A 60,948-nucleotide genomic window follows, 5' to 3' on the forward strand; every position below is an offset into this window, starting at 1 on the left:
TTTTTCCATCAAAACTGTTTTTGACTGAAAATTGGGTTTTCCACTCAACACATTTTTTGGGGGAAAGTGTCTGCTTTCCACAGAACTGTTCCATTTTTCATAAAAATGGCCAATGCCTGAAAATCTAAATGTTTTGTTCAATTTGGATATGCCGCTTCAGTGCCTCCTGGGAGTTATAGTTTGTTTGCCTTATGTCTCCAGTCTCCTCCATGGGTGGGGGTCCCCAGACAGACTACATCTCCCATGATGCACAATGATCAGTGACTCCCAGGATGCACCACTTCCCATCTCCAAGGCGACCATGGTACATTATAGGAGATATTAATTATTATTATCTGAATTACTCTTGGCACCTAGGCTAGGAGTTGTTAAGCATGGACAAGGCACAGCTTTATAGGAGCAGTACACACTGAACAAAAAGGCAGTTGCTGTCCCAAGAAGTTTAAGACAAGAGACAGATAGATGGGGGAGCACAAGGAAACAAGGTGACCATGTTGGTCAGCAAAACAGGCAGTGCTCTCACCACTTATCCATTGTCAAGTTTTTTGCACACATCACAGCAAGATTTTGTGCATCACAGCAAGAGAGATTTTTGTGTGTGGCGGGATTTGAAGGACAATAATTCATTCTGTGGACATTTACAGGGAGCTCCTCCCAAGCATGACGGTCGGCGTGGGAGATAGCACAAAGATGCTTGTTTGAAAATGTAACGGGTAGATGGTGGAGGCTGGGACCGTGGGCTGACTGGAGATGGGAGCTGAGCTGTCAATATTGAATGAGAACTGATAGGTAGGGAGGGAATAGGCCATAAAGGGCCTCAAAAGTGAAGCCAAGAAGCTTAAGTTTAATGTGATCAAGAAGGGGTAGCCAGAGGAAGGATTCAAAGGGAAGGGTGACATGGTCAAAGCCATGGAAAATGATGTTCGCAGCAGCATTATGGATGGTTACGAGTGGGACAAGACTGCGTTTGTCAAGACCAGACAGAAGGATGTTGAGGTAATGAGGTGATGGGAGCACGGACAAGCGTTTTAGCTGTGAGGATGAGAGTGGACAAGAGGACACGGGATGGAGTCTCTGGGGTAAGTGAGGGGTTTAGATGAGACCAGATGAGAAATGTCTGCATCTGTGACCGAGGAGTAGAAAGTCATAGGGAGGGAAAGGAGAAGGGAAGGTCACCTTGTATTTTGTCACTTTTATCTTGGAAGAAATCAGTGAGATCCTCTGTGGAGATAAAAGGGGAGGCAGGAAGAGGGGAAGATTTGAGGAGCAAGTCATAGGTGGCGGACAGGCAGCTAAGAACAAAGCCTGTCTGATGACAGGATTTCTGCCAGAGACCTGTCACAGTGCAAGAAGAGAGAGGAAGATTTGCTGAGCCACGGCTGGGGAAGGATTGGTAGGGTGGACCTTGCGATGAGAAAGAGGCAACACAAAGAATCATGAGTGGAGGAGAGTGAAACATGGAGAGAATCAACCACCACCTTGATGGAAGACAAGGAAGTGAGAGGGGTGAGAGCAGATAAGAAGTCACCACTGCTGGTGGACTGGAAGTCACGGAAAGACTGAGCGATGAGGCATGGGGAGGCAGCACTGATGGGCAATGCTAAAGAGACCAGGTGATGGCTGGAGAGGGGGAACTCTGCAACAGAGAGACCAGAAAGGCAGCGATGTTTAGTGCAGACTATTTCACGTGAACGACCCATTTGGCGAAAGGGGGAGTTAAACCAGGACAGCAGGCCTAATGAAGAGGAGAGGGCAAGGGAACATGAGTGAAGGGGTTGGCCAGGTCATGAACATGGAAGATGAAGTCACTGAGGATGTGTGGGGGAGACAGAGAGAAGACAGAGGACTATAAATCAGAGGAAGGTTGACAGGAAGTAGGTGGGTGGATGGTCGCTGACAGCAGCACAGAGGGGGACAGGAGGGAAGAGTGAGATGTCGTGATGGCCAGAAGAATTGTAGGCGCTCAGGATTTCTGCCAATACATCACTTGTGCCTTAATGTGGATTTAGATGCTTCGCTTTAGGTACCTGAGTTTGAACATTTTGAGCTAAGGTGTCAACAGCAACATGATCTAGGCCACACTTTTCCATCTGTAACGATTGCAGTTACAGGTCAGAATGTTCAATGGCTTGCTGTCCTCTGTGGTCCAGGGTTGTCCCTGGCGGTTCTAAATGGAAACAGGTGCATGGGAGAAATAAACCCCATTTGCTAAAGTGAACCTTAATGGGATGCTTTCCTGGTAAGGACGCTGTCTGAGCAGAGTGAACTGCTCCTGGTTACCAGGAGGCATCTCCAGGCTAAGAGGCACGCAGGGATTTTATCTCACTGTGCTGCTTTCCTAGATAGCAGGAGGAAGCCTTAGAAAGAGAAATAGTATCTCTGTTAACAAGATGTAGCATCAGTCTGCAAACAAATGGACTCCTAGAAAGCTAGATCCGTCTGATGTTTGTGGTTTTGATCAATAAAGCTTCTTCAGTGCTAGCGCATGTATAAACACGTGACACAACTCTGAGTTACCTCAGAGCAGAGCCAACTAATCGAGCGCACAGAATGCTGTGCAAAGTCACTTAACTACAACCTCTGGTTTTACGCTCTCCAAAAGTCAGGCTGATCTAAGGATCAACCCCCTCTCCTCATCCATTACCTCTAAAAGATCACTAATTAATGGTAATTGATAATCTAGTTACAGGCATCTAGGAGATTGCTTCCTTGATATCAGTGCCCCACTCTGATCAGCCCTATGCTGGCTGTGAGGGGTTTTGAGATGAGAAAATTAGTGAGCTTGGAATGTGGCTGATCAATGAGAAGTGGAACAAGGTCTGTTCTGTATAAATATTGCAATGAACTAATGTTTGTGTTTGTGTGCGTGCATGTGTGCACACATGCCACTGCCCTCTGCTGGATACAGTCAGAACTGCATTCCATGTCACTGAAATCAACGGGAGCTGTCAGTGCTCAGCACACTCTCAGGAACTGGCTCCCCAGGACTTTGTTTTTTTCCATAGGGCCTTTCCTCTGAAGAAGCCAATGTATCATATAAACACCCAGTTAAATATGGCTCTGTGAGTTGGCACTGACTCCAATTTACAGATGAGGAAACTGAAGCCCGACAGGCAAAGTGAATTTCTCAAGACCAAATGACTCAGCAAGACAGAGAGAGCAGGAAAAGAAACAGGTCTCCAGGTATCCAGTCCCATGTTCTTAAAAATACTGTATACTAACTCCTGAGGGTTTGTACATTTTTTACAAAAAAACCCAACACAATTTAAAGCTACTTACTCTGGGTTAATTAATAAACAAATGTGATTTTATTAAGTATAAAAAGTAGGATTTAAGTGGTTTCAAGTAATAACAGACAGAACAAACTAAGTTACCAAGCAAAATAAAACTAAACATGCGGGTCTAAGCCTAATACATTAAGAAACTAAATATAGGTAAATCTCACCCTTTGAGAGGGTCCAATAAGCTTCTTTCACAGGCTAGACTTCTTCCTAGTCTGGGCTCAATCCTTTCCCCTGGTATTAGGTGGCTTATTTCTTCACCCTTTCACTTCCCTGGTTTTTTTCCAACATGAATAGAGAGCAACAATACCCGAAGTATGAAGGTGCAAACAATCTGATGTTTATTGAGGTGAACTTTTAGCAAGCATGATTCCAGTTTCCTTCCTTAGTGTCCCCCTTCCCAGCTCTGACACCACAGAGTCTTGCCTGTGTCCCTGTTCCCATTTCTCCCCCTTAGCAAAACATGATTCCAATTCCCCCACCCCATTCCCTGTTCCTATTCCCAACTTCCTGATTGACTGCAGACTATATAGTAAAATGAGTTTTGCTTAGCTATACCTTAACCGATTATTTTACTGAAATTTAACTAACCAATTCTAATACATTGTAACATAATTATTTGACCAATTATATTCCTTCTTCCCTTTCTCTGGAGGTGATAGGAATATCAGGGCAGGATTGTATTCCTAACAGCCCAATAGCATCTTATTTCAGTGTGACTAGTTTGGAATGTAAGGATGTGACCATACACTTCTCAGCTTATGGCTGCCTCTGCTACTTAGCCAAAGGCCTTAGCCTAAGAACAGGGCCTCAGACTGTCACAGTAAGAGAAGGCCCTTACACCGAGAGATGATAATTTTAATTCTTTTTTTTATACCTCTATAACTAGCTAAGTGATAGGAATACACCTAAATTCTTAAAGTATAGGCCTTTGCAGACAGGCCTGAATATCTATATCCTAACACCTGGTACAGATCTTGTTAGTTCCAGCAGGCATCTTAGGTGAAAAGCAGGGGATTTCACATGACTGGAGCCATCTTTGTTCTGTTCTGCCCCCTTTTATAGCTTTGGCACAAGATAGGAATCTTCTGTCTCTCTGGGTCCCCACCCCTCCTTCTAAATGGAAAAGCACCAGGATTCCAGTATCAGGTGACATGGTCACATGTCCTGGGAGACCATAAGCTTTCATTCCATTCCTCATGGCCTGACTAACAGGAAAGCTTGCAAGTAAACAGAGCCATCTACAGTCAATTGTCCTGGTTAATGGAGCCATCAACATTTGAAACCACCATTAATGGCCCACACTTTGCATAATTACAATAGTACCTCCAAATTATTTTTCATATTTATTGTTTCAGATACAAGGATGATACACTCGTACAAATAGGATGAACACACTCAGTAGATTATAAATTTTGTAATGATGCTTTACAAGAGACATATTCCAGTTACATTATATTCGCACTTATTAGCATATTTCCATAAAATCATATGGAGTGCAAATCACACAGGTATAAGCAGAAAAGCACCTCTAGGCACCTCTAAAAGGAGCACAGGAAGGTTTGCTATCTCAGTGACACCCAAAACACACAAGCCAAGGAGATCATGGGCCAAATTCAGGCCTGGTGTAAGCAGGCCCAGATCTGTTGCCATCAGGTCTGAACTGAGGTGTATTTTTCTCACTGCCTGCAGTGCAAAGTCAACCGGAGATTAACATTAAAAAAGAAACTAAAAAGCTATTTTGTGTTTTCTTCTGACATCATCCCCAGTTAAAAAGAAGAGAGAGAGTCGCAGACAAACTCTGCTATCAAATCCTGGCTGATGAACATGTATATAGGAGAACAGAAGACAGCTTGCTCTCTGTATTGGCTCCGTATGCTAGAAGGAGCAAGACAAGAGAATACAAAGACTCATAGGGGTCAGATGCACCATGTAAGGGGGAGTCGCTTCCACTGCTCTTTTCCAGAACAGCCAGCACTTTTATCCACCGAGTCTCAAAACTTCTCTCAAGCTAAGAATCCCTTTTCTAGCGTCTGACAAGATCCCTGACAAAGTCATGTTTGCAAGTATATGGATTTTACAGGAAGCACCCATCAATTGTGTACCCATGTAGACTAAAGTGTTTTAAGGCAGTGGTTCTCAACCAGGGGTACGAGTACCGCTGGGGATATGCAGAAGTCTTCCAGGGGGTACATCAACTCATCTAGATATTTGCCTAGTTTTACAATAAGCTACATAAAAGGCACCAGTGAAGTCAGTACAAGTATAATTTCATACAATGACTTGTTTATACTGCTCTGTATACTATGCACTGACGTGTAAGTACACTATTTATAGTCCAATTGATTTATTTTATATTTAGATGATAAAAATGAGAAAGGCAGCCATTTTTCAATACTAGTGTGCTGAGACACTTCTGTATTTTTATGTCTGATTTCGTAAGCCAGTAGTTTTTCAGTGAGGTGAAACTTGGGGGTACCCAGGACAAATCAGACTCCCGAAAGGGGTACAGTCGTCTGGAAAGGTTGAGAACCAGGGATACTGCAGAGTCTCTGCATTAGTAAATCAATACCATACAGCTGAGCTGTGACTTGCAGATTTTGGCTGCAAGTCTCTGTCACCAGGAATGGCCAAGGAAATGCGGTATGCTAGAATCCATTCATTAATCAAGTATGCTGGCAGGGTGTTTTAAGGTATTGTAGCCTTTTGGCTATGCTTGATGCCAGATACTTCCAATCAGAAATTGCAAGCCATAGCTCAGCTATATTGAAATGACCCATTAATGGATTGCAACAGGTTGCATATGCTCGGTTATGATGACAGACTTTGACAGAAAATTGAAAGCCACTACTTGACTCCACTGTATTGATCCATTAAGGGCTTATGGGTGAGATTCTGCTCTCATTTACAATGGGGTAAATGGTGAGGCATTCCAGTGGAGTCAAAGTCACTTGGGATTTACACTGGTACAAGACATGAGAATTTGACTCTATTATCAAGCAACGTGTCTCTCGGGTTCTCTCTTGTTAGTAGATAGGCCTGTTTGTTAGCCTGAGATAGAATTTTGGGTTTGATTTTTGATACTCTTATATTCTTACTAATATGTGTGAACAAAGAACAAAGACACTGTGTGTCGCTTCTGCTTAGTCACAGGGTTAGCTAGTATAATGGGAACAGATAAAAACAGTGAAAGTGTTACTGGGCACGGTGGGAGTATAATATCCAAGTGTGCACTTGAAGACTGCCTCAACTCCTATCTCAAGGCAGGGTCAAGCAATCAGTCTGGAGGGGCAAAGGGGAGTGAGGGGGGAAAGGTATAAGAAACATTAAGGCCAAAGAAATGCCTGTCCCTCACCGAAATACAAGCTCACTCTTTACCCCTCTCATTGAATACAAAAAAGGTGGAATGAAGCCCCCAGACTCACAACCCCCCAAAATGGAACATGACCATAAATTGTAAGGTATGAGACCAAGCATGTAGGAAAACGAGGACACCTGTAAAGCTCTGCGGCATCAGAGCTGGGAATGGGGACTCCAATAAAGGCTCCGTGACGTCAGAGCTATGAATACGTTTACTTGAAGCTAACCCCAGCGAACATGGCATTGCCTGCACTTCAGACTTCCGATCTTCTGCTTTCTGTCTGCGTGACAAGAACCAGGGGTGGGGGTGAAGGGAAAGCCCCGTAGCTTCCTCAGTTATTCTTGCAACCCCATTGCTCCCCCAAATATGTAATATGTTTTGGACACACTTCATAAAACAGTCAGATTTATTATCCCACTTAAAAGTGTTTGGGGGATTTTTGCTGCAAGCTGTGTGTTTAGTGAAAATGGTGTAACTGAAAGCAGAATTAAGTCTCGAAGATCAACTTGTTTATGTGATGTATTTAGCTAGAGAACTATTAGGTCTTGGCCTTCAGCATACTGTGCCCAGAAATCTTCTCTAAAGACTCCGCTCTCCACAACTGCGTAGCCGTGTCCACATGGTTAAGAAAAAATGTGAACGAGATTTGGAATAACAGGCAGAAGAAGGAGTAGTTCCAAAATGGATTTCCAATGTAAAGCCTGCTTAGAGAGCCTGAACTCTGGTGGTGCTCTGAGCTGCCTTCACCCATAACCCGCTCTTGACTAAATTCCCCTTCTAGCTTCCACAATTCAGCATTTTCCTTCTGGATCTCTAGTATATGCCAGACATTTTTGTATGTGCTGTATGAAATCCCATGAAGCATCCCTAGAGATCAGGAACTTTATCCTAGGTACGATATGAACACACAAGGCTAGGGTCACAGAGGGCCCTTGGTGTCTATGTCCAACATTTAGGTGCCGCTGGCATTCACAAAACCCTGCTCAGTTGCTGCCTAACTTTTAAGCACCCTTAAAATCCCTAAGGCACCTACATTTCAGCAGCTGAGCACTCACTGCCCAGCCCCCAACTCGTGCCAGTACGTCAGAGCACTGAGGGCCAAACCCATCCAAAAGATGCTGCAGGAGGAGCCCTTATAACCTTCAGCCTAGGGATTAGGGTACTACCTCAGGTTCAGTTCCCCCTCTGCCTGAAGCGGAGTAGAGATTTGAACTTGGATCTCCCACTGTTTGGGTGAGGACCCAAACTGCTTGGCTCTGTGGTATTCTGTGCCAGGACTCCCTCAGTCCCTCCTGTTGAAGCTGTTCCACTTTGTATAGCTACTTAACTCCTACTGAATGCCCGACCCACTGGGCTGGAGAGTCATGCTCGCTCTCTGTGATCCAATGGCAATTGACGTCTTTATACACAGTAGAACAGCTTCACTGGGAGAGCCTGAGAAAGCTCTGACCCAAAATACCCCATTGCTAAAGCTACATTTTAGTCACGAGTATTTTAGTAAAAGGTATGGACAGGTCATGGGCAATAAACAGAAAGTTACGGCCCCATGACCTCTCCATGACTTTTACTAAAAATACCTGTGACTAAATCTTACCTGCTGGGAGGGGGCACTTGCTCGGGGTGAGGAAGGGAAGCGCAGGGCAATGCTTCTGCTGGGGGAGGGTCATCCCAGGGCCCTGTTGCAGCTGAGGGTGGCCTGGGGCCCCCTGCCGCTGCTGGGGGGGATGGCCCATGGCCCTGCTGGTCTGGGTGGGGGTGGCCTGGGGCCCCACTGCCACCAGTCCTGGACCACTGCTTCAGGCAGTGCCGTGGACCGGCTGCCAGAGCAGCGTCCAGTGCTGCTAGCTCCTGGGCCTCCCCAGCTGCTATGGTGGCCCTGAGATCAGCCACACCAGTGCTGCTAAATTCATGGAGGTCACGGAAAGTCACAGAGCCGTGGTCTCCATGAATGATTCGCAGCCTTCCCCATCACCCAGTGGTTAGGGCACGCCTAGAGGTGGGAGGCCCAACTTCAAATCCCTGCTCTGTGTCAGGCAGAGGAGGGAACTGAACCTGGCACTTGCATATCCCAGGTGTGTGCTAAAAGTTGTAGGGGGAGGGGACAACCATTGTTTTTCTTGAAAAATGGCTGACCTGGAGTAGGCACCTAACTCCTGGAGAGAGTTTTCATGGCTATGACTCCCTGAAACAGAGGGCCTAAGACCAGTACTGGGGCTGCAGAGGGGCAACCCAGCTAGAGAGAGAGGCAGCAGGTCCAACCTCCGCTTGCCTGTGATGAGTGGCGTATACTGCAGTCTGCCCCAGGGAGGCGGGCTAGACGGTGACACCTAGTACTAATCTTAGGCCCTCCCTAGCAGATGCAGGCACCCAGGCTGGGACGTCTGCCCCATCCCTCTCCTCGGCATTGCCTGTTGACTTGTTTAGGCAGCTCCCGCTCAGGATATTGGCTTTTGTGAATCCCATTCTTAGGTCCTTAACTGTCCCCATGAATCACAGACGGAGCTTGGGCACCCAAATCAAGTTTGCGAATTCCACTCGGCAGCAGGGCGTTAGGCTTTGCACAGCTCCGCCTACGTCCCCTTTGTCAGTCTCGCCCAAAGCCCCTACTCCAAGTCGCTTACAGCAGGTGAGACAAACAAAAAGAAGCACTATCATCTCCATTGTATGGAGAACTGAAGCAGAAAGAGACTAAGTGACTAGCCCAAGCTCACATGGGCAATTGAATCTTCATCTCCTGAGTCCGGAGGCAGTACCTTAACGCAAGGTCATCCCTCTTCTCTTAGGAGTGGCTGAGATTTGGGTTCCACAAACATGGGTGTTTGGGGGGTGGAGGGGAGGAAGTGGACTCACCCCTGCAGCACCTCCTGCTGGTCATCCATGGGAATTAGCTCTTCCAGTGTCCTGGAGCGCTGCCTGCAGGCTGGTTATCCACCTTACCGCTGGCCCCCGTGTCCCTCCCAGGACTCCGGTGCCCGTTTCTCTGCATTGCTGCCCCCCTGGCAGTACCCCCACATTCTGAGTCTCCCCACCCAGGGGAAAACTCAACCCCTAACCTCACCTTGCCTCAGTGTAAGGCTACTGCCAGTCACTATCTAGCCCCATTCCCTGGGGCAGACTTCAGTGTATGCCACTGATCATAGGCAAGGTTGGGTTGGACCTGCTGCCTCTTTCTATAGCTGGGCTGCCCCTCTGCAGCCCCAGTACTGGTCTTAGGCCCTCAGCTAGGCCCACAGTCTTGGGATTTTCCAGGCTGGAGCCCCCCAGCTCCACTAGCCTTCCCCCAGCTTGCACCACTCTCAGTACCCTGCTCAGCTCCCCAGCAGCCAGGCCCTTCTCTCTCTATAAGCAGAGAGCGAGTCCTGAGCTTCTGGCTGCCCAGGCCTTCTTATAAGGCCCAGTTAGTCTGTTTGGGGCGTGGCCCCAACTGCAGCCATTTCCCCAATCAGCTGGGGCAGGGCTTTGCTCCCTTCCCCAGCTGCAACCCTCTGCTGGGCTGTGTCAAGCCCCACAGGGCAGGAGTGGGTAACCACCCCGCTACACAGAGGAATATTCCAAATGAAAAATCTTGGCCTGGACCCTTCTAACCCCATTGCCTGTCCTGCACACTGAACCAAGCCCATGGCCACCTAAGATTTCATTGTTCTCACTAAAAAAAAAACAAACAGGAGGACTTGTGGCACCTTAGAGACTAACAAATTTATTTGAGCAGAAGCTTCATCGGATGCATAGACTGGAACATACAGCAAGAAATTTATACATACAGAGAACATGAAAAAGTGGAAGTAGCCAACTGTAAGAGGCCAATCAATTGAGATGAGCTATCATCAGCAGGAGAAAAAATTTTTTAGCCCCATAGCCCGGGCCCCGTGGGCTCAAGTCAGCTGACCTGGGCCAGCTTCAGCCATTCAGTAGTTCTCAAAAACTTTTGTACTGGTGACCTCTCTCACCTAGAAAGCCTCCAAGTGCAACCCCCCGTAATAAATTAAAAACACCTTTTTTATACATTAAACACCATTATAAATGCTGGAGGCAAAGCATGGTTTGGGGTGGAGGCTGACAGTTCGTGACCCCCCATGTAATAACCTCGCGACCCCCTCAGGGGTCCCGACCCCCAGTTTGAGAACCCCGCTCTTTTATTGTAGTGTAGATGTACCCACAGGGCCTGATACACAACAATACATTTCTGTGTCCATCCAGTAGAGGGCAGAAACAGATGTACTTGCTAGCCAGTGGATTTGAATACTCTATGACTCTTGCTTCCCAGATCTAATAGAAATCAGAGTTTGGAACTTTCAGGACCTATATCATTTAATTCCTTCCCATCCGCAATGCATCTCTAGTCCCACAACCCTCATGCTAGTTTCTACATAGTGCGTCATTAATATCCGCTTCCCTGCTGGAAATCCTTTTTCTAAATAAAAGGTCAAACCAGGAAATAAGATTAGGCCCTATTAGCCTAAAAAATTTATTGAAAAAGGGCGTTTGCCTTGGTCCTTTTTGGGGGTTTTATTGCTGGATCCCAAATGAGTATTCATTGTAGTTGTTTTTTTTTATCTTGAGTATGGCAGGAAGCCTGAAGCTTAATAAGAATGATGACATGCCAAGCACCACATGTTGTGCAATATGATTAGAAATCACTGTGCCAGGGTGAATGGAAAGTCTTGGAAGAAAACTACTGGATGAATATAAGCCTTCAGGACTTTATCAAGGAGTTTGAGACATAGGGGGAGATTATCTTTATTAATAGCTGGGGCTATTCCTCCCTAGAGAGGCATAGGGAAAGCTTGGAATAGGAGGCATCCATCCGCTGACTTCCCTGTTCAATTAAATTATGGGATGGGAAAAGGAAACACATTCACATTGTGTTCATTGACCAAGTTCCAAGAGATGTCATCTGGTGAGATATGAGGGAGAAAATGGCACCAGAACTTTTTGTGCGGCTTGTTTAAACCATGTATGTAGATGCAGCATCAGTAGTAAGAACTTCTAGTGGTGAAACAGATGAACCGTTGGTAATGATGGGAGTGCAACAGGGATCTGCACTGACCCCTTTCTTGTTTACCCTCGTCTGGGATTCTCTCACAAGGAACATACAGAAAGAAGCACCTTGGAGCATGTTGTTTGCAGATGATACCATTCTGTGCAGTGAGCAGAAAGCTAACCTAGAAGAGGATCATGATAAATGGGGAGATGTGTTAGAGAGACATGGGCTCAAAATAAGGAGAGGAAAAACATAGTATATGGTATGTAATTTCAGTAATGTGAACACTGAAGAATTATCCTTGAAACTAGATAGGCAGACACTATTGAAAATACAGAGCTTTGGGTATCTGGGCTCCAGAATCCAGGAAAATGGGGAAACAGAGCATGAAATTAAAGAAAGGCCAATATATGGAATGAGATAGTGTACAATGTGACAGGAAGATACCTGTAAGACTTCAAGGGAAAGTCTATAAACAGAGGTCCGTCCACTTTGAATGTCTGGGCAACAAAGAAGAAACACGAGCAAACGAAAAGTTCCCCGGAAATGCGAATGTTGAAATGGATGAATGGTGTAAGCAAGAAAGATCATGTGAGCATGTGTCTGAGACAGACATGTTCAAAGTAGCACCCATAAATGGAAAAAAACAAGGGAGTGCAGGGTCAGATAGTTTGATCATATAAAGCACACTGCTGACAGAGTCCAACCAATCAAGACTGAAGGGAAAAGACAGAGAGGCTGACCCAAGAAGTAGTCGTGGTGGGAAGTCATAAAGAAAGACATGTGAGCACATGGTACAATACAAGATAGGGCATCGAAGAGAGCACTTTGGAAGGAGAGGAGTCGGAGAGCATCCCTGGTTTTATGGAATTCATGCAAGGAAGCGGAAGAGTTGGTGCTATTATTCTAAATAAATGTAGGCAGGTTATGGTGCCTGTGACGGGTTGGATCACAGAAACCCCCTTGGGAGCTGCCAGCCAATGTGCCATGACTATGTCTATTCCTGTTTGTCCTGCTTGCTCAGGACTTCAGCACCCTGTCTTGCTGAGCCAGACACTTCCGTCTGCTCCAACACAGACTCGGGGTCTGAATTACTTGCCCCAAAGCTGCAGGTTTACCTGAAAACAGCCCACAGAAGTGTGCTTGTCTTTAGCATTCAGATGCCCAACTCCCAATGGGATCTAAACCCAAATAAATCCGTTTTATCCAGTATAAAGCTTATGCAGGATAAACTCATAAATTGTTCGCCCTCTGTAACACTGATAGAGAGATATGCACAGTTGTTTGCTCCCCCAGGTATTAACACATACTCCAAGTTAATTAATAAGTAAAAAGTGATTTTATTAAATACAGAAAGTAGGATTTAAGTGATTCCAAGTAGTAACAGACAGAACAAAGTGAGTCACTAAACCAAATAAAATAAAATGCACAAATCTAATCTAATCTAATTAAATACAGATAAGATCCTCAGGAGTTCCGGAATGCTCCCTTTTACAGGCTAATCTTCTTTTAGCCTGGGTTCAGCAATTACTCACACCCCGTCGTTGTTTCAGTTTCCTGTAAGTATGGGGGGGAGGCGGGGGGGAGAGGCTTCTTCTTTAGCCAGCTGAAGACAAAATGGAGGAGTCTCCTACAGGTTTAAATAGACTTTCTCTTGTGGGTGGAAACCCCTTTCCTCACTCCTATGCAAAGTCCAGCTCCAAGATGGAGTTCTGGAGTCACCTGGGCAAGTCACATGTCCATGCATGACTCAGTCTTTACAGGCAGAAGCTGTTGTCCACATGGTATCTTGTATTTCTCCAGGAAGACTTCTTATGTGGATTGGAGCCTTCCAAGCTCTTTTGTCTGTTCAGTGCTTCCTGATTGAGCACCTAATTTGCACATTCCTTTCCCAAGAAGTGACCAAATGTTCTAACTAAGGCTACTTAGAAATCAAGCAATTATACAGCCCGTGTTCATAACTTTGAACACACAAATGGTACCTGCATACAACTAGGATGAATATAACCAGTAGATCATAACCTTTAAATAGATATGTTACATGGCATATGTAGCAAAACTGTATTCCAGTTATATCATACATATATTTATGAGCACCTCCACCCCATAAAGCCTTATGAGGTACACTGTCACAGTGCCAATAAATGTCTTAAGGGTTGGCGGGTGGTTGTATTTTTGTTGTGAAGGTCGTTTGCACACTGCGACTTTTCCAAACTAAGACTCCGACCCTGCAAACTCTTGCTGATAGGTTTGTGCTTCATTTTATGCGCCTGAGAAGTCCCACTGAATTTGGTAGAACTGCTTATGGGCTCAAGTACTTTTACAGTTGGGGGCTAAATGGCATAGTTCTGCAGAAAAGGACCTAGGGGTTACAGTGGACGAGAAGCTGCATATGAGTCAACGGTGTGCCTTTGTTGCCAAGAAGGCTAACGGCATTTTGGGCTGTATAAGTAGGGGCATTGCCAACAGATCGAGAGATGTGATCATTCCCCGCTATTCAACATTGGTGAGGCCTCATCTGGAGTACTGTGTCCAGTTTTGGGCCCTACACTACAAGAAGGATGTGGAAAAATTGGAAATATTCCAGCAGAGGACAACAAAAATGATTAGAGGGCTGGAGCACATGACTTATGAGGAGAGGCTGAGGGAACTGGGTTTGTTTAGTCTGCAGAAGAGAAGAATGAGCGGGGATTTGATAGCTGCCTTCAGCTACCTGAAAGGGGGTTCTAAAGAGGATGGCTCTGGACTGTTCTCAGTGGTACCTGATGACAGAACAAGGAGCAATGGTCTCAAGTTACAGTGGGGGAAGTTTAGTTTGGATATTAGGAAAAACTTTTTCACTCAGAGAGTGGTGAAGCACTGGAATGGGTTACCTAGGGAGGTGGTGGAATCTCCTTCCTTAGAGGTTTTTAAGGTCAGGCTTGACAAAGCCCTGTCTGGGATGATTTAGTTAGTTGGGAATTGGTCCTGCTTTGAGCAGGGGTTTGGACTAGATGACCTCCTGAGGTCTCTTCCAACCCTGATATTCTATGAGTCTATGATTTTCAAAAGCAACTAGCAGATTTTGGGTGACTCAGAAGGTGACACCCTTGAAGGGGCCTGCTTTTCAGAGGGTGGCACTCAGCAAATTTCTGAAAATTAGATCCTGTTAAGGATTCTCAAATTGAGCACCAAAAATCACTAGTCACTTTTTGAAAATGGGGTCAGGATATAGTCTCTTCTATGCCAGTGTAAATCCAGAGAAACACCATTAAAATCAATGAATTTACACCAGTAATACTGGGCTCAGAACCTTGCCCAAATTTTTGGCTGGAGTTTTCTTTCGTTTTGGTTTTGGAGGTAGCCTAAAATCCCTCGCTCAGCTCAGGGAGCAGTGGACATTTCTGAGGAAAGTTGCAGTAGAAATCAGAAAGCAGCATACCAGCTGCACTCATCAGACCAATGGTCCTCCAACTGTGTGGCACACCCTCCTAGTGGGGGCACAGAAGAATGTCTGGGGGGACAGTGGGGCCCAGGCCAGCCCCCACAAGGGGACAGGGAGGGAGCACCACCCAGTCCCATTCTGTCTGCAGCTCTGCCCCAGTCCCAAGCCCCCGGCTGCAGCTGTGGTCCTGGCTCGTACTCCTGTCACAGCCCTGCCGTGACTTCACTCCACAGCCTGGGGGGGTTACCAAACACGTTCTTTTCCTGGTAAGGGGGGGGAACAAGAGGAAAAGTTTGAGGACTATCGCATTAGACTAAGTGATTGAGCATGTACAAAGATTTAGGCTGAGAAAGCTCGAAATGTTGTCCCATGGCTGCCTGAACCATAGAACCTAACTATATTTTTTAAGGCTGCACCTTTGTTTAACCAGGATCTATATTAACATTTTAAACAGAGATTATTCTCAGATAAAGCCCTTTTAAAACAGAGAGATAAGGTTATAAATACATATAGCACCAATTGCTCCAGGACAAATATAATTAGAACATAGCAATTTAAAGTCAAACACAAATGTTTGAAAAACCTGGATTTTTTTTTTTAAACATAGTTATGAAAGTCTGCCAATTCAGCATTAAGGTTGCACAAACAACCTTAAGGCTGATCCCTTGTGCCTTCTGATGTGGAGATCAGTATAAAAATATATTCTTCACAACCATCAGTGCCTTGAATCCAAAGACCTCATAGTCATGTAGTCCAGGATCACATAGATTATTGGACATGCACAGTTGTGGTAACCGAGTAAGAGGAACAAATTGGACAGGAGGCAGCCACCAGTTTGAAATCATATAACTACCCATTTAGACACCCCATAAGGGTTTAAATAAAACCCATGTGAATTACTAGGGGATATCTGAGAGAATGTACCATCTCCTCAGCAATGAGAAAGGGAAAACATAACAAGGACTTACCATCTGGAAGAGAATGAAAAGGAGCCAGCAACTGCTGCTTGCAAAATGGCCACTTTAGGGCAGCAGCTGTTTGTCTCTGCCAAATTTAAAGGGACAGACCCAGCAAGGCATTCTGGGAGATGGGGGGAGGGAATCCTTACCCTTATCCTTACACTGGGAAGAGTACACAGGGGCCTAAAACTCCCCAAGGAAGATTTTTTGGGCAGGAGGTTGCTTTGCTGTTGGGCTTAGCACCATTATAACTATATACTGACTATGGCCCAGATCCACAAAGGGATTTAGGCATCCAAACCCCAGATATAGACACCTCTATGATCCGTAAAACTACTGCTTTGCTGATGCCTAACCTTATAAGTGCCTGCATGTTCACTCTAAAAGTCCCCTAGATGCCTAAATTTCTGCCTCTGGGTGTGCGCACTTCTTTTACTAGTTTCTATCTAGCTATCAATCTGGTGCTCAATACACGGTATGGAAGCACCCGTCAGGCAGGGATGCAGCTAAATCTCACGTAGTGCTGTATCTGAGCAGCCAGAGGAGCTGGTGAATGAAGGAAGCTGAACGGGGTCTATGACAGCTATTCTGTATATTCAAGGATGGATCGTGTAGATTGAACTGCTGGGCTTATGATGGATTATCTGGATTCTCCAACCCATGTTTCCATTTTGAATGGTGGCTAGGGACCTTAAGGATTTATACACAAGGACTTAATGGTCAAGTTTATTCATGGCTGAACTGAAGGGCCCAGAGTTATTGCAGCATGAACTTGTGCCAGTCAATTAACACATCAGTCACTGCAAGCTTCAATCAATGGAGCGGTTTTAATAACAAAACAGAGACGTTCTCTTTCACCTAGTCCCATCCAAAACATTCACTTGTATCTGGTTTGAGGGATGTAGCCTTTCTTCATTTGCTAGATGACTAGTCTCAAATGTGTTTTTCTTTCTTTTTGTTTTATTCCAAGGTGACATAAGGCTAGCCTCAGTGAAAAGCCAGATGTGATTTAACCTGGAGATTGAGTAGCCTCCGTGTTTTGTACAGCAAAGCAAATGAATGCGTGCAAAAAGCTGACCACATAGAACTACATTTAAGCAGGGAGATGCTGAGCTTTTCCTCTGAGGTGTCTTGCTTCTTCAGAGTGTCTAATTTTTCTTTTCCTTTTTTTTTTTTTTTACTGGTTAGCAAAACCATTAGATTATTCTGGTTGCCGGTTGATGTAACCTTTGTTTTATTTGTTCTTAAAACGTCTATCTTTCGGCTTGAATCTCAGCATGTCAACTGCATATAGCAATATGTTACGAAAAGTAATGATTCTGTCCCCTGGTCCCAATTGTAACATAACTAATAGCTCAAAGAAGGGTACCCGGGTTGGTGATCGTGAGGAATGCTTAGATAGGGGTGTGGGAAAAAGCATCCCTGCGGTAAATCTATTAGTTTCAGATGAAACTCCATTAATGTACACCAAGCATGAATTTGGAACTTTGTGTTTTAGGGTCTAATCCTGATTCCTTTTGGGCCCAAACTCCCATCTAATCACACATTATTGTGTTCATCAATAGCACCTTGAGATCCGTTGTGCTAAGCACAGCCTCTGCCCTGGAAAGCTGATAGTGTAAATAGAAGACAGATAAAGGGTGCAAGGGGAAACAGAGAAAGAAGGGACTGGCCCCCACCCTGTATAGTAGGTCAGTGGCAGAACCAGGGCTAGAATCCAGTTGTCTTGAGTTGTGGCTCTCTGACCTAGCCACTGGCTCACGCACCAGTCTGGTGGCACTTTATTTAGTATCTATGCTTATTAGTTTTAATTGTCTATTCCTCCACTCTATAAGAGATGTTCTTTTCACAGCACAGATGGGAGTGAGCGCTAGAGACCCAGCATCACAGAACAGGGCAAGCTGTTCATTTGCATATCGATGAAACTCTCTCTAAAAGGTGTTAATTACATGTTATTCTTCAGTGAGGCAAAGGGTTTTATTTGGAAAGTAGGCATGTTTTCCTGCAGTTCTCCTGGTTGAAAAAACACACCAGGAAAGGCAGATGCGTTACACAGGATACCGTTTAAATGAAAAGTCCATGGGCATCTTGAAATGAAAGGATGACCTTACATCCAAAACTATGTAGTCGAACACCATCCTTGGGAACTAATCTAGCTGTGCCACCTTCCAGTCCAGGACAAAGTAGGTGATGGCAGGTGACAGCTGGTCTGGACACAACAGGCTCCTTGATCTCAGGAAACAGTCCTGATTTCTCCTGTGTGAGGAGGAAGGCTAATTCAGCCATTAGGATGCTAACTTAGGACTCGTAAAACTTAGCATCAATTCCCCCCTCTACCCCAGACGTTATGGGGCAAATCACCCAGGGCTAGCTCCACAAAGGCCTTGTCCACACTTGCAGTGGTATGTATGTAGGGATATTAAAGAAGGTACTAACAGTGATTACCCCAAGTGACAGTGACCCCCCAGTTTCACCAAGTACAAAAATCTTTTAGTCTCCTGTCTGCAGAAAACATTGATTGTATCTGTCCTGTGAAAGATACTCTATTACTATGTAAAACTTACAAACAAATTAATTGACTTTGTTCTTAAAGTAAACACTATGTTACTACCCCTGCTGTGAGCCTTAAGCCATTAATTTGGAATGTATGTTAATGAATGCTTGATGTACATGATTGGTTAGGGAGGTGCCAGCCTAAAAAGGGAATATCCATCGGCCGAAGAATGTGTCAAGTGGACCACCAGACAACCCCTGGAGGGTAAACTGGGATCCACCCCAACACCTGGAAGGATGAGAAACACAAACTTTAAACAGTGTGGAGTCACCAGAAATGTGCCATCTGCTGATTGAGTCAGCAACAGCAGGATGAAACAGCTCCCATAGACTAACATAGGAATTAATTCCTATAAGAATGAACTCCAAAGACTAAGGACTTTGAGGCTCTGGTTCTGCTGCCAACCTCCAGGAGCATCAGTTGCATCTGACACAGACTCGGCTCCATCCTCATGACCAAGATATCTGGCCAGTAACTTGGCATGAGCAACTTCTAGGCTGGTAACTATAACACCTATACAGAACTTGAATGAATGATTGTGTGAATGAATATATATATATATATATATATGTGTGTGTGTGTGTGTGTATAAGGAATAATTAGTAATAGGAATAAGTAGTCAAACAAGGTTGTTTACTTTTATCTTTTGTTTTATTATTATATTTACAATAAATGTGGCATCTTTGCCTTATCCCTCTTAATAAGATCCTGCTGGTTTTTATTATGTTGGTATAACATGTAGGGTAGGGGTAGCTACACACTGCAGAGAAAGGCAGGCTGCATCCATGGTCCCTGTGGCGTGGAGTTACACCTAGCAGTGAAAGGCTTCAATGGAGGGGAAAGGCTCTGGCAGCTGCCCACTGCTGGACAGACCACTGGTCTGAGCCAGTCTGGCAATTCCTGTGTACTGTCCCTGACTGCAGCAACACAGAAACCACCCTGAATTCTCCAGAACTGGGATCCAGAAATAGTATCACTTCAGCAAAGCTGGGAGAGGCTCGCTGCAAATGGCTTAGAATGAAAATCTAGCTAGTGATTACTCAGGCAGAGAAGGGTCAGCGAAGCGCTCGTACACGGAAGCAATGGCATTAAACCTAGGGTGACCAGATAGCAACTGTGAAAAAAAACAGGACGGGGGGTCGGAGGTAATAGGCGCCTACATAAGAAAAAGTCCCAAAAAAGGGACTGTCCGTTTCAAAACAGGACATCTGGTCACCCTAATTAAACCAAATGATAGTGCTGGCTGAAAGCCAGATCTTGGGCACATGAGGAGCCAGGCCCCACCACTCCTAAATTACCCTGCTTGCTGGTGGCTGGGTGTGCCCAATCTCTGTCTCTCTTACTCTCTCTATAGAGTGCGATTTGTTTTCACTGGACCATCCTTATTGTGTAGTGAGGAACATATGCCCATAGCAGGGTGTAGCTAGGGAACATGCTTCTCCCTGCATAGTACCTGCCTGATGGGATTAGTAATGCGGTGACTCAAATCATATAATTGAATACAAGGCACTGAGCTCCTTCCACTCCCACTAATCTCAATGCACACTGAGGGCATCTGACCTCTCACAAGACGCATTCTGCACCCCATCCTTCCCCTGGAGCCGGCCCTTCGTTTGTACAGTCTATACCTTTTCCCTTTTATTGCATTTTATGTGATGCATCAAAGCATTAGCACCCGTTAAAAAGAAGGATCAAAGAACCTCTGCACACAGTCCATTTCCTTCCCATATGTCAGTGCCGAGCAGCACAGGAAGCAGCATTTCATTAACTTAACAGTTCACCACAAGACAAATGTAGGGTGGTAGCTTGCCCGTTTATTTGGCGTTATTATCCATGGCAGAAACCATAGCCCCAAATGCGTCACTGAATTACGTACAAGACAGCAGACAACAGACAGTGGTCGGCTTAGAGACGACAGAGACATTCGGCGGTGAATAAACAAAGGTGCACAGCCCCAGAGCAGCAATTGAGGGAGCGAGAGGGATGTGCAATATGCCATCAGGAAGGGAGTGGAGAGTGCACACTAGCAGCCTCTGCCCTGTGATCTCAGGAGCTGTGACTCCGCGACTCCTTGGTGCCAACTGCACAGCGGGTGGAGGAGTTTTACGGGGATCCCTAACTTGGATGTGGGCATAACAGTTCACCGACAGGTTGAAGGTGAGGGCTGTATCAAGAGCCAGTAGCCCACTGGGCATCATAATCATTGTACAATATATGTACAGAGACTATTTAAGGAGCGATGTCTCTATATGCAAATTGTGAGCTCAGAACTATTCCTTACAGGTCGGTGATGTCAGACACCTGGTGCCTTGTCTGGTCATTGGTGACTGTGTATTGTGTGCCTCACGCTGAGCCCCGGGCAAAAGAGGCGCTTGCAAAAATCTATAAGGGAGGAAGTTCACAAGCTGAAACAAACAGCAAGGGTGTGTCCTGTTTAGCCATAAAGACAAAGGCTGGAACGGATCTATCTTGTGGGGGCAAAGAGGCATCCTTCAGCGGGGAGGCCAGCTGACAGCATTCCTGTCTCATGAAAGGAGGAGCCCAGCCAGACTGGCTGTAAAACGCTGCAAGACTTTCAGCTGAGCTTATCCCACAAGACATGAGAGTATCTAGTTAATGAAGTCTAGGCTCTAGAATGTGTGTTCTGATTTTATTTGACATATAACCATTTGTTTCTAATATTCCTGCTTGCTATTACTGGAATCTCTCTGCTTTGTTAAATACACTTATAAACGCTGTTTGTTAAGCAGAGTGGTGGTCTGAGGTGGAATGGGTCCACTGGGGTGCATGGCTTCTTTGGAAGCAGCAACTCTGGGAATGCTGCAAGTGAGCAGGGGCTCCACACCCCAGGGAGATGGTTGGAGGCTCGGGGGTTGGAGCGTGCCTATTGCTAACCTGTAGAGAGAGGGGCTTAGAGGGGCATGCTTGTGTTGCCCATGGCCAGTGGAGTTAGGGAGCTGACTCTCGGCAAGCACAAACATGGCTTCCTCCTACTAAAGGAACCCTGGGAACCCCCCGGAAGTGTCACGTGCCCATCTTGGCTTCCAAACTTAGCATATGTAACAAATATTACAATGTATCTGGATTGCTGTAGCATCTAGAAGCCCCAGCCATGGATCAGTCCCCTCCCTGTGCTAGTAGCTGTACAAACACAGAACCAAATAAAATAGCATCTACTGCAGAGAGCATCCGATTTAAGTATAAGACAAGAGACGATAGGTAGAGCCAGAAAGAGATAGAAGTATAGGAAACAAGGAGACAATATTGGTCAAGCATGGTTGACCCTTAAACGCTATTCTGCAGGATCCTGCTTCAAGTCTGAGAGAGGAGATTAGGGGTGGGATTTAGGGCTTAGCAAAGAACCTGGGAAAGTTTGGTGCCCAACTTCCATTGCTATGTCCATATTCCTTTGAAAAGCCAGTCTGTAGTTCATTGGTTAGCATAAGAGGGAATGTTGCTCAGGCAAAGTGGAAGGACTTTGGAACAGGTACTATGGGTGACTGTGGCTATTTCCACTATAGGCATACAGGATACAACAAGGCGAAAGGGGGGACCCGGTCTTTGTTCTCAAGTTACATGAAATACTTATGCCACCAGAATTCAAACAATGAATACAATAATTCCAGCCTACATGCACTGCTATGGGCTCTTGTTTTTATTAGAGGCAGAATTATTATGATCGTCAGGAAGCTAGGGAGCCAAGCCACACGTGCTGGGGGTGTATCAGGGTTACTTCGCCCTCCAGATGTCCTGCTTGGCTTGTACTGAGCATGCTCACACAGACTGAGCATTCTCAGCAACATCTGCTGAAGCCATTGCCCTCACTCTGCTCTCCTACTATCGTCAGGTACGAGTCATCTCTGCTAGGGGGCATTAAACTGATTGGACTCAACACCAAGGAGATAGTAGGCCCCATTACCCACAGAATTTAAGGGTTGAACTTGTCCCACCACTAGCAATGGGCGTTTTGCTTCAGTGGGAGTAGGGTCAGGACCCAAGGCCTAGCTCCTATAAGTGCTGAGCATCCTTAGCTTCCTTTGAAAGCAAGGGAGTTGAGGGCTTTCATGGCCAGCCTTGCCTACCTTCCAGCCCTTGGCTGAAGTCTCTACCTTTCAGTCAGTTACACACAGAAAGGCTGAGTGGGAACTGGGAAAAGAATCCAGCCTCTGCAATGTACGAGTAACTTCTGTCATAGAATCATAGAATATCAGGGTTGGAAGGGACCTCAGGAGGTCATCTAGTCCAACCCCTGCTCAAAGCAGGACCAATTCCCAACTAAATCATCCCAGACAGGGCTTTGTCAAGCCTGACCTTAAAAACCTCTAAGGGCGGAGATCCACCGACCTCCCCAGGGAATCCATTCCAGTGCTTCACGCCCTCCTAGTGAACAAGTTTTTCCTAATATCCAACCTAAACCTTTCTTCATCTTCTCTTCCCAGACAAGACAATCCCAGTTCCCTTCAGCTCTCCTCATAAGTCATGCTCCAGCCCCTAACTTTTTGTTGCCTCGCTGGACTTCTTTCCAATTTTCCACATGCTTTCTTGTTGTGGGGCCCCAACTAGACACAGTACTCCAGATAAGGCCTCACATATGTTGAATAGAGGGAATGCGTCACATCCCTCAATCTACTGGCAGTGCCCTACTCTATACAGCCTAATAATGCCATTACCTTCTTGGCAACAAGGGCACACTGTCCACTCATATCCAGCTTCTCGTCCACTGTAATCCCTAGGTCCTTTTCTGCAGAACTGCTGCCTAGCCACTCGTCCCTAGTCTGTAGCAGTCATGGATTCTTCTGTCCTAAGTGCAGACTCTGCACTTGTCCTTGTTGAACCTCATCAGGTTTCTTTTGGCCTAATCCTTAATTTGTCTAGGTCCCTCTGTATCCTATCCCTACCCTCCAGCATATCTACCACTCCTCCCAGTTTAGTGTCATCTGCAAACATGCTGAGGGAGCAGTCCACGCCAGCCTCCAGATCATTAATGAAGCTATTGAACAAAACTGGCCCCAGGACCGACCCTTGGGGCACTCCACTTGATACCAGCTGCCAACTAGAGATGGAGCCATTGATTGCTACCCATTGAGACAACATAACTTCCTTTGGAGGAATGGGAGTTGCTCATGTCCTATGGTGGATGAATGTGGTCTTGTGGAGTCTAGGCTCCCAGTCCTCTGCTTTAAATACTGCTTTCTGACTCCACCCTCTGGGAGGGGTCAGCACAGAAATGCTCATCTGCGTCATTCTCCACAGCAGCAGCATGTGCCATTTTCCCCTTGTTCCAGTAACCAGTCTACCAACTTCCCAGCCTAGAAACTGTGTGCTTGATTTGATTGCCGTGGGACATTTCAAGCCAGGCAAGAAATAGCTTTGCAGTAATTATTCAGGCCAAATGCATGGATGCCTCAGCTTGCGTTGCAAGGCTCAGGTTTTTGGCAAGGAAAGGAATGTGAACCCTTTGCAAGTTAATTCTTATTTTGTTTCATCCAGTTTTTAAGACTAGATCTCAAAGTGCTTTACATAGAAGGTAAGGACTCAAATTTTCATGGGCTCAACTAATTGCTAGGTGCTAGCTTGTGTGTGGACAAGCTGTTTATTTCTTTGCGTATATATCTTTCATTTTCTCTAAACTTAACCTAATCACAGGAGTCTGGATGGTTTTGTGGCTAAGGGACAGCCTAAGGAGGGATAGCTCAGTGGTTTGAGCATTGGTCTCCTAAATCGAGGGTTTGGGAGTTCAATCCTTGAAGGGGCCATTTAGGGATCTGGGGCAAGAAAATCTGTCTGGGGATTAGCCCTGCTTTGAACAGGGGGTTGGACTAGATGACCTCCTCAGGTCCCTTCCAACTCTGATATTCTATGATTCTACACTGTTGGAAATGTGAGGTCTGGTCCCAGCTGTGTTCTAGGCTGCTGTAGGCAAAACACCAACAAAATCTGGATGTTAATAATGCAAAGCAGCATTTAAAAATGTGACATATTTCAAAGGTAAATAAAGACTCTGGGATGTGGTACATAAAAAAACTGTGTCAACAGAGCCATGTGCACACACAGTGATGTCAGACCAACTGTGTCTTTTAATGTGTGTTGAATGTCTTAGCTTGCCCCTTTTGCATCTTGGAATGACTATCAAAAGCAGTAGCCCTTACGTTCAGTTTCAAGTAACACCATTTAAAGAAAAATGGCCCAAATGGCTGCATAACCTTGTGTTAGCCAAAACCAACCGGGCTTCTCTGTACCATGCTTGAAGTGAAGGACAGCATCTGATAAAATACTGTGAAAGATCAGCACTATGTTAGCCAAGCAGCAAGGCTGTTTTTTATAAGAAGGTCCAAAGATGAGCAGCTGGCTTGTGGCCCAAGAGAAATTTGGAGTGAAAAAAACCTCTATTGCGAGTCACTTGGCAGTGAAGATGCTAGTGATTCACTGACGTGCAGCTGCTCTGGAAAAGGCAAACTTTTACCAAAAAAACCCACAAAGTGGTTGTCCGGCTTAGAGTGAGCTGGTATTCAAAGGGAATGACCAGTACAGCGGCCAGAGGGGTGGTGATAATGGTGGGGAAACAAAGGATTTACAAAAAAGATTTGTAAGAGAAGAAATGCACATTAGTTGGGGATTGGTCCTGCTTGAGCAAGGGGTTGGACTAGATGATCTCCTGAAGTCCCTTCCAACCCTGATATTCTATGACTGTATGATTCTATGCCTCCTGCTCCTTCCCCTTGTGACTTGAGGAGGACTGGCTGGTGGCTTGGTGCTGACTGAGGGGAGTTCAACAAGGGGTCCTCATGGGGGCTTCAGGGGCTTAGCAGAACCAGGGCAAGACTGCTTTAAAGGCAGAAGTAACTGGGACAGGCTCTGAACACAACCCATGGGTAAAATACAACCCATTTTGCACATGGTCATGCTAGTCTCACTTGTCTAGGGCACTTTGGCCAGGAAGCATGAGTGCTATAATAACATCTGCAAGAAAACATGGCAGCTAATGTTTGGAGACATTTTGAGAGGATGAGGGGAATGCAGATCTGGATGCACTGAAATAGTTTACTGAATTCTTTCTTGGGAAAAAAAATCCCCCCAAAATTCAGCCTTTTCGAGGCAAAATGACTGTTTTGAAATTTCCTTCCGTGTGGTTCAAAAATGTAAAAAATGCTGAAAAAGCAAAATGAAGTGTTTTTGCTTTGTGTTGAAATATTTTTTTTCAACTTTTTTGCTTTGCTGAAAATTGCAAAACAGGTTGGTTTTGATTCAACCCAAATGATTTTCCCCCACCCCTTGATATTTTTGCAATTGCCAGTGACCCAAAAAGATGCCAGTATTTGCCCCACTCTAGTGGAAATGGGTGTTTAGCACATTGGGGTCCTGGTCTCTTACTGGGGCTCCTACCTGCTACAGTAATACAAATCTGGTTGACACCAGGGATCAAACTGGGAATTCTTCCAGCTAGACACACAAGACTCTACAGCACCAGTGAAAGATCCTAGCTCTGTAGCACAGTCTGTAACAGACTCATCTCCTTGGTGCAGTGGGCACATATAGAATATGCTAACAAGGGAGTTATAGCTGCAGGTAACAGAGATCAGATAAAGAAACCTGGGCCAGCTCTGCAGAATCACTTGCTGTAATCCAAAGAACGCCTGGATAGGAGATCAGAAGACATTGGACCCCTCCGGTGTGGCCTCCTGCTGGTTTCTTTCAGATTAGCATCAAGGGCTCATCTCAAATAGATTTCTTGTTAGCTGATCTCTTCATTTTCCTGCCTATAAGCAATGCCTACTGGAGACGCCTGCATAAAGACTATAATTACCAGCCCTGTTTGTGTTTGCGGCACTGACTCCAGCTGTGAGCAGAGAAGTGCTAAGTAAATCTGAAAGCCAACAGCTAAGCAGCCTGTGGCGAAGAGTTACTAAACTCTTGCCCTTGGGTGAGGACCCTGCTATTTTACTAATTAATCACTTCCTGAATATAGGCATCTAAGCAAAGCAGCAGAGTGAGTGTGTGTGTGAGAGAGAGACAGACATACAGACCGTTCCATGCATTTGTGATTGTATCTGAATGTCACGTACCCCAGAGCCACTAGGGGTACACCCCATCCTCTCCCACCCGCCACCCTAGTGCCACTCCTCCAACATAGGGAGACCAGACAGCAAGTGTGAAAAATCGGGACGAGGGTGGGGGATAATAGGAGCCTATATAAGACCCAAAAATCGGGACTGTCCCTATAAAATCAGGATATCTGGTCACCCTACTCCAACAGAACAAGTGCTGGAGAGAGCCAGGGCCGAGCTGCTATTATACGGTTAGGAAGCTGGCAGCCTGCCGCTCTCTACCAGATCCTGTGCGCCAAGCTGGTTCTGGGAAGGGGCTTGCAAGCGGCCCTGTTCACCTACGCTCGCTAGAGACTTGTAACTCCTCCAACCACCCTCCCTCGCATCCAGGGCAGACCTTCTGCCCCATACGAGCTAGAAGAAACCTTCAGTGGAGACCTACCCACCTTAGCGTGACCAAACAGCAAGTGTGAAAAGTCAGGATGTGGGTGGAAGGGGGTAATAGGAGCCTATATAAGACAAAGCCCCAAATATCAGGACTGTTCCTATAAAATTGGGACATCTGGTCATCCTAACCGACTTCTAGAGCAGAAGGGAATTCCCATTCAGCTCATCACTACAGGAGATGAGAGTCACACCTGACCCACCATGCCATAACCAGAGGGCACTGCTGCCAGGTTGTGCTGACCCCTAGAGGATCTCCCAGGAGGTGCTGGAGAAGAGGAAATGGCTTGAGATGGGGTTACATGGGACAAGGATTTATGGACTGGGGAGTGTCTGGAACTGATGGATTTTGAGGGGTGAATGAATCAGGGAGTGGCTCATGACCAAGACAATATTTTTAATGATGAGCATTAAGCTGCTGGTGTGCTGAGACCGCTGACTATCATGCTGACCAGTGATTTCCTTGTTCTCAGGAGCTCGATGGGGCAGGGACCATCTGTTCTGGGTTTTTACCACACCTAGCCCAATACAGGCCTGATCCATGACTAGAACTGCTTAGTGCTATCATAATAAAAATAACTAATAATAATGGACTCTGTGTTAAAATTGTTGCATCACTTCACTGGCTGATGGAGTCATGTCTGGGGTAAGACACAAAACCAGGAACCTGAATATTTATGGTCACTGAAAATTCCATGACTCTTTATTTTCTCCCAGAATTGGTGTGTTGGCATCACTGATATTGCAACCAATTCCCGACTGGGCAGTCACAGCCCACTCTGCCTCTCTAAAATCCCTCATGTCCTAGAATCAATGGTGTGAAATGGGAAGTGCTGGGAAGAGCGATGAAGGGAATACCTCCCACTCCTGTCAGTGTGGAGACCATGTAGAATCCCCAGCCTAATGAATTCTTGCCCTGTCTCTCTCTGGAAGAAACGTGGCAAAAGCAAGATGTTTTCAGAGACGATTTGTAAGGTGAGGAAAATACGACGTGCGCAAAAGATTCAGGTGGAAAGCAGAACAGAAAACAACAGTCAGTTACATCACATTTATTTTTCTCTTCGGAGTTTGCTGCCAAATTATAGCATTGGGTGTGTGTGGATTGAACTGTTGTCTGGATGAGATTGTAAAACCTTGGAGTGAGGCTGTGTTTTTACCCAACCATATATTCTAAGCCAAGCACACAGTTAGGCTGAGGGCCTGGCCACACCCACATATTATACTATACACCCTACTGTACCATGAAACACCACTGGACCCAACACACAACCCAGCCAGCACATCTGCTTAACAGTCAAGATCAGGGGTTTTCAAACTGGGGGTCAGGACCTCTCAGGGGATCATGAGGTTATTACATTGGGGTTGTGAGCTGTCAGCCTCCACCCCAAACCCTGCTTTGCCTCCAGCATTTATAATAGTGTTAAATATACACCTCTACCCTGATGTAACACGAATTTGGATATAACACGGTAAAGCAGTGCTCCGGGGAGGGGTGGGTGGTTATATTGAGGTAGAGGTGTATAAAAAAGGGTTTTTAATTTTGCGGGGGAGGAGGTGGCACTCAGAGGTTTGCTATGTGAAAGGGGTCACCAGTACAAAGTTTGAGAACCACTGGTCAAGATGATGTACCATGTGGCTCTAGAATGAAAGAGGATCCCTTGTCTTTTTAAAACTCCAGAACAGCTACAGAAGAGCTGGATCTTGGCCTGCCTTTGGTGCCCTTCACAGGGGCACTTTCACATCTTACATCAGTAAGTCATCTATGTAGCTATTTCAGGTATGTATCTTGAGAGTGAACTGCTGGAGGGAAGGGGTAAGACATGTAAGGATGCATGGGGGACCAGGGGGGCAAAAAGATAAGTGGGCCAAATTGTGGAGAGTGGTTGATGAGTGGGGAGCACAGTACATCTGATGTTAAAAGAAACGTACACATGTAACTAATTAGCCACCTGCCCGTCAATATCCACATGGCTTCATTTATATATTATGTCTCCTCTGCCCTTCTTCCACCTTTGTCACTGTGGACTGTTTGCTCTTGGGGCAGGGACTGGGCCTGCTTACTAGCCCACTTTGGGAGCCTTCAGCGTCTAAATAATTATCAGCCAATGCTGGAGGCTGGACATGGAATGTGTGGGGCTGGTAATTTGAGCTGATATCGGGGTGGGGGAGGACTTCTCTCTCACTCACACTCACACTCTGCCCCCCCGGGTCAGTGAAAAACTCCCACTGATTTCAATCAGGCCAGGATATCATTCATTGTATTTTCTAGGTACTTTTTGAAAGATCCCTCTAAGCCCAGTTGTGAATGCCTGTCGTGTTCAGAGCAGATCATGTGCTATAATGATCCATCAAGTTCATTGACTATACGTCCATTGACTTAATGGCTAGGATGGCAATGAGCCTTAAGGAAACTCATCTTGACTTACGGGAATTGTTGAGATTATTTTCTCTCTCTCAAAGTAATAGGAGCTCCTTTATTTCATACTCCAGCCTTGCCTTTTTGTAGGGCTTAAAGGAAATCCCTGTGAAAGAAGAGCCCATGACCCCCCCGTGTGTTAGTACAATCTCTTCTTCAGCCTTGACGGGAATAATTTTAAATTCACAAGGGGACCTGATCCAAAGCCCACGGAAATCAGTGGATGTTCTTTCTATTGACTTCAGTAGGTCTGGGATCAGAGTCAAACAGAGCTACGTCAAAGGGTGGGAAAAAATGCACCAAAAGTCTTAATACGTAAAAAAAATCTAGATTGAAATAAAGAAACTTTTGAAAAGAATGACACATTGTTCAGTATGATATTGTTCCCGTTTGCTGTACATTATAGTGCAGCACTGAATAGCAGCCAGTGAAATAATACATTTTTGTGTCTTGTTGACAAAAGCGTGCCTTTATGTACTGCCTTGATTAATCAATTAGCCACAAAATTAGGAAAACACATCACTTGGCTGTGAATGAACTATATAATATATCCCAGTAAATATAGCAGTCTTTACTTGCTCCTCACTTCTCTGATATAAATAGGCTGTTAAACAAGGTTTTGCATTGTTATATTTAAGCATGCCGATTTCAGGTATTGTAACAACAAGGGCTTGCAGAAAAGGGTCATTGGTATGGTTCCCTGCCATGCAAACTGAGAACTGGCTTGAGAGTGTACAATGGAACCAAGCCAGGTGCAACAGTTTATAAGCAGGGATGCAAAGTGTAGGGCTTACAATGCGTTCCATTGACATCTATAATGCAGTCTATAGCTGCTCTCTTGTTTGCTATGGAAATGCAGCCTCTGAGATGATCCATAGTGCTTTCCCCCTCCGCAGATCTCAAAGCCTTTTACGAAGGTGAGTAGTATTCTTGTTTTTACAGACTGGGAAACAGAGGCACGGAGCCATAAATGACTGGCCCAAGGTCACACAGTCAGTCAGTGGCAGAGCTTGGAAGAGAACCCAAGAGATCCTGATTTGCCTTCTCATGCACCACACACTGGCGTGAACTGCTGTCTTCATGGGCTGCCTCTCCCTATCAAAGATAAAAAAGGAAGGGCTATGATCTCTTCTCCTGCAGGTGTGGCCCTCAGCTACTCAAAGCTTGAGCAGCTCTTGGGCGACAAGCACTTGTGCAATTTTGGCGATGGTTAGCTCTGGTGGAGAAACAAAAACGCACATATTTGCCATGCCTGACAGGCAACTGAAAAAAGAACCCTGCAGTAGGCTAGATGGATGGGCAGGAGTTCTTTAATTAGGCACGCAGCACTTGCATTAGGCTAAGGAATGTGACCTTCTTGAAGATTTACAAGATGCCCTCATGTCTTTCAGTGACTTTCAAGGCCTCGTGCATGCTGGCTGCTGACAGCCTCCTATTGATGTTCCTGTACCTGCACCGCAGAAGGTTCCAAAAAGTAGTCCTTAGATCACGGTTGAAGAAAGCATAGATCAAGGGGTTGATAAGGGAGTTGGTGTAACCCAGCCACAGCAGAGTCCGCTCCAGCCGCAGAGGCATGCAGCTGCACTGGATGCCACAAATGAAAGGCCGGGCTGTGGACATCAGGAAGAAGGGAAACCAGCAAAAGGTAAAGGCCCCCACAATAATGCCAAGGGTCCTGGCTGCTTTCTGCTCCCTTTTGAAGATGGAAATGTTCTTTCGATCTTGCCTCAGCAGTTTGGACAAGGTAGCACACTCCTCCACTGCTTTGCTGCGTTTGGAGCTGTGATGGCCTCGGACGCTGACGTCCATGCAATACACCCCCTCCTGCTCCTGGTGTCTGGGGAAGTTCATGAACCGGTGTTTCTCTGCGCTGACCTTGGCGGCTTTGTAGATCCGACTGTACATGATGAGCATGACTGTCATGGGAATGTAAAAGGCGACCCCAGTGGAGTAGACGGTGTATCCGAAGTCCTGGCTGATGAGGCAGACCCTTTCAACGTTGACGTTCTTGGCCCAGCCAAAGAGCGGAGGAAGAGTTATGGAGGCAGAAAGAAGCCAAACTATGAACACCATCTTGGCCATTAGTTTCCCGTTTTGTCTCACGGGGTATGTCAGCGGCCGTGTGATCCCCAAGTACCTGCAAAACAGTTTCAAAGCTGGTCAGGTTTGCTTTTCGGTTCACAGGAAGGTGAAGGTTGTCATACGTTTACAGAAATGCTATTGTAAGTGTCATCTCAGTCATAACGAGAATTGGTTGGAAAATGTTTTTTTGCTCCCCTATGGTATATTTTGCCTCAAAAGGAAAATTCTTCCATGTTTGTTGAGATTTTCCATGCAAAATTCCAGCTTTGCAGGGAAAAAAAAAATCAAAATATTTCAGCCCAAATCCCAAACTGTCAGTTCAGAAATGCCAGTGCAATACCTCATGGGAGTTGTAGTCTGGGTGTCTCGTGCGCTCACTTCTCCTCTATAGGCCAGGCTCCCTAGTTGGACTACACTTCCAACCTTTCACCAGAGTATTCACCATGATGTACATAGGAATCACATTGACAAGGTGCATCATGGAAACTGTAGCTCGATTTCTGACTCAGCTGGAAATCAAGACTTTGTAAAAAATTTCATTTAATCAAAACCCCAATTTTCCACTGAACTTTTTTTCTTGGACAATTTTCAACCAGCTCTAATCACAACCATTCAGACCATCTAATCACCCCAGCAGGCAAAAACCCAAGTAAAAAATGACTAGAAAGTCATCAGACTCAGGGCCAAATTCTGCTCTTTCATTACAGCAATGTAAATCAGGAATAATGCTAAGTGAAGTCAACACCCTGGTCTACACTACAAGTTTCAGTCAAATTTAGCAGCTTTACATCGATTTAACCCTGCACCCATCCACATGACAAAGCAGTTTTTTTCGACTTAAAGAGCTCTTAAAATTGTACTCCTCCCCCGACAAGGGGATTAGCGCTGATATCGACCTTGCTGGGTTGAATTTGGTGTAGTGTGAGGTAGTGTGGTCGCAATTCAACGGTATTGGCCTCCGGGAGCTATCCCAGAGTGCTCCATTGTGACTGCTCTGGACAGGACTCTCAACTCAGATGCACTGGCCAGGTAGAAAGGGAAAGGCCCATGAACTCTTGAATCTCATTTCTTGTTTGACCAGCATGGCAATCTGCAGGTGAGTGCAGATCTCATCAGCAGAGGTGACCATGATGGAGGGTCAGAATAGCAAAGTGCTCCAGCATGGACCGAACGGGAGGTACAGGATCTGATCACTGTATGGGAAGAGGAATCTGTGCTATCAGAACTCCGTTCCAAGAATGAAATGCCCAAACATTTCAAAAAATCTCCAAGGGCGTGAAGGACAGAGACTATAATAGGTACCTGCAACAGTGCCAAGAGAGGGTTGACTGACTACATGGCTTACAGGGAATTAAATCAACAAAGAGGGTGGGTTTGCATCAAGGAGAAACACACACAACTGTCACAAAGAATGGCCTCCTTAAGGATTGAACTCACAACCCTGGATTTAGTAGGCCAACACTCAACCATTGAGCTGTCTCTCCCCCAACTATTCCAGGCAGGACTGAATCTCCATTAAACTTTTCAAGGTGTCCTGACAGACCTCATCAAAATGATTGTCGGCTGTTTATTTCAAGGAGGGAGGGAGCGGGGAGCAAATGAATACAAAACAAATCTGGTCTCTTTCTTGTTTTTATCCACTCCATCTCTCTTATACATCTTAGGCTGGCAGCAGACCGTGCAGTACGACTGCTAGCCATCGTCATCTCCTGGCTGCTCGCCAGAAGACGGTGCAGTACGACTGCAGGCAGGGCTGAATCTCCAGGAGACTAAACTTAAAAAGAGAATGACCTGGAGTCACTCCCATTTATGTCCAGGCACCCCTGACAGACCTCATGAGGTCTGCCAGGAGCATCCATGTCTGCCCAGGCGCCCTTGATCGACCTCACTGAGGATGGCTCAAAAAGCACCCAGGAGATGACAATGATGGCTACCAATCATAATGCACTGTCTGCTGCCACAAGGCAATGAGCTGCTGCTGTGTAGCAATGCAGTACCACATCTGCCAGCACTCCGGAGACATACGGTGAGGTGAGCTGAGTGGGCTCCTTGCTTGCCATGGTATGGAGTCTACATGGGTAACCCAGGAAAGAAGGTGAGAAATGATTGTTTGCCATTGCTTTCACGGTGGAACGGAAAGAGGGAGGGGGGTCTGACAACATGTACCCAGAACCACCCGTGACAATGCTTTTGACCCATCAGGCACTGGGATCTCAACCCAGAATTCTAATGGGTGGCAGAGACTGCAGGAACTGTGGGATAGCTACCCACAGTGCAACGCTCTGGAAGTTGATGCTAGCCTCAGTACTGTGGACGCACTCCACTGAGTTAATGGTCTTAATGGTATTAAGTGGGGACACACACAATCAACTTTATAAAATCGATTTCTAAAAAATCGACTTCTATAAATTCATCCTAATTTCATAGTGTAGACATACCCTACGGCATTGCACCCATGTGTCACGGAGAGCAGAATTGAGCCCTCAGGCTTTGCCTAACCCACAATGGAAGAGATCTCCAGAGCTAAGATCCCTTCAGGCCCCCAAAGTTCAAATCTACAGACGACTGGCAAAAGCGCCCCAGCTCTCAACTCTAAACACAGTGCAGGGGAGGGGTGTGTGATGTTGCACCCCATAATGCTTTATAGAAATATGCTTATGAGTGTAAATATGACATACTGGAATATGTTTTATGCTAGATATGCCATGTAACATATCTCTGCAAAGGTTATGATCTACTGGATATATTCATCCTATTTGTATGCATACATCATTTGTATATTCAAAGTTATGAATATTGGCTGCATACTTGTTTGATTTTAAGTAGCCTCAGTGAAGCAGATGGTCAGCTCCTTGAGAAAAGATTATTCGCAGTAAGTGCCCAATCGAGAAACACTTAAGCTAACAGTGGACTTTGAGAGACGCCAATCGACATCTGAGCTTTCCTGGGAATCTGGCAACGGCCTGTAGGGAACTGAGTCATGCATGGACATGTAACTTGCCCATGTGACTCCAAAACTCCATCTTGGACCTGGATTTTGCATAGGAGAGGAAAAGGGGTTTCCATCCACAAGAAAAAGTCTATTTAACCCCCTGGAACCCCTCCATTTTGTCTTCAGCTGGCTCAGAAGATACCCTCTCCACCCCAAAGGATGCCTGAAAGAAACTGGAACAAAGAACTAACTACAAGGGTGTGAGTGATTGCTGGGCCCAGACTAAAAGGAGGCTAGTCTATCTAAGAAGCTTATTGGAACATCTCTAAGGGTGAGATTTACCTGCATATAGTTTTTTATTGTATTAGGTTTAGACTTGTGTGTTTTATTTTATTTTGCTTGGTAATTCACTTTGTTCTGTCTATTATTACTTGGGACTACATAAATCCTACCTTTTGTATTTAACAAAATCACTTTTTACTTATTAACCAAGAGTACGTATTAATACCTAGGGGAACAGCTGTGCATCTCTCTCTATCAATGTTATAGAGGGTGAACAATTTATGAGCTTACCCTGTATAAGCTTTATACAGGGTAAAACGGATTTCTTTGGGGTTTGGACCCCATTGGGAGCTAGGTATCTGAGTGCTGGAGACAGGACTACTTTTTAAGCTGTTTTCATTAAGCCTGCAGCTTGTGCGGGAGGTGGTTCAGCCTTAGATCTGTGTTTGCAGCAGGCTCAATCAGAGCAAGGTGCTGGAGTCCCAAGCTGGCAGGGAAAACAGGCTCAGAGGTAGTCTTGGCAGTCCCAAGGGGCAGTCCCAAGGGGGTTTCCGTGATCCAACCCGTCACAGAGGGGCAGGCCCACATCTGGCAAGTGAATGTAAGATAGTCTGGTGAGATTTATATGCCAAGGGATTGAAAAAAAGAGGTGGGGCAGAAAATGCTATTAATAGGATGGTGGAAGAAAGTGCAGGATTAAATAGCCTTTCCTACATGGGCTGGTCTACACTATGGTGGGGGTGGTGGTGGATCAACCTAAGTTATGCAGTTTCAGCTATCTGAATAACATAGCTGAAGTTGACATACTTAGATCTACTTACCACGTTGTCTTCACTGTGGTGTGTCGACGGGAGACGCTCTCCCATCAATTCCCCTTATGCTTCTCATTGAGTTGGAGTATCGCAGTCGATGCTAGAGCAATCGGTGGTTGATTTTTTACGTCTATACTAGATACGATAAGTTGACCCCTGCTGGACTGATCGCTGCCCGTCAATCCGACCGGTAGTGTAAACAAGCCCTTTATTTTACACCACCTTTTAGCCCCTGCCCCCACATACCTATGTGAAACATCTACCACCTAACCACTCACCTCTCAACTTAGCCTGCATTCTCTAAGGAACCAAAACTTTTAGCGGTTCTATGGATCTATGTCAACATCTTAAATTGTGCCCAGAAACACAGTTGAAGCAAGAGCACCCCACAGAGGACTGGTGCTATATGCATCAAGCAAGCCAATACTTGCTGGCTAATCAGGTAACTCTGTTCTATGCAATAGGGAGCTTCCTTGTGGTATCCCCATGTGAGTCATATTCTAGACGTTCCAACTGGGAGCTCCCAGCGGCCTGGGTAATTGATGAATTCATAGGTTTAAAGGGCTGAAGGGACCACAATTATCATCTAGGCCAACCCTTTTGCATAACACAGGCCACTGGCCTCACCCAATAATTTCTGCATCAAGCCCATAACTTCTGTTGGAGCTATAGCAGATTTTTTAGAAAGACATCCAGTTTCAACTTAAAGAAGTCACATGATGGAGAACCCACCAAATCCCTAGGTATGTTGTTCCAGCAGATAATTACCCATCACTGTTAAAAATGTGAATCTTATTTCTAGTCTGTATTTGTCTAACTTCAGTTTCCAGCCACTGGCTCTTATTATGCCTTTTTCTGTTAGATTAAAGAGCTATCTGCAGTCAGACGGCTCTTTGCTGTGTATATATTCATAGCTTGAGATGAGGTCACCTCTTAACCTTCTCTTTGATACACTAAATAGATGGTGCGCCTTTTGTCAATCTTGGCAAACTCTCCGCCTGAGGGGAAAAGGCATCACTAAAGCAGGAGAAAAAAATTTCACTGAAAAGATCTTTTGATGAACAATGTTTTTTCCCACCAGAAGGAAAATGTCTGTAAAGAATTTTCACAGTGGGTGAAATTTTAGGGGGGTTTGACTGCAACATTTTAAATAAAAATTTTTTGGTGTTGTTCATAAAGTTTGTGGGGCTTCACATTTCTTCCTTTTCCAGTGCAGCACGGAAATAAAAAGGGGAGGGGGGGAAGTGATAGAACATGGGGGAAAAACAAGCCCTCCTCCCCCATACCCAAGAAAACCTTTTAAATAAACTCAAAAGTCCACAAAGAAAATATTTCAACCCAAAATGAAAGTGTTAATTTCTTTGGAATTTTTTCTTGATAATGGAATTATTTTTTCAGCCAGCAATAGTCACAACCACCTAGCAAATTGCAGATGCCCACCACTGCTACTTGAGAATCTGGGAGCTCTAGCAAGAGATTCACTGAGAACCAGTGAGCACAACCCAATGTCAACAGAAATAGCATTGTAACCACTGGCATCACCTCAACCTGGTCTGTGCTGAGATTCAGTCTGTTTGCTTTCGTCCATTCCCCTATCCCAGGCCAGATCTACTCTAAAAACTTAAGTTGACTCAGCTACATCGCTCAGGGGTGTGAAAAATCCATACCCCTGGGCGATGGAGTTAACCCTCAGCGTAGACAGCTACTACCTCTCACAGAGGTGGACTAACTACAGCGATGGGAGAACACCTCATGGTAGTGAGCTGCCATATGGATTCGCAACAGCAGTGCAGCTGCTGCCAGGGTTCAAGTGTAGACACAGCCCTGGCGAGGATCTGGGAAAGCAGCTCTCTTTGTCTCTGACTCAAGAGAGATTCAGAGCTGAGTGCTATTAGACTGCTGATGGCACCACAGCCTATAACTCCCTCAGCCTCTGCATGACATAATGCAATGACAAAGAGCTGTCTTGGCTGGAGAATGGGTGAGCCACATTCAAAGACTTTCCCCTGTGACCCTTCACTGGAGGGAAGGAACAGAGCCAACTGAAGGGGGAGGAAGGGGAAGAAAGATGATGTACTCTCATCATATGATGATGATAACACTCTTTCCTTTTCACTATCAGAGCGGTAGCCATGTTAGTCTGATCTGTAAAAGCAGCAAAGAGTCCTGTGGCATCTTATAGACTAACAGACCTTTTGGAGCATGAGCTTTCGTGGCTGAATACCCACTTCGTCAGATGCATCTGATGATTTGGGTATTCACCCACGAAAGCTCATGCTCCAAAACGTCTGTTAGTCTATAAGGTGCCACAGGATTCTTTGCTGCTTTTCACTAGTATCTCAGGAAGATGTTAAATAGAAGCTACTAAAGCCAGATATTTTCAAACCAGCAGGACTGGATAACTTACATCCAAGAGTTCTAAAAGAGCTGGCCGAGGAGCTTGCTGGATCATTAATACTGATTTTCATTAAGTCTTGGAACAGTGAGAAAGTTGCAGAAGACTTGAAGAAAATAGCTAATGTTGTGACAATATTTTAAAAGGGTAAATGGGGTGACTCAGGTAATTAAAGGCCTGTCAGTCTGACATTGATCCCAGGCAAGATAATGGAACAGCTGTTATGGGACTTGGCTAATAAAGAATTAAAGGAGAGTAATTTAATTGAGGCCAATAAACATGAGTTTATGGACAATAGCTTCTGTCAAACTAACATGATATCTTTTTCTGATGAGATTACAAATTGGGTTGATAAAGGTAATAGTGTTAATGTTATGTATTTAAAGCATTTGACTTGATATCACATGACATTTTGATTAAAAAACTAGAAAATATAAAAGTAATATGGCACATATTAAATGGATTAAAAACTAGCTAACTGATAGATCTCAAAATGTAATTTTAAATGGGGAACCATCAAGTAGGTATGTTTCTAGTAGGGTCCCACAGGGATCGGTTCTTGCCCCTATGCTATTTAACATTTTGATAAGTGACCTATAAGAAAACTAAATAAATCACTGATAAAGTTTCCAGATGGCACAAAAATCGGGGATTGGTAAATAATGAAGAGGACAGATCACTAATGCAGAGCGATCAATAAGTGTTTTAATATGGCTAAATGTAAACGTATACATCTAGGAACAAAAATATAGGCCATACTTACATAACAAGGGACTCTATCCTGGGAAACAGTGACTTTGAAAAAGATTTGGAAGCTCATAGTGGGTGATCAGCTGAACATGAGCTCCCAGTGCAACGCTGTGGTCAGAAAGGCGAATGAAATCCTTGGGTGCATAAACAGGGGAATCTCGAATAGGAGTAGAGAGGTTCTTTTTCCTCTGTATTTGGTGACCGCTCCTGGAATACCCTATCCAGCTGTAGTGTCCACAATTCAAAAAGGATGTTGATACATTGGAGAGGGTTCAGAGAAGAGCCATAAGAATGATTAAAGGTTTAGAAAACATGTCTTAAGGTCATAGACTCAAGGAGCTCGATCTATTTAGCTTAACAAAGGGAAGGTTAAGGAGTGACTTGATTACAGTCTATAAGCACCTATGTGGGGAACAAATATTTAATAAAGATCTCTTAAATCTATCTGAAAATGGCATAACATGATCCAATGGCTGGCAGTTGAAGCTAGACATGTTCAGACCAGAAATAAGGTGTAAATTTTTAACAGTGAGAGTAATTAATCACTGGAATAATTTACCGCACTTGTGGTGGATTATCCATCCCTGACCATTTTTAAATCAAGATAGGGTGTTTTTTCTAATATCTCTGCTCTAGGAATTATTTTGGGTAAGATCTATGGCATGTGTTATACAGGTCTGACCAGATAATCACAACAGTCCTTTCTGGCCTTTGGGTCTATGAATCCACCTACACCAGTCTCTCAGGGTACGTCTATACTACCCGTCAGATTGGCGGGTAGCATTTGATGTATTGGGGATTGCTTTATCGTGTCTCATCTGGATGCGATAAATCGATCCCTGAATCAATGCCCATACTCCACCTCGGCAGGAGAAATAAGTGGAGTTGACGGGGGGAGCCATGGCAGTCGACTCGCTGCCATGAGGACTGCCAGGTAAGTTGAACTAAGATACTTCGACGTAGCTGAAGTGGCATATCTTACTTTGAACCCCTCCCCAGTGTGCGCAGGCCTCAGGTATTGTCTAAGCAGCAGGCTTCTCCGGGGATGATTGCCTTCCCAAGTTACTGTTCAGACTGCATTAGTCAGGTCGATAGCAATCTGCATAACAATGAGGTGCAATAATTAGTATCTTCAGGCAAAACAGAAGCCTTTGTTGCCTGTCCTGTTTTCCCCCAGCATCACTTATTCCTTCTCTCTCACACATTCTCTTAAATGCCTATAAATAAAGTAAAACTTGGGGCTCCCAATTTCCTGGTGCCCTACGCAGCTGCGTACGTACTTTGCGTATGGGTGATGGCCCTGGCTGCAGGGCTGTGGCTCCCGGGGACAGACGGCCCTCCTTCCCGGCCTCAGCTCTCTGGCTTCTGTGACAAGGGGAGACACCCGCCTCCTCCCAGCCCCAGCTCTGGGGCTGCCACGGTGGCGGGGAGAGGGCACATCCATCGCATTAGAAAGGTAAAAGTACTGATATGAAAATATGAGTTGTGTGCTTTTATTTGTAGAACAAAAAAGTTTATTATTATTAAGGTTTTTTCTGTATAGTGCTTTTATCCAAAGTGCTTTACAATAGTTGGTTAATGGTACAAAGAACACTTGGAAAGATCATGAAGTGGTCCGCTGAGACCCTCAGCAATTTTCAAGTGGTCTGCGGGGAAAAAAAGTTTGAGAACCACTGGTCTAGTAGCTAGTATGCTGAACTAGGAGTCAAAAGACTGGGGTTTAGTCCCAGCTCTACCATTAGCCTGCTAGGTGATCCTGAGCAAACCACTTCCCCACTATGCCTTAGTTTCCCCTTTGTCTATCCCTTGAGCCCCAGGTAGCCTTAATTTTAGATAGGTCTACACTTACCATGGTGTACAGAGTACAAGCCATGGACGTCCAGCTAGCAAGGGTCTAGAAAGAATCATAGAATATTAAGGTTGGGAGGGACCCAGGGCCGGCGCTAGGATTTCTGACGCCCTAGGCGCCGTGACATTTCGCCGCCCCCCGTGCGGGTCTCGCGGCTCCCTGACCCCGGGGGGGGGCGCCCCGGGTTGTTCCAGAATAGCGGCTGCCGGCTCCTGACCCGGGAGCGCCCCGGGCTGCCGGACCGCGCGGCGGCTCCTGACCCGGGAGCGCCCCGGGCTGCCGGACTGCGGTGCGGCGGCTCTGACCTGAGCGCCCCGGGGGAGCCGCCCTGGTTGCCGGGCGCCCCGCTGCCGGCGGCTTCCTGACCCAGGGCGCCCTGGGCTGCCGGCGGCTGCGCGCTGACCCCCGGGGGCGCGCTAAGCTGCCGGCTGGGCTATGCGGGCGCGCTCCCGGGGGCGCCCTAAGCTGCCGGGCTGCAGGCAGCTGCTGCCGCCGGCAGCTCAGACTACGCAGCGGCCGCTGCAACCATTTAAAAAATTTGGGGGGGGCGCCGCTTTTTAGCGCCCCCAAATCTTGGCGCCCTAGGCTACCGCCTAAATGGTTGCACCGGCCCTGGAGGGACCTCACAAGGTCATCTAGTCCAACCCACTGCTCAAAGCAGGACCAATCCCCAGACAGATTTTTGCCCCAGATCCTTAAGTGGCCCCCTCAAAGACTGAACTCACAACCCTGGGTTTAGCAGGCCAACGCTCAAGCCACTGAGCTATCCCTCCCTAGCACTGTAGACAGCGAGGCATTGCTTAGGTGAGCAGAGTATAAACATACATTCCCTGTCCACCTCTCTACATGCCCAAGCAGCACCTCTACACTGCTATTTTTAGCCGTGTAGCATCCCAGTGCCAGAGCCTTTCCCCGCTGTGTGTAGCTACACATAGCCTACGCGCCACCACAAGAGTAGACAAAGCCTAGAGGTGTTACTACCCATTCAACCTATCACGTCATGTATATGTGTGGAGGAAAATCCAGACATATTCAAGATTGTCGTTGATGCCTTTACATATATGCTCATGAGTCTGTATGCATTGCAGGGGATTTCCACAATTTGAAATGAGGGTCAGAACGAGGCCTAGGCACTGTTTAAAGGGGTGCAGAGTGGTGGACAGCACTCATCACACATGCCTTGGCTGTGTCTCTGCACAGGAGCGAATTTCACATTCAGTCCTTAGGCCACGTCTAGACGACGCATCGTATCGGCACGTTAAAATCGATTGCTCGGGGATCGATATATCTCGTCTCATCTAGACGCGATATATCGATCCCAGAGCGCGCTTAGATCGATTCCGGAACTCCACTAAGACGAACGGAGTTCCGGATTCGACATGGCGAGCCACGGACATCGATCCCGCGCAGTGAAGACGGGTGAGTAAATCGATTTTAGATATTCGATTTCAGCTACGCTATTCTCGTAGCTGAAATTGCGTATCTAAAATCGATTTTATCTCGTCGTGTAGACCTGGCCTTAGTGTCCCAAATTCCCAAGTGTCTGGCTTATATTGTTGCTGGCCAATAAAAGGGGTAATTTGTTTCTCTTTTTTACCCCCTCCAAAAAAAGCTATTTCTTTCCTTTAATAAAAGTCGATATAATTCTAAAGGCTTATTTAGCAATGTGATGCAAGCAGGAAAAGCCATTGAGTATTTGAAGTAAAAGCCCTTATGTATTTATTAACAGTGCATGTTGTGGGGGCACTGGGTCTCAAACTCCAGAGCTAAAATTGAAACCAGCGCTTCATTAAGAGTCTTATTTTGTAAAAATTCACCTTGTCTATTTCAGGAACAGACTGGAGTCTGCCTACAAAACATACTTTGGAATTCTTTCAACATATGCATCACTGATTCCCTAGTCTGAGATATACATGTATTAGTGGTGTATATGTGGAAAGTATTTGTAAATGTTTGGGTCAGAGTTAAGGTTAAGTATCCTTTATATTACAGCCACTTAATATTTAACTGAGGATTTAAAGCTATTTAAAAGACCAGGTCATATGCCTGGAGACTGAACATATAGAGAAACAAATTTGTAAAGTTTCTTTTATGCAGGTACTTATATGGCCTCTATTACCATACCATATCTGAGCACCTCATAGACATTAATGTTTGTTTCCTCAGAGCACTCCTGATAGGTAGGGAAGTGATGTTAATTCTGTCTTACTGATGGGGAAACTGAGGCACTGAGCAATTAAAGTGACTTGTCCCAGATCATAAAGGATAGTGAATTGAACCCCAGGCTAGCTCTTTCACCACAAGACCACCCCGCCTCCCACGGAGAAGGCTTGATCAGCACAGGGCAGGCTGGGGTGCTAAACAACATGACTTTTTAGTCAAAATAGCCTAAAAGTCATCGGTACTGTCCTAGGAATCACAGCCACAAAAAACATCCTATCTTAATTGCTAACATTATTAGGCTGCGATTTCTGGGGGGATGCAGACAGATGTTGAAATTAGCAAGGCTGTTCTGAGCCATTACTAAGAAACAGCCAGATTGCCCCTCAGTTTGCTACAGATGTTCTGACTTTTTGTAATAGCTACAGAGGCCCACCTGGAGAGAGGGAGCCTCTGAACTCTGAGAGGAGTGAGAGCAGGGGGAGAAGTAACAGGGAATCCCAGGAAGCAGCTGTTTCAGATGTCGTCTCTCTCAGGGATTTTCTTTTTCACAGCGAGAATCGCTGGACACCCTGAAAGGAAAGCAGGCTGGGAAATAGGGTTTTTTTCCTCCCCACCATGAAAATTTTGGAGAAAAAAAAATGTTTTTGTAAAAAAACAGATCCCCCCCCCACCAAGTTTTTGTCTAAGATCCCAAAAGCCAAAACTCTTTTTAGTTTTTTTGGCAACCAAAACATTTGCAAAAACAAGGAGTCTGGTGGCACCTTAAAGACCAAGACAGATTTATTTGGGCATAAGCTTTCATGAGTAAAAACCTCACTTCTTCAGATGCATGGTTTTGCAGGTTCTTGGGTTTTATGATGACCTCACCTACTCCTCAAATTTAATGGAAATAGACATTTCCTGAAGAAAAGTCTGTTTGAATGAAAAAAACATATTCCATAAAAAAAAAAAGAATTTCAGGACAGAAATTTCCACCAGCTGCACACAAGAGGCTTTTTGAAAAAAAAGTATGCATTAGTAATCAATAATACCACCCTATATTTTTGTAGCACATTCCATCTTGAAGGATCTGAAAGTCCTTTGCATGTTTTTGTTAGCTTATATGTATCCATGAAATGCAGCCACCTCTTTGGAGGAGTGGGGCAGCTGACTAACAGTGCACAGCAACACAGCATTTAGGACTGGAACTGAAGAATTTCTGTAGATACTAGAGAGTTGGATCTGAACCAAATAGCCCATTCATGGACCTTCACAGACATGCCCCATCACGGAAAGCAGCATAGATCTAGTTAGTGAACAAGAGAGCTCCAGGAGAAGCCAGAACACAAGAGAGAAGTCAGATGGGTCCCAGTGGACATGATCCACCGAAACCAGCTGCTCTTCATTGCTAATGAAATAATCTGTAAAGAGAAGGCAACCTACAGATGGAAGGAGGCTGCCAAGGGAATTGCTGACCATTTCCGCAGGAGCTAAAGTAGCCTAATTGAGCAGTTCCTGGAAATCAAGCCACTAGGGTACAAGCCTTCAATGGTATGTGAGTGAGCACCGGGCACAGTTATTTTAAACTAAAGGCACTCAAAGAGAGAAGTCAGATCCAGTGGTACTCAATGATACAGTACACCAGCACCTCCCTGATATTGCTAATTTATTTGTCATCTAAAACAAGAAGGAAGTCTCTAGCTGTTATGGTTGAAAAGAAACACTTGGTTCCCATTTGCAAGGCTAAGTGATGCAGAAAGGTCTACCTGAGCCTGCAGAGAGCCTGGTGCAATAGATCGGGAAGGTGTGAACTGCCCTATTCATATGGGATTAACTCAGAAGCCCAATGACATAAGAATGGTGCAAGTCTCTGACCCTCCCACTCCTTTCTTACGTGAGGGATGAAATAGTTAACAGTGCCATCGCCGCACTTCCCGGTTAACCCCTCACAGAGACGGATTGGGCAGGCCACAATTCTCTGAGCCAGATACAGTGAGCGACATCTCACTTTGGTGTCACCAGCGGGTGGCATTTGGGAAACACCACCATGTATTCTCCACCATCACGTATTCCCACCCCCAGCCCCCATCTAGAAGGAGCCGAGGCAAAGGATCCTAGCAGAGCCTATAAGCACATTCAAGCCGCACCACCAAGGGGGAGCCCAGGGAGACGCACAATCAACTTGGGAACATCTGCACTCTCTGCGGCGAGCAGCGATGCGTTTTGGAGACTCACATCGGCCGAGCCTGGAAAAGTAACCAACATCTTCCCTCTCCCACCCAATTCCTGCACGCAGTGGAGCTCAGGATGAAACTGACGAAGCTATCAAACAGTTATGAGGGTAGTCAGAGGAGAGAAGGAGCATTTGACACACACACCCACAGGTGGCTGTTACTTTGTTCATAGATGTATTAAAATTATGTTTCATGGATATAATGAAATAGACCTTACTACAAACCCCACTGGCACATGGGCAGTGAGACTCACACCTGTTGTTATACACGTCTGCGGGAGGCTTATTCACAGGAATACAATTCTCTGGTGAGCAGCTCATTCCAGTTATAATTTAAACCCCTGGTGTGTTTTTCCCCCCTTGAATTGCTTCCTGGTTCGTTAGCCCCCTACACTTCACTCTGTATTTCCCAAATCCAGTGATTTACAAATTAGCAGCGATGGGGTGGGGAGTATAATCGTGAACAGGCAGCAACTTAATGGTACAGTACGTCTGATTAAGCATTCGGAGGAGGGAGGCAAGGGAGCTTAGCTCAACTGCAGCATGTGACTGTCACAGCTCTTTACTCAGCCACCGAGCTGAACTGCCTGAAAGCATGGAACTGCCTGAAGGAAGCATGGAAATCATGTAGAACATCACCTAGTATTTCAGCCTCCAAATCAGCAACCTGCTATTTCTTCTCTTCTACTCTCTTGTTCTAAAACACAGCTCCCTACCCCGCATGAGGGAAAGAGCAATCAAGGCTAGATGAGTGATTCATTTCAGTCCATACCAGGAGACTCAGCTGTTGACTTTTGCAGAGGATGAAAGAGAGGATGTATTTGGGGGGGTGAGGCACAGGACTGGAGGGAAACGGGTGGGTGGGTTGTTTTTACCAACTGATTTTGGCATCAAGAGTTTCTCAATGGATGGATCACAGGGCCTGGTGCTGCCCTGCATTACGACAGCTTTGCGTCATCCATGACATAGGTAAAGCTTGTTCCCAGTTGCGTAGGCGATGCAGAGCTGCTGCAGCAACTCATTTACCAACTTCCCACTCTCCCCCCACACCTGTGCAGAGAGTAGTTCTGAGAAAGGGACAATAACTAGGGGACTGCTGGTGCATAAGAGAACCTAATTGTGAGAATGGCCCCTCAGGGCCACTGACAACCAATGTAATTTAGAGTAGTCCTGAGGTTGCTCTATTTTACACTATGGATAGGACGAGCACCTTTCACCCTCTACACTCGAGCCGTGCTGAGACCTCAGATGCAACTCACAATCTGCTCTATAATCACCATTGCCCAAATCCTGAGCAACTGCTTCCTTATTGACTTCAATGGCTGTTGCAGGCACTCAGCCCTTCTCAGGATTTGGCCCTGTTGCATTTTCTGGGTTTAAACGCTTTCTGGCCAGATTAATCCACATTTCCCTGAAATCCTGTGTCTGCTCATATATCAGTGATGGAAGAGGGCAGGCCAAATTCCAAACATTCATTGCTTGCTCTGGATTCGTGCCTGCCTACGCCACCCGTGAGTTTGTCCCAGATGGTCATAATTAATGGATGCAATCAATTGCTGTTAATTTTAGTAAGAGGTCTGTTCTTTTTCACTTTCACATCTTGATCTCTACTGCTCCTTGCAATGGTTGCTTTAAAAAACACATTTTTCAAATTCCATTTTGTCCACTTTATTTAATGAAAGAGAGAGAGTGCGTGTGTTTTAAAGGCAATTCTGTTTCATTTGATCTACCATACTTGTTGATAATCCCTGAAAAGCAAAAATTCATATATTCCACTATTGCTTTTTATTTTTTCACACCCTTGATATGGATTTTTTTCCTTCTTCAATGTGGGCTTCTGTATTTTAATGTGTTTCCCTTAATTGGCTTTTTCACACACAAAAACCCAACACTTACACACTGAAGCTGGGACTAATGAAGATTTCAATTTATAACAATGCTTTTCGAGTCATTTTGTTTTTAAAATAAGGGCAGTTTGCTGTGTTAGAAATGCTGAGCAAAACTGGTTAGTCAGGTACAATCGTAAATTAGCATGAGTGGCCAGCTAATATTCAAAAAGGCCTTTTAGAATATATGTTGTTGCTTATTTGCTGAGGAAAAAACTCAACTCAAATGCAGCATCTAGATTTTCAATTAACTTTCTGCTTTTTTACACTATTCCACACCTGATCTGACTAGGGCACAGAGGTTAATTGACTCTTGTCCTTTGGATAGAGGCAGCGGCAGGGGGGCCAGAATGGGATGGGGCTGCGGTCTTGTCCCCATCACTTTTAAAACTGGGACGGTTATACCCTCCCACTTTTTACCTGCCATAAGGGCAAGCAACGGGCGTGGGGGCAGAAAGGAGTGATTGGGGGTGGGGCCTTGGGGGGGGAAGAGGTGGTGTGAGGGTGGGGCCCAGGGCTGGGTCAGCACGAGGCTCGGGGAGAAGGGGCAGCACAGGAGGTGGGGCCATGGTTGCGGTGCCAATGGCTCTCCCACTTTTAGGGAGCTACCTGGGAGGAGGCTAGCAGCAGAAGACCGTGGTCCTTTCCCCCATTGATTCCTCTTGAGCAAGTGACTTAGCCTCTCTGTGCCTCAGTTTCCCCAGCTGTAGGATGGAGATGGCAACACTTACCCACCTTGACACAGATTCTCAGTGCTTGTAGAGCACCCTTCAGCTACCCACTGCTGGCATGACTACATATAGGGGTGCCAGGGCATCCTTACCTGTCCACGCTGATGACACACAAGGTCATGATGGAGGCGGTGCAGCACATAACATCCATGGCGATGAACACATTGCAAAACACCTTCCCAAACAGCCACTCCCCTCCCACCAGATCCGTAATGATCACGAAGGGCATGACCGCGAAGGCGACGGAGAGGTCGGCCGCTGCCAAGGAGATCACCAGGTAGTTGGAGGGCTGCCGCAGCTTCTTGACAATGCACACCGAGATGATGACCAAGGCGTTGCCAGCGATGGTCAGTAAGGTGATGATGGAGAGCACTGTCCCAATCACTATTTTCTCAGTGTCCCCATAGAGCAGGATCTCCTCTCCACAGTCTGTAGAGTTGGTTAGGTTGGAGGACAGCAGGTCTGGCTCAACTGGAGCAGAGGGTCCCTCAGTCATGGATGGATCTGGGAGTGACTTCGGAGTGGGATACTTGTGCTCCGTATTTTCCACAAAGAGAGGACGCTGCTCCTGCATCTGATTGGGGATGACCCTCAGCATCATTCTTTCGGTTCATGGCAAGGAGGAGCAACCCAAATTTTCTCCCACAGCTCTCACGGGCAACACCTACAAAGCACAGCATTTTATTCCACATGATTTTTTAAAAAAATCTCTCCTTTGCCCCTAAATCCGTAACGTTCGCTAGTATTGATTAATGACTTGCAATGGGACTTGGGAGCCCAAGTCATCCTCTGCTTTGGAAAAGGTTATCCTCCAGGGGAGTTAACAATGCTAAACTGTGAAATTGTTAAAGGAAACCCCCATCTTTTCACATACTCTGTATATCTATCTTCCTTCTGTATTTTCTATCCGATGAAGTGGGCTGTAGCCCACCAAAGCTTATACCCAAATACATTTGTTAGTCTCTAAGGTGCCACAAGGACTCCTTGTTGTTAATGCTAAATTAACAACAAATAGAAACCTTACCATTTACTATGCAAAGGCTGCATAATTGTCAACCTCTTACTCCATAGGTCAGTTTATGGCATTCGAATGTGTTTCTAAAAGACACTGCACCCAACACACAGTGTGTGTGTGTGTGTGTGTGTGTGTGTGTGTGTATACAAATATATGAAAAGTACTTATGCACTAACACACACACGCACACACAGATTAAATCCCATGTGCTACACAGAGGGAGATTGATTAAATCGCATCTCTCTCTTCTCTCTCTCTCTCTCTCACACACGCAAAGTCCTATGCGCTCTATGCAAACACACAGCGCTTTGCATCAGCTGCCGCGCACCTCTGCTCACTTACTGACTTTCCCTCTGCTTTCCAGAGGGTAACCACCCCCTCGGCCGGTTAACACCCCCCGCCCCGGCTAACCCTGGGGACTTGGCTTGAGCCGAGCAGTCCCTGCGATCGGGCCGGGGTCCAGGAGGGAGACCTCCTCCTTCCCCCCTTATAGAGCCAGCCCCAGGTGAAGCTTGCAACCCCCCGCCCCAGCGGTTTACCTCTGCGGAGGGAGACCAGCCTGCTGCGCCCCCCTGCCAGGGACATCTTCCAGCCACGGCGCCGGACGCTCGCTAGAGCAGCCTGCCAGGTCCCCCCGGCTCCTTGCTTGGCAGCCCGGCTGGTCCCAGCCTCCCTCCCCGGGCAGGGCGAGGGACCCTGGAGCGCCGCTCAGCAGCAGCCCCCGCCGCCCCTCCCCGTGCTCTCCAGCCCCCCGAGAAACCCGCCACGCGCCCCAGAGCCAGCCCCAGCGGCGGCTGGTGAGCCGAGGGGACGTGTCAATTTCACAGCCCGGCAGAGCACTTCTGGGGTGGTGCTTAAACTCCTCCCCCCTCACCACGCCCCCTGCGCTACCAGCCTCCTCTTGGACCCCCCAGCAGGGGAAGACATTGTACAGGGAGGGGGATCTTGCCAAAAAAAAAAAAAAATCCCCCTCTTGCCGGTGCCTTCCCAGCTATGCGAGGGGGAGGTGGGAGGCTCTCTTCCCTTTCCCCACCTCAGCCCTCCTTAAACACGCCAAGAAAAGTGCCTTGCTTTGAAGCCCAGCATAGGTTCCTCTGCAAGAGCCAGGCCTGGGGGAGCTAGGGGCAGTTGGGATCTGAAGAGAGTGGGCAGCAGGAGAAAGGCTTGCACAGGCGGAGCCCTGATCCGCTGGGTTTGCTGCGAGTTTAGCTGAGGCTAGGGAGAGACACAGTCATCGCATGAGGATGATGATATCTAAGGATGCTCTTTAGCCCCTTCTTGACCTCTAAGCCTGCAGGGTGTGGGGAGGGGCTGCAAAGAGGAGCAAGGTAAAAGAAGCAATGGACGTAAGGAATAGTAGCTTCTTTGACTGTGAAAGGAAAAGCTTTTACTAAAATTGCCCCAGGGAGCACAGCGTATGTCTGTTAAGTGAAGCCGCTGGCAGACATCTAATCAGAAGCAAGGCTGGAGGCTCAGAAGGGTTTGATGTCTTTTTTTTAAAAAAAAACCCAACACAGCTCTACTAAAAGAGCAGACTTACATTCAGTGCGACAGTATTAGCTGTTCTGTGGGGGAGCATCACTACTGGGAAGTCACTGCAGATCAAGCAGAAGCCAGTTTAGGTAAATGAAAATAAGTTCAGGCAGCTCTGATTGACACAGCGTCTCACTGAAGGTGCAGGTTAAAACCTGTTTGTCCTTTTCTAGGTATGCTTCACTATTTGTGTGTTATGTAATAATTAAGGCTGTGATTTTGTCACGCAAACCTCATGGCAGAGGAGTGGAGGGAAAGCCCACATCTATGGAGAGGCGGACACGCCAAGCTCGAGTGGCGTTGCGACCCAGGTGCTAGGTTGTGATGCTTGGAGCAGGGCTCCGGGCCCACGGGAGCTGCTCCTGCGGGGATCACAGATTTTATTAAAATTTGCACTTACCTTGAAAACATGACCTCTGCACCAAAATTCCTTAGGAAGGAAAAAGCAAATGCACAACCCCAGCATCGGGAATAATTGGGGAGGTTGTAATACTGCTAAGGATCTGGGAGTTACAGTGGACCACGGATTGACTGAGACTCAACAATGTGATGCAGCCATGAAAAAGGCTAATAATCTGGGGTGTGTTAACAGGAATGTTGTATGCAAGACATAGAAGGTAATCGGCACTGGCGAGGCCACAGCTGGAGGACTGTGTCCAGTTCTGAGTGCCACACTCGAGGAAAAATGTTGATAAACTGGAGTGAGTCCGGAGCAGAGCAAGAAAAATGAGAAAAGTTTTAGAAGACCTGACCTCTGAGGAAAGGTTACAAAAACTGGGCCTTTAGTCTTGAGAAAAGACCAAAAGGGGACCTGATGACAGTCTTCAGATATGGTAGGGGCTGTTATAAAGAGGACGGGGATCAATCCTTCTCCCTGTCCAGTGAAGGTAGGACAAGAAGTAATGGGCCTCGCCGGCCACAAGGGAGATTTAGGCTGGATATTAGGAAAAACGTTCCGACTGTAAGGGGAGTTAAGCCAGGGCTGCCCAGAGGATTCAGGGGACCTGGGGGCTCCCTGCCACCAAATTGCCCCTAAGACCTGGTACTTTGGCGGCGGGTCACAGAACGGAAGGACCCCCCACTGCCAAATTGCCACCAAAGACCCAAAGCAGAAGACGCTCCAGAGGCCTGGGCCCCACGAGAGTTTTCTAGGGCCCTCGGAGCAAGTGAAGGACCTCGCTCCAGGGGGCCAGAAAAAATCTCATGGGGGCCCCTGTGGGGCCCGGGGCAAATTGCCCCACTTGCTCCCGCCTCTGGGCGGCCTTGAGTTAAGCTCTGGAACAGGCTTCCAAGACAGGCTGTGGGATCTCTGTCATGGGAAGTGTTTAAGAACAAGCTGGACAAACACCTGTCAGGGATAGTCTAGGTTTACTTGGCCCTACGTAGGTGGCTGGACGTGATGATCTCTCAAGGACCCATCCGCATTTCATTGATGATTCTAAAATCGGCACCTTAGTGATAATTACAGTAGTGCCTACAGGCCCCACTGTGCTTGGCGCTGTACCCAGTAAGACACGCTCCCTGCCCCAAAGAGCTTAAAATTTAAATAGACAAGGTAGCCGACGTACACGAGGGGCATCAGAGGCCCAGAGAAGAGAAGTAACTTGCCCAAGGTCACCCAGCTGGTGAGTGGCAGAGGTGGGAACTGAATACAGCTCTCCTGACTCCCAGACCACTGCTCTGGCCCCTGGACCACACTGCCAAGGCTGGTAGGCAGTAGGGCTTATTGAGCACTTGAATATTTCTTGGTTATAAAGTAATTCTTCTGACCTGAAACCTGCTAATTGTGCAGAGAGTCTATGTAGCCAGTTGTTCCTGTCATTGCTACCCTCATAATAATACCTAGCTCTTATACGGCACTTTTCATCAGTAGGTCTCAAAGCATCTCGCAAAGGTCCTCAGTATCATTATCCCCATTTTACAGATGGGAAAACTGAGGCACAAGGCAGTGAAATGACTTGCCCAAGATCACCCAGCAGGGCAGCAGAAGAGCTAGGGGTAGAACCTGGTTCTCCTAAGTCTATCCACCCAGTTCTCCTGAGTCTATCCACTAGGCCTCCCTCTTCCATGCCTTCCAAGTCTGTTACAGCCAGTCATTACATCTTGTCTCAGTTTAGGCCCTGCTCCTGCCTTGTTGGCCTCCAGGCGGAGTTTAAGGTGTTGCAATTGTCCTATAACATCCTAAAATAGTATGGGACTTTCCTACTTGAGAGATGCCCTTCTGCCCCTGCCCCGCTGCCACAGCAGAGGCACCTGAGCTCCCCTGGCACAGAGGAGAGATGGTGGCAGGATATTGGCTATGAGACCCACTCCACTCTGTATTTCATTTTGCACGCTGGGCAGAAATAGCCCAACTGTGCTGACCTTCGGCGCGTGCTGCATAGTCCTTGTGGTTGAGCAGTACAGTTGAGAGAGTTGGGGGTGGGGTTACCTATGGGAATTGGAAGGTTTTTAATTGTTTGACTGAAGTGGTGGGGGAAGGTGCTGTAGGTTTGATCCAGTAATGAGAACAGATGGGAAGGGAAATCTAGAGCCTGGGGTAGGTGCTCGTTAATGGGTGTTTTTTAAATCTCAACAAGTAGAAAAAATGAATCAGTCAAGTGAATAAAGATCTGATTTACCCACCTTCCCTTTCTGTCAGACATTTCACATGCATTTTGACTGAGCCTGAGATTGCCACCGTACTTAACCACAGCAAGAAATCAGTGCATGAGAAATGCAGCTGTAACTTAACTCTTTTTCTGCTTGAACACAGCAGCCTTGAGCTGTTGCTGCAGTTGATTGTTACGGAACTGAGCTAATGTGGGATTAGCTGGAGATCTGCTGCATTTTCCTGGAATTGAGCCTGACCTTATGTCATAACTAGATAGCTAAGGGTTAATGTTTCTTTTACCTGTAAAGGGTTAACAAAGGGAACCAAACACCTGACAAGAGGACCAATCAGGAAACTGGATTTTTCAAAGCTTAAGGGAGGGAATTTGTGGGTTTTTTTTGGTCTTGTTTGGGTCTTTGTCTGTTCTGTGCTCTCTCAGCTATGGAGGCATCTATTTCCCCCCATCTTTCTTATCTTCTGTTTCCCAGTTTTGTAGTACAAGTATAGCAAAAGTATAGTCTTTTAAAGTTGGTTTTGCTGTAATTGCATTCTGTGTATCTGGCTGGGGAGTCTTTATGTTATCTGCTATAATAACTTAAATTGTATCGTTTGGGGGTAAGGCTGTTATCCTTATTTTTGTCTAGTTATTCATTTTCTATAAGAGAAAGCCTGTATCCTTAGACATCTAGATACCAGAGACACCGTTATTCTATTCCTTTCTTTTCTTTTTTTTATTAAAAAGTTTTGCTTTTTAAGGACTCATTTGATTTCTTTTTCAGTTGACCCACCAGGAATGTTGGTGGTGTGGGAGGAAAGAAAGACAGGGGGAGGGGAAAAGCTCTCTCTGTTTTAACTTCTCTAAGTGTCCAGGGTGGAAGAGAAGCTACGGGGAAGAGAGACGAGAATCTTTTCTGTTCCTTGTCTTTGGGGTTTGTCTCTTTGTGCGAAGAGGAGGAAACCTATTTTGGTATTGTGAGTAAAAGGTTGCATCAGTCACTCTCAGGTTAGCCCAGAGAGGAAAACTCTGTGTGTGTGTGGGAATGGTTTACTTCCTTGTTGGTAAGACTCAGAGCCTCTGAGTCTTGGGGTCCCCCAGGGAAAGTTTTGGGGAGACCAGAGTGAGCCAAGACACTGGAAATTCTTGGCTGGTGGCAGCGAGATCAGATCTAAGCCGGTAAAAGCTTAGAGGGTTCATGCTAGCTTCTCAGTTTATGAACGCTAAGGTTCAAATCGGAGTAGGAAAGCTACGACACCTTACGTTTAGGAACATAGGACAGGAAAGCTCATCAGAAGTCCAGATCCCAGCTATCACAGGCAACACCATCATATTATTCATAAACTCGTCAAGCTCCATCAAAAACTCCATGGGCCCAGTCCTGCAGTCCTTACTTCGCCAACACGCCCATTCACTGCAGCAGGAGTCTTGCCCAGTCCAGGGGTGCAGATGGGACACTTCTGAACCATAAAGAATCCCACAGCACTTTGCCAACACAACAAATAGCTGTACAAACACTGGACCGAACTGGGTGAAATCTGTACTACAAACATTACAGTGGCAGGACTGCAGCTATGCCATTGTAGATTTACTTAGTGTAGACTGTTTGCAGTCATTTGCTACAGCACCAGAAGGTGTTTTGGTCACTGTAGTAAATCCATCCCCTAGAGCCACGATAGCTAGGTTGACGGAAGAACTCTTCCATTGCCCCACCGGTGTTTATACCGGGGCTTAACTACATCTCTCAGGAGTGTCAATTTCTCTCCCCTGAGCAATGTGGCTAGTTCAAGCTAGGTTTTAGGTGTGTGCTACCTGTAGACCAGGCCTCATGTGCGCTGTAAAAGTATGATAAAAAAGTGGCATTTGGCTAGATGTGCACCAAGATCCCTTCATTCACTGCTGCAGTGGAGCCGTGTCCAGGATGGCTGAAAAACAGCAGCTGTGTAACAGCACATGGCAAAACCACCCGGGGAGTTTAGGGCAGAAAGGGACGACGACTAGCTGGTGCTCTTTAAATCAGAGCACTGAGACGCTGAGCCATACTCATGCAGTGAAGATGTGAGCAGCATTCACACTGCACTAGCCAAACGCTCAAAGATATATCCCAGCATGCACTGGGGCCAGCGTATAAACTCTCTTTCTATTTATACTGTGCTCGAAGATAGCAGCTGTAGGATGGAGTCTCTCTTTTATCTGTACCCCAGGCTGCAGGGGGAAGTTGCCTGGAATATTACAAACACTTGATCCTAGTGAAGCTGGAAGATATAATTTAGCATGATGACCAGCGTAACACCTTTGGTTTTACGGGTCTTGATTCAGAAAGACAAGGTGGGCAAGGTAATAGCTTTTATTGGATCAGCTTCTGATGGTGAGAGAAACAATTGTTTCTCTTTGATATCCTGGGACTGGCAGGGCTACAGTTACACTGCAAACAACAATGGCAGCTCTCTAATTTTGATCCAGCAAAGCATTTATGCCTGTGCTTAAGTCGTAATGACTTCAGTGGGACTTCAGGTTAAACATACGCTTAAGTGCTTTGGTGAACTGGGATGAACTGAAGCACTAAGTGAATTTAGCACTGAGCTGGGATGAGCTGAAGCACTTGCTGAACAAGATCACGGAGAGTGGACCGTGATACCACAGCAGTGTTTTTAATCACTATTCCCTTCCCTTCCAGTGAAGCTTATCATAGATGGTTAGTGTAGGCTGTGTGCTGAATGGGCTACTGTCTAGGGCTTGTCTACACGTCGGCATTATCCAGAGCAAGGTCTGGTGTGAATTTAAAGCAGATTAACTATTCCTGATTAATGTCACATGTGGATGCTCTTATTCTCAACAAGGCAAATATCCCATCACCCCCGCCTGCCCCCCACAGCTCCCAGTTTGTCTGTCTGGAAAAAAAACCCAGAGACTAATCTCATTATTCTGGGGTCTGACTCCTGAATGTCACGTGTTTGGGGCTGACAGGACTGAGCAGGATTCTGTGTCCCACCAGAGTCACTGAGAGCAACAGCAGGTAAGGAGCCCTGCTGCTGCTTGTTTTGATTTGGTTCAGGTTCGGATTCAGTTACATTCAATATGTTCCATTTCATTTCCAGTTCTGGCCGCCCAAAGAAACACAAACAGAAGTTCAGTCATTAGTTTAAATCCTATTTTAATCTCGGTGGAGGTAAATTGATAAAAGAGAGGTGCAACTTCAAATGAAAACGGGTTTGATTTTGACTATTTATTTATTTTTAACTTTAACTTTACATGAGTTTTCCGAGTGTTTTGTGTTGTCAGAAAAACATGATTTTTGTTATGAGCAATTTGTTTGAATCAGCTAAAGTAACATCTTTAAACATTTGCTTCTTCGCATTGGACTCAGCAGTGAAAGGATACTTTTGAGGCCTGGGAACTTTCTTTCAACACTCACTTGTGTTGCTCAAACGGCCCAGACAATTTTTGCTCATTGATACAGCTTGGGCATGACCTTGTAAACTGAAGGAATAGTAATAGGATGAAATTTAATAATGAAAAGTGCAAGGTCATGTGTTTAGGGATTAACAACAAGAATTATTGTTATAAGCTGGGGAGGCATCAGTTGGAAGTAACAGAGGTGGAGAAGGACCTCAGAGTATTGGTTGATCACAGGATGACTATGAGCTGCCAATGTGATATGGCCATTAAAAAACCTAATTCGGTCTTGGGATGCATCAGGCGAGGTATTTCCAGCAAAGATAAGGAGGTGTTAGTACCGTTATACAAGGCACTGGTGAGACCTCATCTGGAATACTGTGTGCAGTTCTGGTCTCCCATGTTAAAAAAGGATGAATTCAAACTGGAACAGGTACGAGAGAAGGGGCTACTAGAATAAGCCGAGAATGGAAAACCTGTCTATGAGACTCAAGAGCTGGGCTGTTTAGCCAAAAAGAAAGTTGAGGGGGATATGATTACTCTTTATAAATATATAGAAGGATAATATTAGGGAGGGAGAGGAATTATTAACTTTGCCAACATGGACACAAGACAAATGGATTATAACTGGCTATCAGAGTTTAGACTTGAAATAGACGAAGGTTTCTAACCATCAGAGAAGTTAAGTTCTGGAACGCCTTCAAGGGGAGTAGTGGGGCAAAAAACATATCTGGCTTAAAACTAAGCTTGATAAGTTTATGGAGGGGATGGTATGATGGATAGGCCTAATGGCAATTAATTGACCTTTGATTATTAACAGTAAATATGCCCAAGACCTGTGATGGGATGTTAGATGGGGTGGGATCTGAGTTACTACAGAGAATTCTTTCCTGGGTGCTGGCTGGTGAGTCTTGCCCACATGCTCAGGATTTAGCTGATCACCATATTTGGGGTCAGGAAGGAATTTTCCTCCAGAGCAGATTGGCAGAGGCCCTGGAGGTTTTTCACCTTCCTCTACAGCATGGGGCACGGGTCACTTGCTGGAGGATTCTCTGCAGATTGAGGTCTTTAAACCATAATTTGAGGACTTCAATAACTCCGACATAGGTTAGGGGTTTGTTACAGGAGTGGGTGGGTGAGATTCTGTGGCCTGCATTGGGCAGGAGGTCAGACTAGATGATCATAATGGTCCCTTCTGACCTTAGAGTCTATAAGAGTGCCTTATTCTGAATTAGGTAAAAGCACTGTGGATTAAGCTAGTTCAGAATAAGATGCTTTTATTTTAGAATTACAGCATCCATCTATGGAGTCAACCAGGAATAACACCCCATGCAGACAAGCCCTAAGAGTTAGACAAAGGAAGGATGGACCAGTGGTTAGGGCACTAGTCTAGGGCCTGAGAGATCTCAGTTCATCTCTGTTCCACCAGGGACTTTCTTTGCGACCTTGTACAAATCACTCTGTTTTTCTGTGCCTCAGTTCCCCATCTGTCAAATCTCACAGCGGATGAGGATAAAGCCATCAAAGATTGTGAGGTGCTCAGATACCTTGGTAATGGCCTCCTTAGAATGACCGAAGATGGAGAGGACAGGCTCAAGTGGGAAGCCCTAGGGTGGGGTTTCTATTTTATTTTAATGCTGCTGCTGGTGAACATTGCAAAAGAAGCTGTTTTGTTTTTTGCAGGGCGCTATTAATCATGGATTCCAGCAGCACTCACAATCTACTAGATACTGTCCACACACAGGACAATTGTCACTGCCCTTGAGAGCTCACAGTCTAAGGAGACAAGAACAGAACATACAATCGACATTTGTCTCTTAAGAAAAATATTAAATGACTAGCAGGGAGTTGAATGGAGAAGGATGGTGTCCTGGTGGCCTGGGGTGAGAGGAGATTAAAAGACAGCATGGAAAAAATGCAGAGACGTGCTGTCTTTTCCTATGAGTTAGCACAGCTTCTGGTGCAATGGATCCTGGACCTCAGCTGGCCACACCAGAATTTGAATAATGAGTGTGGAGGAAAAAACAAAACTAAGCATCAAGATCGACATCAGGGATGGAGTGGAGGGCTCAGGGGGCGAGGAGATCTGATGAGAGACCCGCTCTGAGCTGTTGACAATGGGGAGAAGGCTGAGAATTTTTAGCTGGCTTGGAAGCAGTGCTCATGCAAGTGGAAGGATCCAGAGAGGGGGTGAGATGTGGTCAGATGGACAGGTGAGGAAGATAATGTTGACGGCTGCCCGTTGGATGGACTGGGGGAGTCAGTGTGACTGGAGACAATGGAAAAGGAAAACAATGCTGGAGAAATGGCCCACAGAAAGGATGTTGCATTAAGCAGGCAATGCTGCTGCACAAAAAGGCAAATGCTACGCTGGGTTGTATTATGTGTAAAACAAGTGAGGGAGTTATTCCACTCTAGACAGCCTCGCTACGATGCCATTAGAATACGGAGCTCCGCTGCGGGCAGCTCATCAGATAGAAGCCTGACAAATTGGAGAGGCTTTTGAGGCGAGACACAAAAATGATCAAGGGGCCGGAAAATACAACCTGCCATGGGAGGTTAGGAAGAATTGAGCAGGCGCAGTTTGGAGAAAGACAGAGGGGGATACATGAAGCTGTCCAGCTGTGATACAGAGGACAGGAAGCCATTATTGTCATTCAGCAAGACGTGCACAAAACACGGCTGAAATGGGCTTCAGGTGCAGCTGGGAAAATTCAGGTTAAATGGGAGGAAGTGTTTTATGGACCACACTTACTCAGTTACACCCAGGCAACTCCAAACAAAGACGGGGCATAGCTGAGAGCAGGATTTGTCTGTGCAACTAAAAAAGAGCAGCTAGATAATAGAACCAGCTGCCCAGGGGGCCTCTGAACAACCATCTCTCCAAAGATTCCTGGCTCGAGAAATAGGCCCAGCTCCTCAAAAGATATTTGGGCATCTAATTCGCATCCATTTCAATGGGAGTTAGGTGCCTGGATCCCTTCGAAGAGCCATCCCACAATGTCTTCAGTCATTTTACGATCCTGAGCAGGAGAAGGGTTTAAAGTCAATGAAACCCATTTCCTGGCCAGCCATGTCAGGGCAGTGGATAGAGTCTGGTGCACTTCCCTTGGCTTGGGCATTTTGTAGACGCCAAGCATGCTGATAGTGGGAATATCCAGGGCGTGTTCTGCTTCTTTTTCTCCAAGAATGTGCAAGTATCTGAGCAAAGGAGATGTGGGATCCATTGAGACAATTTTACTGTTCATCTTCTTGGAAGGTCTGGTGCCCTACCTCCTGCTGGAGGTGCCTTCTCGTGGGAGAGAACTGACCATTTTACAGTGAGACACATGCTCTTCCCTTCGATGACGTAAAATAGAGGAAAGCTTTGAAATCCACATCAAATACGCCTTCGGGGTGTGTATTACTGGAAGACTGGATGGTAAAAGGTTTGGGCATGGCCATTAGAGGCATTCACCTCATGGTGGCTGGTTCAAATGCTGCCTGTGTTGGTAATGATGGCGAGTGTGAAATGAAAACTAACTGAGTGGGTGCCCTCGTCCTACTTCATAATGAAACGGGGTTTGCAGCCTTAAAACAATCATCCTCATTGGTTGTCTCCTCAGAGACATCCAGGGCGGAGGAGGAACAGGGCACAAACACTGGCACAGTGACGCTGTAATCCCACCTCATAAGAGCTGGTTGTAGCTGGTGGTGTGGAAAAGCCTGCACTGCTAGTGACTGTCCTGGGACACTGTGGTGAATACACACAGGATTTCTGTCTCATAGGTTTGCTGAGCCCAACAGCTTTTGCGAGCATGTGGGGGAAGAATTGTACTGAGCAGCCAATAGCACCATTCTTGGGACACAGAAATACATATGGATAAAAGGGGGAGAGACACGCACATCAGTTTACAATGCCACAATCGTAGCTTAAGAGCATCATACAATTGCCCTATAGCTGGGGAACATTAGCTGGCGTGCTGGGTGGATGTCCAGCTAATAATGAACATATATAGTGTTTGAGTGGTTAACAGTGCACGATACATGACACAATCTAGGACAGTCCTTCCACTCCGGGACCCGCCGCCGAAGTGCCCCAAAGACCCGTGGTGGCTCCTGGTGTGGAAGGACCCCTTGCTGCAGTGCTGGGTCTTCAGCCGCAAGGGCCCCCCGCCGCCGAAGACCCCAGGCCCCCTGAATCCTCTAGGCAGCCCTGCCACCACTGAGATGCAGTTGTTCACCTCTTAGGAGATAGTCAGAGTGGGACTTCAAGCCACAGGAAGGCTCTTCATTGCTGCAAGATTGTGCCTAGGAATCTATTTGTGCAATGTCCCCTGTTTCCTGTGCTCTGATTAGAAACAGGCAAAGAGCAGACAGTCCCAGTTAAAGACCTGCTACTGATCAGCAACTGCACCTGCCTTTCTTAACCGGCAGCCTCATTTCTGCAGAATAAACAACGTGCCCCACCACCGTGACAGTGGATGTTCGGCAGCATTCTCATTGCCTACAGAATCAGGGGCAGGTCCTCTTTCAGGGGTTGTATCTTTCCTTCACAAAGCAGAGAAAGTTCTATTTTACTTCAGCAACTGTATGTTCTTTTCAGGACAATGGAGTTTTCCATTAACATTGCCTAAAGGACTAAAGAAGCAGCTTGCTGTAAGCACGCCTAGCAGTCTGGCACACTAATGATGGCCAAACATTTAATCTCTCTACCTAAGTTGATTATACTTATAGTAGATAGAAAGTGCTCCTAAGCACTGGTCTGGCTGGCATACTGGAGAACGGTTTTCCATCAGTCACACATACGTCTAGAGTGCCCATCGCTGATGCATGGAAGAGGTAAAGCTGGTCAAACAGTATTGTTGAACCTTTGAG

General features: G+C 46.1%; 1 protein-coding gene across 1 annotated transcript; it reads right to left on the bottom strand.

The window, feature by feature from the left end:
• Window positions 1-29,226: 29,226 nt before the first annotated feature.
• LOC116838081 (5-hydroxytryptamine receptor 7-like) lies at window positions 29,227-49,236 on the bottom strand. The gene is made up of 3 exons (XM_032803077.2): window positions 49,114-49,236; window positions 47,652-48,223; window positions 29,227-31,602 (listed from the first exon to the last, which is right to left on the bottom strand). The coding sequence occupies exons 2-3, from the start codon at window positions 48,158-48,160 to the stop codon at window positions 30,831-30,833; spliced, it is 1,281 nt and encodes a 426-aa protein (XP_032658968.1). The 5' UTR covers window positions 48,161-48,223; window positions 49,114-49,236; the 3' UTR covers window positions 29,227-30,830.
• Window positions 49,237-60,948: the final 11,712 nt, after the last annotated feature.

The sequence above is a fragment of the Chelonoidis abingdonii genome, chromosome 5 (genome assembly GCF_003597395.2).
Source record: "Chelonoidis abingdonii isolate Lonesome George chromosome 5, CheloAbing_2.0, whole genome shotgun sequence".
Taxonomy (NCBI): Eukaryota; Metazoa; Chordata; order Testudines; family Testudinidae; genus Chelonoidis; species Chelonoidis abingdonii.

Coding starts and splice junctions, on each gene's coding strand:
- LOC116838081 (XM_032803077.2), bottom strand. CDS start 48,160: ATGATGCTGAGGGTCATCCCCAATCAGATGCAGGAGCAGCGTCCTCTC. Junction 31,603..47,651: donor TGTGTCATCAGCGTGGACAG/GTAAGGATGCCC, acceptor ACTGTTTTGCAG/GTACTTGGGGATCACACGGC.